Source organism: Anopheles nili, chromosome 2 (assembly GCF_943737925.1).
Source record: "Anopheles nili chromosome 2, idAnoNiliSN_F5_01, whole genome shotgun sequence".
Taxonomy (NCBI): Eukaryota; Metazoa; Arthropoda; class Insecta; order Diptera; family Culicidae; genus Anopheles; species Anopheles nili.
Window position 1 is genome coordinate 24,992,704 of NC_071291.1, and position 50,987 is coordinate 25,043,690.

A 50,987-nucleotide genomic window follows, 5' to 3' on the forward strand; every position below is an offset into this window, starting at 1 on the left:
AGATCATTTGCGTGTGCGTCACACCCAACACAAGTTCGCGCGAAACCCAACGGGATACATTGAACTGGTCCGCAATCACGTGATGGCGAACGACGCTTTGGTCCTTTCGAGAAGGATGGACATAAATCAGCCACGTGAATGTTTGCGGATCCTTCGGGTCGTTTCTTGCAGAGCGCCAAGTTTTTGGCAACTTTTAAGATCGATATCTGGTTTGATAATAACTATATGGAGTTGAAGAAGGGCACGTACGAACTTTTGCAGATAAAGTTTGCTCATGAAGATCCGCCAAAATGGACCAATCACTGCTAGTTTAAGAAATATTGTCCAAAGCTTCAAACCATCGCAAAAGTTAATGTTTGTGGCAGCTGTTTTCAGCCATAACGATCAAAACATTACTCACCCGGCGTCCGCAGTCGTTTTCAATGCCATGCCGCAGTCGGTAATTATTGTCATTTGAGCCACGGTTACTCATCAGACAAAAGAATCGTTGCGCGGCGAAATCGTGGGTCCAGCGCTTGTGGGGTCGTTCACGCGAGCATATGCTGCGCGAGAGCATAGTCGATTGATTGATGGATTGGTTTTTTATTTGTCTCGCATCGGCCGACACTCGTTGAACGTGCTGTACGCGGCGTGGGATGGCACCGATAAGAGATACGCTTTTGGGCTGGTCCATTTGTGCGAGAGGCTCGCCGGTATGGCCGGTCCAGGAGTATGGCTTTATAAAGTCTACCGCGCAACTGCAGAGCAAATTAATACGACAGCGATCGCGAAACGGGCTGTAGTACGAGCAGTGTGTCTGATTTACTAGCGCTATCACTGCCTAACAGGTTGCAACGGGTGCTGAAGGCTTACGATCTACCAATTTTTCTCGTAGAGACGCTGTGCACCAGCTCCAACTAAGCTTAAGGTAGGTCGGCAGAAGCGTGTGTGTTTGAGAATGGCGAGTGTTTCTTGGGCAAATTGATCGTGCATTCAACTGCACATGTGCATCAGCACAGGTGACATTTGTCGAGCTTTGTGCGGTTGGAGCGACGTTTCTTGGAGCGGGGTTTCGGTTAAAGTGGCACCTTTGAACTGCACTTACGTGGATGATGATGGGGTAGCTCATTTGTGGCTTCCCTTTTTTTTGTCGTTGCTTTTGCTGACCTATTCGAAGCGATCTGCGCTTCTCATCATTGTTTTTACTGCAGAACGCTTGCCGGGAAATCACCCACGGGGGAATTTTATCCGAATCCAGTGAAACAGATGAACAGCTAGATCCTTGATCACTCGATAAAGCAGTAAACGCCTGACCGATCGTTCTTTGCAAGGACCAGCTCGCTTGTTGCTGAGAAGGCTAAAGTGCGGGTGCGTTGGATTGCATAAACCCACCACCGTTAATCAAAAACCGGACGTATCGAGTTGTGGGGCTAGCAACAGCGAGTGCCAGCTCGCGCAGGAAGCGTAACCCGCGTGTTTGCTGACACAACACCCCACACGTCACAGGGTCCTTGCGCATAGCACCTGATGTCTAACACCCAGCGCCCTGATTGTCCGCCGGATACGAACGGCTATTCTGGCCATTCTCGTGCTCGCGACGATCGAATTCGATTAGCATCGAGCAGCGCCCTCTAGGTGGCGTTGGGTTGCGGAAAAAGGGCGGAAAAAAGGGCACATGGGCGGTGAGCCAAGTCCACCGGGCGAGCCTCACGCAACAGCGCCTCGTCAGTGGTCGATCGTCGTTCGACAGCAGCGGATCGCGCGCATTCGTCACAAATTCGCTGCCAGCAACGTCAGAGTCGTGGTGGCGACACCCGGGTACAGCACCCTTGTAGGGTGCCAGGTGTTCGAAACCGGTCAGTGCTTATCACCGGCTGGCGTGCAGCAGAACTGGTCGAGTTGCCAGGGTGCTTGTGAGTGGCGTTGTTCTAGATATTTTGGTGCGTTCACCCTTTGGGCTGCACTGCAAAGTGGCAGTTGCTGATTAGCGCGCGGTTGTGTGTGAATATGGCGTTGTGTTTGATTTAAGCAAAAAAAGAAAAACATTGTTCGATCATTCGTCAACTCGGTGGCTTGGCAGTCCCGTAATAATTCTCCAGCGCCGGCGGGCATCACGTGCATGGTGCTGTTGTTGCCCGTTGTGGCGTCGACAACGACAGGAGGTAGCATCGAAAATGATGGTAAATATCCGCCGATTGTTTACCGTGCCGGCGGTTACGAGCGATAGTTTTTCCCCGCAATTTTCACCGGCCAGTCTGAGCGATGAACTCTCCTGTTGTGATATCAACCGCGTGAGTGTCGGTGGCATTTTGCGGAGCTGTTGAATTTTGCGAATTTTTGTGTGCCTTAGTGTGCGAGATATGCTGGTGTTAGTTTCAAAAAAAAAAAAAAGAATCACTCGCGATTCTGATCCATATTTTTTTTGCCACCCCACGGCGGATAGTACACTTGACGTTGTAAATCCTAGCGTCCAAATCAACAATTACGAGCGAGATTACATTGATTACTACCACGCCTGGCCGGTAGTTCGCTATCGGGCGCATCCATCGTCGCTTACGCAAATGCACTCTATTGCGGTTGCGTAGCTTCTTCTCGTTCATTCATGCACATATGTGCCTCGTTACAAACTCAATTCATAACCCTCATAACCCGGCGCGAGTTGCAGGTTGCCGCCGTTCTCGGTTGGAATGCTCTGTTCCCACGCACGGTGCATTAGAATCATCGCCAGTGTGTGTTCGGGGCTAATTTATTGAGACTAATAATTGCAGAAAGACGAGCTGACGAGTGTCGAGCGGGTGCGGATTCTGTACGTAGTCGTGGGTGGCGTACCCCAGAATGGCTCCGAATGGCCTGGGGGCGAATTAGGTGCACTCTAATGGGCTGTGATAACGAGCGAGGTGACAGAGAGCGAATGCCACCCGCTAATGAGCATCTGCAGAATCAACTTCACAATTGTCTATTTCCGTTGTGAGAAATTTGGTGAATTGTATTGTGGTTAACGACCCTGTGAAAAGCATGGTTTAACAGGTTGACAGTGTAGTTTTTATCTACCCAATATCACCTGTTAAATCCCTACCGCAGATTTGGAAACGCGATATTTCACGTATAATGATGATGGGGACCTTTTTGCTTCGCTTGCCAAAAAGGTTAATCTTCAGAGCAAACACAAGCTGACCGTTCTCGGTCGACGGCGTTTTGCTAACAATTAATAGTCGCCTGCTCTCGTGTGAGGAGAAAAAAATGCATAGCTGTACCTATCATCGCGTGCACCACGAGTGTTACAATCGCCCGAGCACTTGCATCCGCCGCAGCACCTGCAAATTGTTTACCTATTAATTGTTGCACTCAACAAACTGTTGCAACATCGCGACCCCACCCAGGTCCCGGCCAGTTGTCGCCTGCGCGCCGGCAATTATCGAACTCGAACCAAAGAAGTCTCCCCGCCGGTGGAAAACGCTTTGTAAACACGAAATTCGTTCATTAGCGTCCACCGGATCGGATCTCGGGACGTAGGGTTTAGGTGGTTCGAGGTTTGCGGAGACTGTTGGCAGGAAATGCACCCCAATCGGTGCTTTGCAATGCCGGAAAGATGCACCTCGTGTGTGGGAGCGTGTCAATGCAAGCGAAATGCGTTGCATTTGCAACTGCATGAGCATAAAGCGAAGCGATGCGTTTCTTGCACGCTCGTGCCCTGTTCAGGGTTGGATGGCTGATGGGGTGTCGGTGATAGGTCGCTCCTCATGCCACCTGAACTTCCCGCAGGCTTCCCACCCGGTAGCCCGGCAGCCCGGTGATGTTGTTCCGGTTCCGGCGCGGCACAACAAATTAGCTTGAGTGGCTTTTTGTCGCTATTTTCGGATGCATTGTGCACGATGTTAGGTGTGGTGCGGTTGGGCGAGGATGCGCGAATGCGGTAGTACACCCGACCACCGAACCACGTGATGTGATTTACCGTCGGCGTCGACAAAAGGAAAAAAAAAAGTGGCCCGAGTGCCTGCACGGAGGCGACCATTTGGCACCCGGTACCGTGTTTGGGTTCTATTAAAAGCGCAATCCAACCGATCTCTACCGGCTCGCCAGACTCAACAGGGCCACTGGTGACCATTTGCGTTGAACCGCTCGGTTGGCGTGGCTGTGGGTGGTGCGAAAAGTGGCTCAAGTGGCCTTAGCGGGTTGCGCCTGGTTGCCTGGCAGGTGTCAATGGCAAGTCGGCGGTTGTCGTCTCGGTGGCTCGCGTGACACCGCGAATGACGGCAAGTGCGAATTGAGTGCGCGTGTTTCGACGTTCGCAGGAAGGCTTTCGCAGGATCAAGTGTGTTAGAGCAAGAGGGACGTGTTCGAAGCGGGCACCATGAAGCGCTTCGTAAGTATGCGGTACCATTGGCGATTGGAAGACGGGAAAAATCGTCATCTCGTCAGCTGAGCGACCGAGGGCTGTTAGTGATGCGCTAGTGCTGCTTGTGCTATTCCATTATCGCCGTGTCCGTTAGTGGTGCGTTAGTGCTAACCAAATTTCATTATCATCTTTTGCTCGTCAAGGGAAAGCTGTAGCATTTCGTTCTCGATGATTTGGGCATTTTTCGGTGTGGAATGAAAGCAGGACAGCTACACGTGGCTCAGGCGCGATCTTCCTCCGTGAATGTCGCGCATCTCATATCGTTGCCAGCAGACGTGCATTCAGTGGGGCGGTCGTGTCTGACGCTTCGTTTCTCGACGGATGCGTCCGAACCGAGCGAGTCGTGTCTCCTGATTGGTTGAGCGCACTAAATCGGAACCGATCGGGAACGCTTATCAGCCATCGGACAGAGCCAGTGTTGGTGTGTAGTGACCGTAGTGACACCATCTGACGCCACTGGCCTCTAAGTGGCTGAGTGGGTGCATGTCGGAATGTTTCTGTGCATGATTGAGATTGCTCATAGATGACGCTGCAACAGGCAACGTGTTTTTTGCAGCAGCTGCGGGCACACGTTGTTACGAAAAAACGATTGTTTATGCAGCTTATTATTGCACCTGCAGGCCTTGGCCGATGACTAATCCATCCAACGCGTTTTTCTCCATTTCAGATGGCAAGAAGTTTTATGGACCTCATCTGGGACTATGCGGTGTTCGTGGTGTTTATCATATTTTCCACCCTGGTCCCGCTGTGGGGTCGATTTTTCGGCAAAAAGGAGAAAACCAAGGCTGACTACGTGTTCGGTCTGGGAACGATCTCGATGGGTGCCATGATGCTGTCCATCGCCCGCGGTACACTTGGTGTGCGATCGTTTCTGGGCTATCCTAGTGAGCTGTTCTATCGCGGCTCGGCCATGTGGGAAACGCTGTATGGCATGGTGACCGCGTATCCGGTCGTGTGCTTCATCTTCATCCCGGTTTACTTCAATCTTGGCGTAACGTCGGTCTACCAGTACCTGGATCTGCGCTTCAACAGCCGGTTAGTGCGGTGTCTTGCGTCTGGTACGTACATCGTGCGATCGCTGCTGAACCTGGGAGTCACGGTGTACACACCGACCGTGGCTTTGAACACCGTCATCGGCATCCCGTACTGGGCGTCACTGATTGGCATTTCTGCGATCAGCATCGGGTTCAATTTGTTGGGTGGTCTGAAGGCTGCGATCACGGCTGACGTCATCCAGGGCGTCACGATGATCGTGATTTCGTTGGGTATTATCGTGCAAGCGATGATCACGGTTGGAGGCTTCGATAAGATTTTCACCATCCCGGCGAATGACGGTAAGTTGGGCGCTGGATCGCTGTCAAAATGCCTGCGAGGGTTTACTAACATCTTGTCCAATGTCACCCTTTGCAGGACGGTTAAGTTTCTTCAACTTCACCGGAGATTTTAGCGTGCGCGTGGACACCACCTCGGCCTGGCTAGGTCAGCTGTTCATGTCGCTGAGCATATTTGGGTGCCAGCAGAACTTCGTTCAGCGATACCTCAGTATGGGCACGTTTAAGGAGGTGCGCCGTACACTGATGAGCAACATTCCGGTGGTGATCGTGCTGTTCTGCCTTGCCTGGATCGTGGGCATGGGCGTTTACGCGGTGTACGCCGTGTGCGACCCAATGAAGGCGGGCTACACCAACAAGATGGACGAGATCCTGCCGTTCTTCGTGGAGGACAAATTCGCGTACTTGCCCGGAATTCTCGGGATCTTCATGGCATCGTTGTTCAATGGCGCTCTCAGCTTAAACGTTTCGAACCTCAATTCATTGGCCACGGTCACCTGGGAGGACTTTCTGTCGCACTTGCCCCGCTTCAAGGGCATCAGCGACAAGCAGCAACTGAACGTGATCAAGTTCATTGGTTCCATCTACGGCGTTATCGTGATGGGTGTTGGATTTTCGGTCGGTCTGCTATCTGGTGTCATCGAAAGCAGTATGCTGATGACTTCGGCCACGTCTGGTCCACTGCTGGGAGTGTTCCTGCTGGCAATGTTGGTCCCGATCGCGAACTGGAAGGGAGCTGCTTGCGGAATGATCGTGTCACACATCATCACGCTCTGGATTACGTTCGGTAGCCTGACGGTGTCGAAAGAGGTTGTACTGCTGCCCACTACTATCGAGGTGAGAAGATTTCCAACGGTAAGAGCGTTCCTGATACGTATTGGTTCTAATGGCGTGCTGTTTGCTTTAGGGTTGCACAAACGGAACATTCTCTTCGGGCATCATGAAGCCCACGAAGTCGTGGTTGCTGGCAAACACACCGCTGGAGGTGGAATCGGAGTATCCATACTTTGACACTACGCCACAAACGCCGGCAGTAGAACGGCTTGGCTTTCCGGAAAACATTTACTCGGTGTCCTATATGTACTACAGCCTGATCGGTACGTTCCTGACCGTTGCCGTGGGTACTCTCGTGAGCGTGCTGACGTCTCACGCGGATGACGCGTACGATCGCAAGCTGCTGCATCCGATCGCGTACCACTGCAGCAAGATATTTCCCGGTAAGGAACGCCGGTATGTCCTTAACCCGGACATTCGGCCAAAGGATGAGGAGTCGGCCGGCATCGACCCGAAGAAGGCACCACTCGAAGATCTAGAGCGCGACAATCTTGGCTTCGACACAGTCTCTGAGCAGTCCGGTGTGACGGTGGTCAGCATCGATCCAATACCGGTGAAGTTGGACGGTAAAGAGGTGTACCGCAAACATGACACTGAAACGGGACACTTCTAACCGGGCGTTCTGGCTCCTCGCGATCGTAATGATACAATTAAAAAGACTGTGATAAACTCAGAGAACCTTACCGATACGTGCCCGATGTAGACCAATTTAACACTTTTATTCCGCCTATGGCGCGGGTTTAGTACAATAGGGAAGCTTTTCTAGCTTTTGATTTTTGCCGCAATAGTATTTGCTGGTCGGTGCCCTTATATGCACATCGATTTATGGAAGATATGCTAGAGCGCATCACAAAATAGGAATGTAATAGAAAGCTAAAGAGATGTAAAAACAGTGGAAGAGGGAATGTAGTAAGAGAGAAAGAGAGAAGGACACAAAGATAAGTAATGAGTTTCCATTATCAAAATGACGTGCGATAAATGGCATGGGCTAAAGCTTCGTAGAAATGTTAATAAATGTAAGATTATTGTAAGGAAAGGGAAATGTTTTTGTCGGAAGACTGCATTCAACATTGAGGGGAAAGGTAGCATCTGAAATTTAATCGCTTTACCTAAATATAGTATGAGCCGAAATGAGTGACAGCAAAATAAATTAAAATTAATTTACAAACCGACTTTAGTATTGGAACTGCGAGCTGCTTTGTATGAACAGAGTGAAAAGCTTCGCAGCAGCTTTTAACACAAAGGCGCAATTTGAGAAAGCAAATGTTACACATGATTTTTAATCGTTAATGCACCATGTGAATGACAGGTAGACAAAACATCTCACTAGAAAGATAGCTGCGGGTCAGCGCTTCTCTCGTTTCTGTGCAATATATTATCAGTTTTTGAGCGCTGATATCATGTTAACAGATAACGTTCAGGACACATGATTGGCACATAACGGTAACCATACTGCATACTGCTATGAGAAATTTCTTGAGATGAAACTCTATGAGATGCTTCTCCGCATTTGAAACAGTGTTCTCTACGATGGTAAAAGTATCAGGTTTTAGATAGAAAACTTTGCTTTTGCTGCTTTTATATACTGTTCCAATAAGTTTTGCCCGAACCTTCTATTGATCCGTTCTCCAGCTCCCAGACCTGTTCAACTTGCTCTACCAAACTACAGTATCGATAAGGTTATAACGATAAAAGTGCTATATAACAGTTCTCCAGTTAGTTGGTCACTTTGGACGTAGCATTTTCTCGATGATAGTGATTGTTCAGATAATTGGCGATTTATGTACTTTTGGAAGAGTCGTCCAAGTAATGCTGCGGTTATTGGATATATATATATATATATATATATATATATATATATATATATATATATATATATATATAAATATATGTATATATATATATATATATATATATATATATATATATATATATATATATAAATATAAATATATATAAATAAAAATAAATATATATATATATATATATATATATATATATATATATATATATATATATATGTAATTATATATATATGTATATATATATATATATATATATATATATATATATATATATATATATATATATATATATATATATATATATATATATATATATTTATAATTATGCTGAATCGTATATACGCGTTGGTTTATGCTGAATCATAAATACGCGCACATACTTAAAAAAGCACTTATTTATGTACATAATATAAATGAACGCTAGAAAAATGCTATTTTTTTGTGGTACGTCATTTCGAAAATTTTCTATGTGCCCAACCGATGGCTCATTCTAAGTGCGTGGGCTATGAGGTGTGGTGCAGTATATCTTACTGTACAACGAGAGTACTTGCTCGTCTGCATAATGAAGTTTACCTACTTCATTACGAGTACGCTGTATTGTATAAAGCCCATGTTTGCCAGCTTTTGCCTTGGTTTGTATAGATCTGAAGTGACATATGGTATAATGAACAGGAGTTTTTTGTTTATTTTCTTATCCTTTACTTCACTGTAGATAGACCTCACAATTTTTGTAGGGTATGTAGGTCAGCAGAATCAGGTAAAGTGGTTTTGAAGCAGCAGCGAGTATATTCAAGAGCGTTCTATCTTGTACCATCTCTTCAAAGAGCATACACCGTGTTTCTAGTACCTTTACAGCGGAGAGCATATAAAGAGCAGGAGAATTTCAATGGTTTATGGTTGAATTGGTTACATTTTGATACAAATTACCATCGGTCATTCATTTCAGCGGTAGTATGCATTACTGTTTAAACATCATTACCCCGAGGGGACATCATTACCCTGAGGCTGCTGTGTCAAGGTAGCGTTGTTTCTACCGAGCCAATCGTGTGCATTGAATGAAATGCAATGGTTCGGAAAGAATCTGATGCATTTCAAAAGATGGAAAATAGTCAAATGAGCTTAAGCAGCACTAGGATAAAGGTTGGCTTGAAGGTGGTGAACGAGCCAATAAATTAATGTCTAAAAAAACGGTAAGCATGTATTTACAACGGCAAATTACATCTTGCTCCCTATAAAAATGCCAGATATCGTTAAAGTGCAAACAAATGCAAGCAGTTGTTTCCGTTGTTTCACGAGAAATTTTCATAGAAATCATGGAGCGTTTAAAATTGCCTTCCCCGGTTTTTTGTTTTAAATCAGGAATTGGAACTGAAGTGATGTGTGCGATGTCAAGTAAACGTTTCCCACGAACCTCGACGACATTATTGTTGATTTTAGTTGAGAAATAGCTTTTCTTAGAGCCGTTCAATGGCAATGTAGCACTCATGGCCGACTGCTAATGAATAGCTATGAAAAGGATGATGACTACTCTTAATGCATGGCTGACGGTTGGAAAGCGTACACTTGCTTAATGTCACACACGTGCGATAAATTAGCGCTACTAGTACAATCTTGGGAGGTTTACACACGATTTTAAAACGAATGGAATGGTGCTTGAAGCGATTTTATTGTAGCGAATTATTGATATAAGGTTATAAAAATCACATGAGTGGTTTGAATGCTGATAAATTTTATGAAGAAATACAATTTCAGTTTAAATACTTGTACATGTTGCAGGGCCTTGGTAACGGATTATTGCACGAATAAGTTCATATTTTCACAACTTTTACATCTAAAAGCTGAATGATGAACACATGCTTTTGAATTACTTTTTCAGAATTTATTTTTTGAAATTTCCATTTCGCAGAACACGAAGCTATTTTCAGTGCAAATGGGAGGGTAGAAAGAAAAGCTTAGCATCATCGTTCCACCAATGAGTAGGCAGCTAGGCCGGATTTATGAAATTCGCTTTGAAAGAGATCAAAAACATCAAAAAACGTCCCCAGGTTAAACGGAGCAGCAAACGCGTGTGCCATAATTAGTTCAGAGCAACAAACATACATCATGGAGGAAAAAATATTTATTTTAATAATATATCAAGCCACTCGGTTTCATTCATGGTCGAATCGGATAGGGAGCAATGTGACGAGGCGCAGAGCGTTGTCCTCCTCACCTGTTATGACAGAAAAGCGATGAAATGGATGGTTTTCAGATGCGATTTCAACCCTCAGAGCGTGTAACGTGGGTATATGGGGTATTTTGATACCGGATTTATACGTCGGTTGCAACTGGTTTGCCTTTGGTGTTTTTAACGAAATGAGTACTAGTGTATATGAAAGAAAGAGCTAAAATTCTCTACCGCATAATTACCACTATGAGTTGTGACCATGTTTCTAACGCAGCTATACTCATTCATCTTCTCGTACCAGATTTTAGTTATAAATTTGTAATCCTCTGTGGTCTTATTTGCCCACAGTTTGCACGCGTTGCAATTAAACGGTCCACACTGTTTACGGATCCTGTATGCCATCGAGAGAGAACAGGAGCCTGAGGAGGTCGAGGGCTATTTTTAGCTCACAAAATACATTGCCATCATGAATCGACCGTTTATTTATACATCTATCATTTTTCGACCATTTGCCTACGGGATGCATCAAAAAGTTCTCTAGATCACGAGGAAGAAGCGCAAACGCGGATACCACGCGTCATTTAAGCGACGGTATTGTCGGCTCAGCATATCCGAACGATGCCTTACTGATGCACGGACTCGTGGGAGGAGCATGCGCTGACATTGAGTTCAGATGATCTCGGCTGCGCAAGTGGTCAAGGGCTCACCAGTTTGCTTGGGTGAAGCTGTTTGGTTAACCCCATTAGGGAACAAAATTTGACTCTCTACTGAGCTGGCGGAACAGCACACGAAGCAGGGAAAGGTAAGCGGCATGCCTACACACGCTGGCAAGTTGACAGAAAGCAGTTAGCTAATGACCTTTTGCCGGTGGTGAGAAACATCCTTCTCATTCGTCACTTCCCTGATCGAAGGATGTACTGCGGATTGGCTGCGGTGGAGTGGGCGTCCCTAGTACCACCTTTGGTGAACAGTGGCTTGACACACCGGCTGGCGTGTTTTCGGCAGGAAACCTCTCAAAAAGGGACACTTTTCGCTTTCCTTAGTCATCGCATTCCGAAGGCATGACACACAACGGCAATGTTTTCGAACAATGGTACCGCCTGGGAACGGTTCGTTATCCAGGGCCGTGTTTGTTTCGCACGACAGAAGGTAATTATTTCTACGTCTTCAAATCTCTACAAGACCTATGAGGTGTTTCGCTGCTATGTCGGGATACACGCTGAGTAAAAATAATTGTATGCACTCAGGCTTTAAAACCAGCGGCTGGCGTTGGTTGTTGCTTTCACCTGATCGCGTGACATGAACGATGTCTTAGTGGCAGCGCATAATTAATATGAGGAATCTTGCGATGCAATTATGCATTGCAACCTGGACCTTTGGCGCGGTTTAGTTCAAGGTGAAGTTAATTAGTGCATACGATGGGCGAACATGAATGTGGAACTGTGTCGACACGCTCCGATCGTTGTGCAAGGCGCGTATGATGGATAGATGGGTAAGGACACTGCTTCGCATTGCTGATCGTGGCGAGAACTCTCGACAATTTGTTGCCTAACATATTACAACACGGTGATGTTAGTTGAAAAGCTCCTCATGGATTAGATGAACACGTTTCAAGACTTTAAGAATGCACATTAAGAAGCATATTTCTGTATTAATAAAATACGTAATTAAAATTTCTTCAAATAGAGCTTAAGTGATGTACTGAGCGTCTCCATCGAAAACGAAAATGTCATAATATCACGTCAAATTTTTACGACATAACTGAAGGGCTGTTTTATGATAAGGCACATTGTGAAGGATGTTTATGAATTTGAATTACATCACGATACATTTGATTGAAATAATGAATCACTTCGGTACATAATCTAGATTCCTTCAATCAGCGTTTAAGTAATGTACTGGGCGTCTCCATCAGAACGATAAATCGGGTCATAATGGTAAGTTTCCTATGGTATTACTGAACGACTGTTTAAAGACCTCAGAATGCGCTTTACGGAGCTTATTTTTTTGTGTCAAAATTACAATAAAATAGCATTGTTTGACATAACTAGTAACTTTGTTGCATAATACAGATTCCTACAAATAACGTTTAAGTAAAGTACTGGGCGCCTCCATCAGAGAGATAAAAAGTGTCATTAAAGCAAAATTTCTATGACACAAACTGATGACCTAGGTGCCTCCATCACAATTATAGATACGTATATGCTGTGAGGTTGTTGTTGAATTTTTACGACTTTATATCTTAAGTAAAACAAACCGAAGAATAACAATATTTGTTTTGGTATAAGTGATAAGTGTCTGTGATACAAAAATATTTGAAAAGAAAGGAATATAGCTCAAACAAGTCATAGATTTAAGTACATAAGTTTTCGTCGAACGATATCTTGAGACAGTAGATGCATTCAATTGCGACACATTGGATGACATCAATAAAATGGAGAGCTATTAAAATGGTCCTTGGTTTGTGCTTCTTTTGAGTAGAATTACCCCGCAAAACAACGCAAGAAAGAACCACATGAAGGTTCCTACAATATGTGATCATAAACACGCGATAAATTTGCCCACGTGGTGCATTCGTGTGGGCGCATTTCACCATGCGAGAGCACTTTAGCACATTCATTAGGGCACAAATTAATTATACTTGATTCATACTGCACCATTATGAGGATGTGCTGGGAGGAGAAAAACGATAAACCGTCACAACCGATGCACTTCGACCACTTCGGTGGCCTCGAGTGGTGGAGCCAAGTCCAGCTGAACGTTTCACACAGCACCATCGCAAAGCAGTAAGTGTGCTGTTTTACGGGGAAGCCAATCAACGTGAAGAGCGAAATAAAACGATAAATAAAAAGAAGTGAGAAAATACTCTCAGCCCTACGGAATGGGCAGCGGATGCTGTGCGGAAAGAAGTTGAAAAAAATGTTTCTTTTGGAGCGACATGCTCGCTGGTAGCTGGTTCGTTTTTGCACACCGACAAACAACAAACAATCGGTCATATTCCGGTGAAGGAAATCGCACCAACAGCCGAACTGGCCGTACATCGTGCAGCGGCCAGCCGTGTCGTGGAAATAGTTTAATTTTAGCGCGCTCATTACTTAATCTAGATTCTCGCGCACATCCTCACAATGCACAAGGGGTTGCGTTTTGGGGTTCGGGGCACGATCGGCTCGATCGGCTCAATCGGCTCAGCCGAAATTGCGCAGAATCGCGAACCGCTAGACGCTAGGCCACAGTTTTCCCGACAGACCCGCCGTCAGTCGGCGAGTAAAACTCACATCGAAAGCGTGCAGTTCAGCGGAGCAGTGGACGCAGTAACCAGCGCCTACCAAAGAGCATCTACCAGCCTACTACGAGCAAAGCCAACCGAGCCAATCGAGTGTCGGACCGTGGACGTTCTGCCGGATCACAGGATACGCGTTTGTGGCTCTCGTAAGTGTGCGTTTGTGTGTATTTCGCTCGCGTTACGTCATACGCGGAGGAGCAGTGTTCGTGCGGCTTGTGGATTGTGGCAACGGGAAGAAAAAGAAAGTAACCAGCGAAAACGGCCCGAGCACGGTGGTAGAATACTAGCCGAAATATTGCTGACCGGCCGTCAGTTGAGCAAGAGAAGTGAAAGTAAGCAGTCGCGTGCGTGTTCAGGGATCGCGCAGCCAACCCTCTTCTTCTTCTTCTTTCCCAGAAGACAAGAGGCAGAAAGGATTTTTTCCAACCCTGCTCCGGAACGGTCAGCAAGTGATTTTATGTTCTGTTTAGTTAGTCTAAGCTAATATCGGTGCTTGTTCGAGCCTCAGGCTCGTGAGTGTGATTTAATCGAGCTTTTCTGCGTTGTGAAAAAAGGACTACCGTTTCTCGTTAGTAAATGTGGATCGGGAGCATGCGGTTACCATGATAACACTTGCAGTGTGAAGGTGTTTTCTTGCCTGGGAAAGCTCTTTTAGATTTTCATTCCGCCAGTGGACGTATGAGTGAGATTTCTTCTCGCTTTGAGTGGGCGTTTCTTTATCTGTCTGGAATTTTCCGCTCAGACAGGCTCTTTTCTTTCGTGTGCTGCCGTTGCACGGCAGTAGTGTGATTGATTGTGAAACAGCTTCACGGCAGAATGAGTGTGGTGAAATCGATGATGAAATACCTGGACCAGGGAGAAACGTGTGCATAAAAGTGGCAGTAAAGCTTCTTGATCGTTAAGGCACGTTCTTCACTCGCCGCTCCGTTATATAATGTACTCTGCCATCGCGGACCCTCTTCAGCAGCAGTGAAGGCGATCGTGAAGGCAGATATATATATTTTTTAAACGCTTTAGAGCCTCCCAACCAGCCGCGGTAGCCCTCGAATTCTTCGCCGTGTAAACATAAATGAAGAAATGCGCGAGACCTCGTTCGAGCGGTGCAATAATAGTCTCCCGAGCGGTGGCGCATGAGTGAATCGCATCGTGAAGAGGCAGGAATTCGGCGGACTCTTTGGCTTGCGCTGGTGACGGGAGAGAGCGGGCAGTGCTGGCGTAAAAATAGAAGAAAAACTGAAAAAAGTCTAAAAATAAAGAGACCGACTGACACCACGGTATGGGCGATCGCGGTTGCGTCGAATCGCGTAAGCCGCGCGAGAGAAAGTTGTAGAAACAGCGGTGGAGCCGCGAATTTAGCACTCTACCGCGCGCTCGTGTGTGAACCGATCGTGGCCCCTTGCGTGCCGATGCCTGCGTGGGGATAAGAGTGAAGGAGGAAGAGTGAGAAAGAGGAGAGAGTTGAGGGTGGATGGGGGTAGGGGTTGGGTCGAGACGTGGTTTGGGTGCCCTGCGGTCGGAAGTTGTGGGGGCGACGGAGAAAACACGTTCTTCCTTTCGTGTTGTGAAATTGTGATGAAAATTGGGTGGAAAAAGTAATGTTACAAAGTTTGGCAAAATTATGACCCCAGTGTCCAACTGCCGGCTGCGTTGGACTGATCCGCCATGATGGTGTGTTAGTGATAATGGGCGTGAAAAAAAAGAATCCCTGCCTGTGCGTGCGTGCTAGTGTGCAAAAAGAAAAATGAAACATTTTAAATATTGCTCCCCACCACGCTGCGTTGCCAGCTAAAGAAGTGAACACGATGTCGGATTGTCCTTTGCGATCGAGTGTGCTACCGAAGCTAATGAGCCGAATCCGTGCTCAAGGCGCCTGCTAATGTCCACCGCAGCGCCGATTGTGAGCAGAATAAGCTTGAGTGGGTGGAATAGAATTCGGTGACAGACAGCCAAGACCACACCCGAAGGACGCCGAAGGAATAGTGTGTCAGGGTTAGGGCAGTGATCGGCGAGCAAGGCTAAGCGGTTCCAAGTGCTGCGAATGCTATGAATAGAACCGCGTGCTATGGAAGAATTAGCAACGTAGACGTGTAGTAATTTTCGAATGCCTTTTTTGAGGAACATTTTTCAGAAAAATGGAACAATTAATCGGACTGATTCGTTTGAACTGAGCTAAACAATCATTTGTATTACAATAGTTTTGAGCAATGCTTTGAATGTTTGCAGTTTAAATTGAAAAGGATGGTGGGAACATACATAGAGCTTTTAAAATATTGAAAACATTTCTATGAAAATGTAATTTACTTTAAAACTATTGATAAATTTAGATAACGAGATATGACTGTTCGTAATAATAGTTAATTTTTATTCAAAAAGATTTATTGACAAATTTAAAGCATTCAAAGAAAGTGTGCGCATTCCCAATAAGTTGCATTTGGAAATGTTTGTTGCGCATTTCGGAATTGAGCAAGCGCTTGCGCAAGAAACAGCAATTAAATTGAAAATATGTTAGCTGTTTGTATAAACCTGGCGTGGATGGTAGGAGAATGTAACCCAGTTTTTTTTAAGGTTTACATTGTTAAGGCAATGACGACATCTTCCTCGTTCGCCTTCGAAGTGCATTGCTTCACGTTGCTTTACAGCCCATTTAGCGGTTAATCAACCGTCATCGAGGGATTTGTTTTGATATCCTCGTTAAAGCAATGGTTTTCTGCTGACGGATTACAATCTTTCGTAGCGACTGTCATACAAAAATAGCGCAAGGTGCATCATGGGCTGGATGAGCAACCAGTATCCGACAATAGCGATCTAATTATAAGATCGCTGACGTGTGATATCATGTTGAAATGCATCACGGTACGGGAAAACGGTACGCTCATCCGGTCAGGCACGCTAATCCTCGGGCAATTCTGTTTGTCGAGCGGCTGTTTCACCGATAACGCTGTGAATTCCCGCATAGTTTGGCGCAACTATGTTTCCCGTTGCATCGGAAACACAATCCATCTGTCCGTCTCCGTCGACAGGGCACCTTATTTTTAGGTCGCTTCGAAAAATTCATCTATACTTAGTCAGCCACCTTACCGCGGATCCGACCGGTCGGCCAAAAGCGAGCAAAATGGAGGCAAAATATTTTTCTACCAAGCGTCCTAATAATAGGTCTGCTTCGGCTTATGAATAAGCCACGGTGGTATGTAGCCAAGACGCGGGGTGTTTTTCTTCAGCGTCCGTACCGCCATTTTCTCCGCAAAACGGCACCAGTGCACACAAGTGTTTGTTTTGCTCAACGAGAAGATCAACGTTCTGGCTAAACGATAGGTGCCAAGGTGTTGTCCATTCGGGTAGTTGGGGTTTTGGCTATTTTTGAATGCATAACTCAACGCGCTCAACGTCTGCTTGGTGTGATTTGTAGTGGATTGTAGAACGAACGAATGAACCGACGACCACGCTCCATGAGTCATGTGATTCGTGGACATCGATCATCTCTGCTGTCACGGCAGCTAAAAAGCGGTCAGTGTGGTGTACTTATTCTGTGTCTCTTTTCCATCTTGCTTTATCTTCCACCCTCCCCAGCTAAGTGTCGCACTAAGAGACTGAAAAGTGAAAGTTAACGCCAGTTTTGCGCGGCCAGCAAAGTCCATTCCGTGTGCGGAAAAGCAATTTTTCGCCTCCATGTTAGAGCCACTGTAGGAGCAAACGCACGACGTAAACGACATAGCTGAAGGGGCAGCATCCTTCCTTTAGCCGAGCGAGAGAGAGAAAGAGAGAGCGTGAAAGAGCGAAGGAGAGTGGTTGGTAGAGCGCGTTGGTGAGCGTCTGAGCACCTGAAGGGAAAACACCGAGACAGCCGGACCCTGGTGGTCCCCACCGGTATCAAGCAATCATGGCCGATCATGATTTCGCGCCAAGTTTCACCCAAAAGCCGCAGCTGCGCCAGGAGGACGACGGCAATCGGTTGATATTCGAGTGTCAACTGGTCGCGAAGCCGAAACCGAGCATCGAATGGTACCGCAGCGAGGAGCTGCTGTCCGAGAATGCGCGGACCAAGTTCAAGATCCAATCGTTCGGCGAGAACAAGTACTTCGTGGTGCTCGAGCTCGACGACGTCATCGATACCGATGCCGGGCTGTACAAGGTGAAGGCTAAGAATCGGATGGGCGAGGTTTCCGCATCGATCAATCTGAACTTCAGCCGTAAGTAGCTTGGAATGTGCGGCCGTGGGATGCGCGGCAGATCCGCATCCCGTTCGATTTCCGACCGGTGACGCAAATAACGTGCAGCAGTGATTCCGTGAATGAGTGCTAAAATGTATCGTGAATCCATTGATGATTGTTGACCGCACTGTGCGGAATGTGGCTATTTATAGCGCTTGGGTAGTACTTCGGTTACGGGACACGCTCCTTCCGAGCAGGATCCACGTGCAAAATTCGAGCTAGAATGTTCATCCAACCGAAAGATCATTTTTTTATAACGTCTTAACTAACTTGCGCTTTACGTTCGGGATCCTTAGGAAAAACTCCGTTTATCGAACTGTGTTAATTGTAAATCTCGTATCATACAGAACGAAGAGATATCTTCGCTGTAGCTCAAAATCTAATTTATCCGTTGAATAGTTCATCAACTTTCATGGAGCTCACGATCCATTTTATCTTCATGTACCATTTACTTTGCTCTGCACACAGTTCTCTGACCGCAAACGTAGCACTTTCATTTGAACTCCCATTAACATGTCAATATTTCCTCTGTTCTCGTTTTCCTCCCATGTTGTACGTGTCTTGTGTTCAAAATTCGACCATAGCTGCTGATGAACCCGTTGAAAAGTAAGTGTGTCCATACGTGCAGTTCTCGTTGTTCCGGATTGTGTTCTATGTGTTTCGTGGCGTTATGTGTCCCGTACCCCCTTGGCTTGCTGATCAGATTATGTTTTGCATTCGCTGACCGCAGCATCAACGAATCCGCAGCCGCTAAATATTAATGAATGCGCTTTTCTTTACTCTGCTTCCACTGGTTCTCACTTTTACGCAACTAATTCTATCCGCCCACTATCGACCATCCCCCACCATTCGGCTACCCACTGGCGTACTGGCGATGGTATAGAAAAAGTCGAACGCAAGGAGCGGTACGTATTGGCTTCGTGTTTGTGTTGAAAAAGTGTTTCGGTTGCGTGGCGCAAACGTGCATGCGAAATCAACGGCTCTAACGGATTCTTCGCGCTTTGCAGGCAAATCGACGGCGTTGCACCCACGTTCATCAAGAAGCCCTCCATCCAGCAGGAAAACGATGGAAAACGACTCATTTTCGAGTGTCAGATTCAGGCCGATCCGAAACCACAGATCAGGTGGTCGCACAACAGTAAGGTCATCGATAACACACCGAGGCATAAAGTAAGTGCGAACTGGGACGCTCGAGCGAGCGGAAAACATTCGAGTGACGCGTGTATTCTACTTTTCAGTTTAAAGTACAAAACGACGGCAAGTTGTACCTCGCCACACTGGAGGTCGATAATGTGTCGTTCGAAGATTCGGGTAAATACAAGGTGACGGCCAAAAACGAGCTCGGAGAATCTAGTGCAACGATTAGCTTGAACTTTGACAGTGAGTATAGCGTTTCCCAGTAGGTTCGGTAATAGCAGTAATTCCACAAAAAAAACGGTGCTCATTTGATCGCAGCCTGTTCACCTAATGCGTTTACCAGCGGGTTTATTTTTCCGTGTGCCACTGCCAGCATCATTTCTATAATCACCCTGCTCACTATTACATCGGCCGGAAGTGCCATAGACATCGCGGTTTATCGTTTATGTTGTAGCGAGTAACGTTTCCACGCTATTACTATGTTCGCTTTCATTTTTCTTATCTCCCCTCAATCATTTGTTCCTAATCTTGAAAAAAAAAAATACATCTCTATCTGTATTGCCTTGTTGCACATTATCACTGTGTACATTCACTCGTATCATTCACCATTACCATCCTCACAAACGACATACTCATTTCCAATTTGAAGCAAGAAATCAAACAAACAAAAAATCGATTATTATTTGCTATCGTAACAACTATATCGGACACTGTTATAAACATACCGCGGCAAAGCGGAAGGTATAATGCTGACGGTGGGGTCTTTATCGATCAATTATGAGTACCTTAAGAAGGAGAAGATCTTACGAGAAGAAACTGCAATATATCAAGACAAACGAGAAGATCTATCGTGAACGCATGCTGAATGGTTCACGACTCATTTAAGCAAGACAATGTACATTAATGAAAGAAGATGAGATATAGATGTAGTTGAGTTTGGATGGGTGTATTCCAAGCACCCGTACCAACGGCAAGAATCGAGAAATGTTTTATCAAGCGACTACCATTCGGTAGAACATGTTTGTGAGTGTCTACAAGCAAAGCAACTACAACGCAACTCATTTTTCCGTCCCTTCCGTTTAGGTGAGGAAGTCCCGGTACCGGCGGATGGCTTCAAGCCTGCTTTTACAGATCGACCTGTCACTCGACAATCGGACGACGGCAAGAATATAATATTTGAGTGTAGATGTATCGGCGATCCAAAGCCAAGCTATTCATGGCAAGTGTCGAATGTTACTACTGTTTGCTACCACTATCTAATTTCTTCCTAATACTTACGATGAGCTCTCGTAGACTTGATGAGATAGACACCAAGAAACCAAGCAAGTTCAGCTCTGCTTGAACTGGGCAGTCGTCTACCGGTCTTTTGAGAGCACGCTCGGTATCGTGCTGGGCGGAGAGATGATGAGTCCCTCTAATATCTTTTTTTTTCGTTTTCAACTTGTGCCACACTGCAGGTACCATGAAAAGAACGAGATCGCAATGAGTGGCAGGTTCAGCAGTGAGGTCGAGGAGGACCAAAACCACTGCTATCTGATACGTTTCACGATAAAGGACGTAAAGCAACTCGATCGGGGCGTATACAGTGTGCTCGCAAAGAACAAGCACGGTGATTCTACGGCTGTTATAAATCTGAACTTTGACTCTAGCTCGAAACTGATGTAAGTTTGCGATGCACACAAAAACGCTGGTCAAATGATTGAACGATTTCGTTGGAGCTGTGAGCTCCCTCTCGTTTTAGAGGAGATAAATTCGGTCTTAATTCCTCTCATATCGTTATTTTGCTCAGACGCACAGAAATAAGTAATACATTTACCGGTTGTTTCATACTATCGATGATAAGCCTAATGTCCAATCATAAGCCATCGTAGACCGTGAATCTTTTCGTGATTCATGACGTAACGGAACGTATCATAGCTCCAAAGAAATCGTCTCATTTGTACCACACTTGAGACGGAACGATTGAAAAACTCTGCAATTGTATTTTTTTCTGCCATGCAGAAATCCCGAGGGCAAACCACCCCGATTCCCACAGAAACCCACCATCTCCCAGAAGGGTGATGTGCTTTCCATGGAATGCATTTTGGAGGCAATGCCGGTGGCTGACATTACCTGGTATCACGGTCAGGACAAGATCGAGGATGGCGAGCGGTTCAAGATCTTGCGAAAGGCCATTTCCATCGATACCTACCTGCTCACTCTACAGATCTCGCTACCGACCGCCAATGACGGAGGCATCTATCGCTGCCACGCTTTCAACCCCTTTGGTGAAAGTAACGCGCACATTACGCTTAACTTCAAAGGTATTTCTACGACCCATTCTTACTTGCATAAAAAAAAAACAACAACATTCGTTCACTGGTTTTTGTTTCTCTACTGATTATACTGCACTACTTTGTTTCTTGTGCCACTTTTCGTGTGTTCGGTGCTGTGTTTTGTGAGTTTCGTTTGTTCGTGAATTGTTATCTATAGTATGTTTCGTGTTTCTTTACTTGCTCGTATTTTCGCATATACTGTTCATACTGTACTGCTGGTTCTATTGCTGGACTGTGCCGACTGTTGCCGTTCAAGCGTCTCTTTTGTATCATCTGTCGGCGTGCGTACTCTCGACAGGTCTCTCTGGTAGTGCTGCTTAGGGTTTCGATCGAGCTTTTCGATCTTGATTTCTTTCTTCAAACTACTTTTCTCCGCGCCATCACGGTTGCCTCGTAATGCATTTTGAATGCATTAGCAATTGTTTTCTTCTAGACCAAGTGTCTTGTCTGAAATGCGAAAGATTGATTTCAGATGTCTCTTGTGCTGTTTTGTATAAAATGAGCTGTAAACGCTATTTAATGAACTTTCAAATTTCAACCAATTTCACCAGAAAAAAAAGATCATGTTATTACGATAGCAAGCAAAGATTGTTCACGATCTTTCAGCGTCATATATAGCTACTAGAGAATGATTGCTTGTGGCTGAAGCATCGCGAATGGCAGCTTGGCTTTGTAACGTAAATAAGAAGTAAAATGTCATCAAATATATCGCTATTTAGGTTGGTTGCTTGTTTGCTTTAGGCATAGACGACTAAATTCGTAGCGCTCGTATGCTAACATTCCGAATTCTTCCGTATTGATTTTACTGCGCAATGGCGACATTCGTAACCGCTTTGATTGCTTCTCCACACTGTTCCGGGCCAAAGTAATTCAGCGGCGTTGTTTTCTTTTTGATTCCTCATGAACAATAACTACCGTCACTATTAAAGCGAATGAAAACGAGCGTGGATTTGCACCGTCGTTTGTGGAGAAACCGAAGATCATCCCGAACCAGCTGGGCACGCTAATTACGATGAAGTGTAGATGTAGATCGAAACCGAAACCGACCGTCAAGTGGATGCGAAAGAAGCAAGAGGTGACATCGTCCAACAAGGTCGCACTGGAAGTGAAAACAGTCGACGAGGACACGTACGAGCTCACGTTGAACATCAAGGATCCGAACGCGGACGATGGCGGCAGCTACTCGTGTATAATCAGCAACGAGTTTGGCGAGAGCAGTGCCACGCTCAACCTGAACATCGAGGCCGAGCAGGAGTCAACCAAGAACGCACCTATTTTCGTGGAAAAGCCCCACATCGTGTCGCTGGAGAACGGCAAGCTGGTGCGCATGGAATGCAAGGTGAAAACCGACATCAAACCAGACATCACGTGGACACGCGAAGGTCGACTGCTGCAAGAAACTTCGAAGCTGAAGATGACGATGACGCAAGAAAAGGACGTCTACCATATCACGCTCGTACTAAAGGATCCACAGACGGAGGACTCTGGCACGTACAAGTGCAACATCAAGAATATTCTCGGAGAGTTAAATGCCAATTTAATTCTAAATATTGAGAGTAAGTAGCTATACGATTGTCAGGCGCAGGTGTTCACACCAGGTGCCACTACGAGTACTGTATTTTTACTGTTTGTTTGATTGACAGTTATTCCGGTGATAAAGGAGAAACCGAAACTAGTTACGAACGTCAAGAAGCGCACCGCTTCCATCGAGTGTTCGGTGGCGTCTCGCTTCAAGCCAGAATGCGTCTGGATGAAGGAGACTACCGTCATCAAGGAAACCCACCGACACATGATTAAGATCGAAGAAACCCGCGAGGGTGAGTTTTCGGTAAAGCTCAACATAGTAGGCTTGAGCGAGGCTGATTTCGGTGCCTACAAGCTGGTGGCCAAGAACGACAAGGGCCAGGCGACGTCGCAGGTGATCGAAATCAAAGACATCGTGTTCGAGAAGCCACCAGCAACGAAACCGATCATCGATGCCAAGTTCCAAGATATGGAACTGGACGAAGGTGGTGATCTGACGTTGGCTGCAGGTTTGGCGCAACCTGACCGCCACTTCAAGGTGTACTGGATGAAGAACAAAACTATTCTGAAGGCCAGTGAAACGGTCATCCAGGAGTTCAATGGGCGAATGGCTAAGTTAGTGGTCAAGAACGTAACCGTAGAGGACGCCGGTTCGTACAAGGTCTCTATTAGCAATGAAACCCAGAGTGACGAGTGCGAATGCAAGGTCAAGGTCAACGCCAAACCGAAGCCGAAGGACGAGGAGAAGACTAAGAAGAAGCCAGCCAAGAAGGTGGAAGAGGAGGAAAAGAAGGAGGAGAAGGTTGAGTTGAAGAAGGTCGAAAAGAAGGAGCAGGAGCAGAAGGTCGAAGAGGAGAAGGTGCAGCTGAAGAAGATGGAAAAGAAGGAACTGGAGCAGAAGGCGGAAGAGGAGAAGGTCAAGCTCAAGAAGTTCGAAAAGAAGGAAACCGAGCTCAAGGTTGAGGAGCAGAAGGTCCAACTGAAGAAGGTCGAGCGAAAGGACGGCGAGATGAAGGCCGAAGAGAAGAAGGTCGAATTGAAGAAGGTCGAGCGAAAGGAAGCCGAACTGAAGGTGGAAGGTGAAAAGGTCGAGCTAAAGAAGGTCGAAAAGAAGGCCATGGAGGCTAAGGTGGAAGAGAAGAAGGCCGAGCTGAAGAAGGTCGAGCCGGAGAAAATCGAGATCAAGGTTGAAGAAGCGAAGAAGGTCGAAACGAAGAAGGAGGAGAAAATTCAAATCAAAGTGGAAGAGGATCGTCGCGGATCGATACCAAAGATCAAGGAGGTAAATTGTTTTTCCCGTTTTTCCGCTCAACTACTGTACGATGGGAAATGATAACAACAAATGTTGGCGTTCGCTCCATGCTCCATGCTTTGTTACAGGAACCAGCACCGGCTCAGAAAGGACTGGAAGCTCCCAGCATTGAAATCATCCGAGACAAGGGCAGCCGCCGTGGTTCATTTATGGACGATCGTCGCCCGAGTTTATTGATCAACGATGACGTAAGTAGTAGCAAAGTGCCACGACTGCACAGATGCCGTTCAGATTTAGACTATGACTATCCGTGCGTTATGCGTTGGATCTTTTTGTGCGTCGTACTGTACTGTTTACTCAAACACATGCGCTTTAAACATCGATTGTGGTCAAACGAAACTCACGCAAAGTTGCTGGGTCGTTGCGATTTTGTTACCGTTTCGTGTCCCTGAAACGATTGACTTTGTGTTCCTAACAGTTCTACTCTTCTTGTTACTCGTCTTCGTTGTCCAACACGGTCCCGCAAAACAACGATGCGATTTTATTTGTTTATACGTCTCACGTAGACCAAACTAAGGCCTGGCGAAGTGATCGACGAACGAAAGGTGAATATAAGGCTGGCAGTGCTCTACTGCCAACGGCGAGCTCCCGCAGTTCGCTACAAGTACCGTTTATACAAATGCTACCTTACCTACGGTGGAATATGTTTTTGAACTAAACTAAGCTAAAAACGTACCTAGTGGACACCGAGATTTCCTCCCGATAGAGCGCCCCTTTATGCGACCGTCAACGTGGTGTTGGGCAGAGGGATCGAACTATTTTTCCGACCTGACGCTTACCGATCGCTTCAGGCAAATGATCAATATTTCTCCCCCGGTTGGTCCTGCGAATCCGTGCGTCCGATTCAGCGGTGCAGATATAAATAGCCAAGTAGCCCCGGTGATGTGCGGAACAGATAAATTGCTCGCGCTGAAAGTTTGGCGATTCTTAAAATCTTTCAAAAACCACTATCGGCAGCCTGGGAGCCTGGTGGGATGGCAAAAATAGCGGGAATTCGATTATTTCCTCCCCCCAGCCGGCTGGTTTTCTTTTTATTTGACTTTCGTTGTGGGGAAAAACCGCCAGCTTTCGCACAGCGCTCGATCGCTTGCGCTCGGGACGATGATTTATGGCTGTTTTCCTTCGAAGCGGCACCTGGGGAAGCTTGTTGTCTGCCTTCCGGGGGACGTTTCACTCCCGGGCCGGATGGATTATGCCAATTGATTATGCCCGAACACACGGGGCGAGCTCGGGCAAGGTATATTTCAATAGCTGGGCGAGTATGTTCGCACACGGGCAAGGGTGATGCTACACAGCTGTTTAGAGTGCACTATCGATTTCGCTTTCCATCGCCAGAATTTGTGTATTAATATGAAAACATCTTTCTCTCTCGTTTTGTCGTGTGTCCGTCGCTGTGTGTTTTGCGTGTGTATGTCTGCATGTGTATGTCGACCAATGTATGTGCGCACGTGCCCCCGTGGGTATGCGCGTTTTTGCGTTTGGAACAACGAATCGCTACGATGGTGGATGTACGTCCGGGGTCGCTGACGACGGGTGCGATTATAAATATCAAATATCACGCAAAATTGGCGCCCTGTAGAAGCGACGACCATCAATCGATGTACGTCGTCCGAGCATTCAAGATATGGATGAGAAGATCAACCAGCCGTCGACGCCGCTGCGAGCGATTGGTGATGCAGGCAAGGCCGCCATCATCGTGGACTTCCAGGAGAGCTACTCGGCAGTGGAAGGTTTGATACAGATTGCATCCCTAATCGGCTTCGCTAACGCAGCTAAACCACACGGGAGAGATCCAGCAAACGAGGCACCGCAGCTCAGCTAGTTGTCAGTTTTGGTGCCGATCTCTCGATTCCCGTGATCGCTTCCGCTTGGCATAGTTCTAGTATCGCGAATGGGCTGAGTTCCAACGGTCATGTTGCTTGGTGATTGCAGATCAAACGGGCTACATCTCGGTGCAGGTCGAGGGTAATCCGGCACCGACTTGGAAATTCTTCAAGGGTATCACCGAGCTGGTTGACGGCGGTCGTTACAAACATCACACCGATGGCGAAAGCAACACCATCACGCTCTGCATCCGCAAGGTGAAGCCCAACGATGAGGGCAAGTACAAGGTGGTGGTCTCCAACGCACACGGTGAGGACAGTGCCGACGTTCAGCTGTACGTGTCCGACTCCAGCGGTATGGACTTCCGCGCCATGCTGAAAAAGCGAAAGTACGCCAAATGGGGCAATCAAGAGAAGGACCCGGACTGGGGCGACTTGAAGGAAGTCGAGAAGCCGAAACCGCAGCTGAAAAAAGTGGAACGAGTATGTGTTTTGTTCGCTAACCGATGGTTCTTGTTTAGGTCCATTTGTGCTAAGTATTGTTTGAGCGTTGCTACTTTTAGCGTACTTAAAAACGTTTCAGTTCAAGGACTTGTATTCATGCTTCGTTAAACCGTTAATCCATTTTTTACCACAGAAACAAGATACGTTCTCAAAACCGCTGGTCGATATTACGTGCAAGGAAGGCAAAGATAAGAAGGTGGTGTTCGAAGCTACTTTCACCAAGCCCAACTCCAAAGCTAAGTGGTTGTTCCGAAAAGACGTAAGTGTGGCTAGTGAGATCAGCGCTCCAGGCACAGAATCCTCGTCTAATGGTGTGGTTGTTTCTTGCAGGAAATCTTTACCGGATCAAAATACAAGTTCAAGAACGAAGTCGACAACTATACCTGTACTATCTTTAACCCTAAGGTTGAAGATGGTGGCAAGTATACCTTGGAAATTGCGGGTATTTCATGCTTCGCTTACCTGACGGTCGAAGAAGCCGATCCAGTGTACAAGTTCACGAAGAATCTCAAAAAGGCAGAGAAAGGTTTCCTTACGCACGATTGCATCTTGGAGTGTGCGGTTGACAACTCCCTCGCCCCGATCGCATGGTACAAGGGTGAGACAAAGCTGGAAAACAGCGACAAGTACGTCATCGGTAAGGATCTCAACGGTACCGTCACGATAATCATCAAGAACTGTACGGCGGAGGACGCTGATACGTACCGGTGTCAAATTGAGAAACAAACCGACAAGACGGAAACGAAGCTCAAGATTCTGGAGTACAACTACAAGTTCACGAAGGTGTTGAAGAGCCAGCAGCTGTTCGTGAAGGATACGGTTACGCTAGCCTGCGAGCTCGATCACGTGTTGGGCAAGGTGGAATGGTTCAAGGGAGACGAGAAGATCGTCGAAAGCGACAAGGTGCAGATCGTGAAGGATGGTCGCAAACACAAGCTGGTGCTGAAGGACGTTGCCAAAACGGACAGCGGCATGTACCGTTGTGTCAGTAACGCTGACAAGACGGAAGCTGAGATCTTCGTGAAACGTAAGCGAAACGTGCCACGAGATGTGGGCAGTTGTTTCATGCGTATTTCCGCCCAACAGGTCCGAACAAGTTCATGAAGAAACTGAGCGACACGGTTGCCAACGAGACAGAGAAGCTGGTGCTGGACATTCATGTGCAGGATGAGGAAGCCGACGTCGCGTTCTTCCTGGGCGAAACGGAACTGAAGAAGGATGGACGTATCGACATCATCAACAATGGTGACGGTACGCACCAGCTGGTGTTCAACAAGCTCGAGCTTACCGATGCCGGTGAAATTCGTTGCGAGTGTGGCCCGCTGACCAGCAAATGTACGCTGAAGATCAACAAGAAGGAAACGAAGCCCAAGTTCGAGGTACCACCAAAGGTCGAAACCCCAGCTAAAGTGGAGAAGGTATTGGAGGTACCATTCACAAGTAAGTACGCCTGTTTCCTCACAACTTTTTTTTTTGATTTTTTGTGAAAAATGAAGCGACCTTTTTTTGTAAATCAAATCATTCTTATTGGCGAGAATGAAAGCTGTACATTACATGATATGTTATGTTCTTTGACACAGCCGGTGAGTCGCGTCAATCAAAGGTGATTGCGAAGGTGTACAAAGATGGCAAACCGGTATCGCCGGACGATGTTGATATAGTTGTAGAGAACGACAAGGTCGTACTGAAGTTCAAGAAAACCGAATTCAAAGATTCGGGAGAGTATAAGATTGAACTGACGAACGCCACGGGTACAGAAGAGCATACCACTAATGTTGTCTTCCAGGACAAACCACAGCCCCCACAGGACCTCGGCTGCACGGGCATATATCAGACGAAGTGTGTCGTCAAATGGAAGGCGCCCGAAAACGACGGTGGAGCAGCGTTGGAGAAGTACGTCGTCGAGCGGCAGGACGTGTTCAAGCGCTCCGGTTGGGACGTGATAGGTGACACGCCCGGCGACCAGTGTAAGTTCAACTGCAACGATCTCGTCTCGGGACGCCATTACAAGTTCCGAGTGAAAGCCATCAACAAGATGGGAGAATCGGAGTACTGCGCCATGGAGAATGATATCATTGCGAAGGATCCTTGGACGGAGCCGGACCCACCGCGCGATCTCGAAATCGCCGATTGGGATAAAGACTTTGTCGATCTGCGGTGGAAGACGCCGAAATCGGATGGCGGTGCTCCGATCACGAGCTACATGGTTGAGTACAAACCGTACACGGCTGCCAACTGGAAGCACTACGAAGATGTTGGCGCTGGTCAGCTGAACATAACTTTGCGTGGGCTGACGGTTGGTGAAACGTTTGAGTTCCGCGTGAAGGCTGTCAACCAGGGTGGAGCTAGTAAGCCGAGCAATAGCACCGAACCGCTCAAGATTCGCGATCGCTATGTCAAGCCCTTCATCGAGGGTGAAGGACTGCAACCGATCACGCTGAAGAAGGGCCAAACCATTCGCTACTATTTGCAGTACGGTGGTGAGCCCGAACCGGAGGTCGTCTGGGAGAAGGACGACATTCTGGTGATATGCGATTCCGAAAAACGAAAAACGATCGACGTTGAGAGCTACTCTACAACGATACAAGTCCGGCACGCCGTGCGGTCCGACTCGGGTGACTACAAACTGCGGCTGAAGAACAGCAGCGGAGAGTTTGTCACCGTTGGCAAGGTGCTGGTGCTGGACGTTCCCACGCAACCGATCGGGCCACTCAAGATCGAGAAGGCTAGAGCGAACCACGTCGTCATCAGCTGGCAGCCTCCAGAGGATACCGGCGGTTGCCCGTTGACGGGATATTTGCTGGAAAAGATGGACGTCGAGAATGGCACGTGGCTGCAGGCCGGCGAGTGTGGAGCCGACCAGTTGACCTTCGATTTCCAGCATCTGCAGAAGGGTCGCAAATTTGAGTTCCGTGTTAAGGCGTACAATAAGGAGGGCGAATCGACGCCACTCGAAACACTGTTGGCCGTGAAGACGGTCAATCCATATGGTAAGCTTTTGATCCATCTGTCTGAGCGTTTATCCGTGTGGTATGTGGTATTTCCATTATTATTGCCGTTTGTCTGGTGTCTGATTGAAAAGCAAGAAATTGATATAGTTGAAGATGCCACTGTCGAGCAGGGGTTTTTATGGGATTCATTTTACGATAACCTTTCTCTAAACTTGTGCGCTTTGCCGAATAGATCCTCCTGAGACTCCGGGTAAACCGTTCGTCGATGATTACGGTGTTGACTTCGTGGAACTGAAATGGGAAAAACCGGAGAAGGACGGCGGGCGTCCCATCACGCACTACGTTATCGAGTGCAAGAACAAGTTCCTCACCGACTGGACGGAGTGCGCCAAAACCGAGAACGACGATTGCGTCGGTAAGGTGCACGGTTTGAAGGAAAAGGTCGTCTACCAGTTCCGTGTGCGAGCCGTCAACAAGGGAGGCGCATCGAAGGCTTCTGAACCGAGCGATAACCACACCGTCAAGCACAAGAACCGTAAGTACAGCTGTGGCTTTCAAATAGTGCCAAAGATCCTCAAAGTACGTGTTGTGTGGTTGATTTGTGTATGTATCACTGGTGCACTGCAATGCTGCTGAAGCATTATTTAGTTGATAAGCTGTCAAAGTCGGGTCGCGTTTTCGGAACGTATCGTGCCGACTCGGTGCTAAAGTTTTGCTCCCTTGGTCAACGCGGTCTGTCAATTGGTCAAACAAGTGTTACTTGTAGCGTGACTAACGTAATTGTATGCATTTTGTTGCGTTCTTTCCCTACTTTCCCTACTCTTCGTGCTAATCGAACAAAACAAAACATAAAAAACAACAACAGTGAAACCACGTATTGATCGTACGAATTTGAAAAATATCACGATTAAGGCCGGAAAGTCGATGATCTGGTCGGTCGACGTCAAGGGTGAACCAGAACCTGAGATCATTTGGAGCTGGCGCGATGATATTCCGTTGACGAACACCGAAAACATCAAAATCGAGAACGCAAACTATCACACGAACTTCTCCATTAAGGAAGCGAAGCGTGCTGATACGGGCAAGTACAAAATCGTAGCCCAGAACGTGAACGGCAAGGACGAGGAAACGGTCGAGCTCGTGGTCCTCGGGGCACCTGGTAGACCGCAGGGCAAGCTGGAGGTGTCGAACGTCACCAAGAAGGGACTCAAGCTGAAATGGAAAAAGCCCGCCGACGATGGTGGCAGCCCGATCCTGGAGTACAAGATCGAAAAGCTGAAGAACCGCAACGGCAAATGGGTCCGCTGTGGCACGGTATCCGGTGGTCCGGAAATCCTCGAAGCCGACATTACCGGTCTGGATGAGGGGGCTACGTACAAGTTCCGCGTGATCGGTGTCAACGCTGAGGGTGACGGAGAGCCACTGGAATCGGAGGAGGTTGTCGCGAAGAACCCGTACGACGAACCGTGGAAGCCGGGTACGCCGGAAATTGTGGACTACGACGACAAGTCGGTTAAGCTGAAGTGGGCTGCACCGAAGTCGGATGGTGGCGCCCCGATTCAGAAGTATGTGATCCAGAAGAAGGACCGCTTCAAGGACTGGGAAGATGTGAGCGAGGTAGATGGTGGTGAGACGACGGCCACCATTGAGGACCTGAAGGAGAACACCGAGTGTCAGTTCCGTATCGTTGCTGTCAACAAGGCCGGTCGGTCACCCGAATCGGACCCAACGAAGTCGCACATAGTGAAACATCGTGCACGTAAGTATAGCAGTTGGCTAAGAATGCAAGCATAGTGGCTTTCTCGCTGAATGCAAAAGCGGTAGCAGCATTTATCAACTATGCAACCGTGTTGGTTGTGTTACTCATTTCGCAGTGAAACCGCGTATCGATCGTACGAACTTGAAACCCATCGTAGTCCGTGCTGGAAAAATGGTTCATTACGATGTCAATGTAAAGGGTGAACCAGAGCCAGAGATTACCTGGATCGTCAAGGAGAAGCCAGTGTTGGCCGATGCCAATTACGAGATCGTCAACAAGGATTACAACACCAAGTTTACGCTTAAGGACAGCTTGCGCAAACACAGCGGAGTTTACAAGATCCAGGCCAAGAATGAGCACGGCCAGGATGAGGCCGACGTGGAGATCACCATTCTATCGAGCCCGAGCAAACCGAAGGGCCCGTTGGAGGTGAAGGACATCACCAAGAATGGTTGCAAGCTGAAGTGGAAGAAGCCGGACGATGACGGTGGTAAACCGATTACTGGCTACGAGCTACAGAAGTACGATCAGAAGGTTGGTCGTTGGGTACCGATCGGAAAAGCTCCGGCTGACGCCGAAGAGTTCGACGTCACCGGTCTGCAGGAGGGACAGCACTACAAGTTCCGCGTGAAGGCGATCAACGACGAGGGCGAGTCGGAACCACTGGAAACCGAGGAGTACATTGTGGCAAAGAATCCGTTCGATGTGCCGAAAGCTCCCACGGATGTGGTTGTGGTCGATTGGGACAACGAATCGGCCACGATCGAGTGGAAGCGCCCTACGTCCGATGGTGGAGCCGCCATCACAGGATACTGCATCGAGAAGAAAGAAAAGGGAGAAACAAAGTGGGAACCGGCGCTTACCACCTACTCGCCAGAGTGTCGTGCGAAGGTGGTGGATCTACCAGAGAAGCGCGTATTCCAGTTCCGTGTTAGTGCCATTAACAAGGCAGGAACTGGTGAGGCTTCTGATCCTACGAACTTCCACACAGTGAAGCACCGCTACCGTAAGTATGCGCTCATGTCGATAATAAACCTGCATCAAGCCTTTCGGTACGCTAACGAACAGTCTCTTGTGGTTTCTTTTCAACGGTTGTGGTTGGTTTCGAGAGGAACCACGATGGAAGGATAGCTTAAATTGCGTGCGTCCATAACACTGCTTTTTTTCCTTTCTGCAGTGCGTCCGCGTATCGATCGTACCAATCTGAACCCGGTCACCATCAAGGCGGGCCTGTCGGTGCAGTACGATATCGATATCGAAGGCGAGCCGGCACCGACCGTGAAGTGGTTCCATGGCGATAAGGAACTTGCAACCGATGCGGACTACAAGATCGACAACGTGGACTACAACACAAAGTTCTTCATCATGCGTGGTCGACGCATGCTCACCGGCAAGTACACGATTGTGGCTACGAACTCGCAGGGTGAAGATCGCGCCGAGGTGGAGATTTGCATACTCAGCAAACCGGGTACTCCGGAAGGACCGCTGGAGGCGTCTGATATCCACAAGCACGGCTGCAAGTTGAAGTGGAAGCCACCGCTGGATGACGGTGGCATGCCGATCGAAGGATACGAAATCGAGAAGCTGGACCCGTTGACTGGCCAATGGATACCGTGTGGTCAGAGTACGACTCCGGAGGCGAACATTTCGGGTCTGCAAGAGGGTAAGCAGTACAAGTTCCGCGTGAAAGCGTTCAACAAGGAAGGTGACAGTGAACCGCTGGAGATGGAGACCGTCATCATCGCTAAGGATCCGTACAGTGTACCGTCGAAGCCGGGCCGTCCGACACCGATCAACTGGAGCAAGGACTTCGTGGAGTTGGAATGGGCCACACCGAAGTCGGATGGTGGCGCTCCCATTTCGGAGTACATCATTCAGAAGCGCGACAAGGCTTCACGTAAATGGCAGGATGCGGCGACGGTGAAGGGCGATCGCACTCGCGGTACCGTTGAGGATGTCGAGGAGGGTCACGAGTACGAGTTCCGCATTGTGGCGGTAAACCGTGCTGGCCAGTCGGAACCGAGTGACATCTCTGATTCGGTTGTGGCGAAAATGCGCTTCCAGGCACCGAAGATCGATCGCAAGAACCTGGACAAGAAGGTACTTCGCAGTGGTCAGCTGTTGAACGTGGAAGCCGACGTTACTGGTGAGCCAGCACCGAAGGTAACCTGGGAGTTCAAGGGCAAGCTTGTTGACGGCAAGGAAGACGACCGCATCAAGCTGGACAACGAGGAGTACAAGACGAACTTGGTGATCAGAAACTTGAAGCGCTCGGATGCCGGTATGTACAAGATCACGGCCAAGAACGACTCCGGAACGGACACCGTCGACTTGGAGCTGGTCGTGTTGGCTAAGCCATCGAAGTGTCTCGGACCGCTGAAGGTGTCCGATGTGACGGCTGATGGCTGCAAGCTGAACTGGTTGCCTCCGGAGGATGACGGAGGTGAACCGATCCAGGCGTACATCGTCGAACGTATGGACGTCGACAGTGGCCGCTGGATTCAGGTTTGTGAGACCCGTTTCCCTGAGGCGGACGTTACGGGTCTTCAGGAAGGCAAGGAGTACATGCTGCGCGTGAAGGCTGTCAACAGCGAGGGTGAATCGGAGCCGCTCGAGACCGACACGGCCATCAAGGCGAAGAACCCGTACGATCCTCCGGGCGCTCCTGGCAAACCGAAACCGATCGATTGGTCTCGCAAATTCGTGATGCTGGAATGGAAGGAACCGGAAAGCGACGGAAACGCACCGATCCAGAAGTACATCATCGAAAAGAAGGACGTGAACAGCACCAAGTGGCAGAAGGCCATGGAAACCGACGGTCCGGTTACGAAGGCCAAGGTGCCGGATCTATTCGAAGGTACCACCTACCAGTTCCGAGTCAAAGCCGTCAACAAGGGAGGTCACGGAGCGTATTCACCGTTGTCGGATCCGGTGACGGTGAAGGATCGCTTCGCGCCGCCAAGAATCGATCGCACGACGCTGAAGAACATCACGCTGAAGGGAGGTCAATCGCTGCGATTGGACTGCAAGATCAGTGGAGAACCAGCGCCAACGAAGTACTGGCTGTTGAACAAGGCACGCGTCGAGAAGGATAGCCCCGATGTGCGTGTCGAGTTCGAGGACTACCGTGCTAAGTTGTCGATTAGCAACATCACGCGCGCGCATGGCGGCACTTACGAAATCAAGGCCGAGAACGCGTCGGGATACGATGAAGCGCAGATCACGGTGACCGTGCTGGACAAACCGACTGCTCCTGAAGGCCCGCTCAAGGTGTCGAATGTGCACAAGGAGGGCTGTTCGTTGAAGTGGAATCCGCCACTAGACGATGGCGGTGTACCGATCGAGTACTACAACGTCGAGAAGTTCGACAAGGAAACGCAACGCTGGCTGCCGGTTGGACGTACGCGTGATACTCACATGGATGTGGCCAACCTAGAACCGGGCCAGGAGTATCTGTTCCGCGTGTCCGCCGTCAACGATGAGGGTGTCTCGGAGCCTTTGGCGACGGATACCTACATGACCGCGAAGAATCCGTTCGACGAGCCTGGCAAACCGGGCACACCAGAGGCGTACGATTGGGACAAGAACTTTGTCGAGCTGCGCTGGACACCACCGATGACTGATGGTGGATCGCCGATCACCAAGTACATCGTCGAAAAGCGCGTCCATGGTACCATCAAATGGATCAAGTGTGCCGAGGTCATCGGTAACAAGTGCGAAGCGAAGGTAACCGAGCTGAATGAGGGCGAGGTGTACGAGTTCAAGGTACGCGCCCTCAACGAGGCAGGACCTGGTGTGTGGAGCGATCACAGCAAGCCGATTACTGCCAAACCACGTAAATGTAAGTACGATAAACGTTGGACATCGACAAGGACATGCGTGTAGAAGGATGGTTTGGTAAGAGTCGTTTCGTTTCATACGTTTTGCAGTGCCACCAAAGATCGACCGTCGCAACTTGAAGAATCTGAGTGTTGCCATTGGCGAACCATTCGGATTTGACGTTAAAATTTCGGGAGAACCTGCTCCAGATGTCGATTGGACGATCAACGATCGTATGGTCACGGTAACGACCACTCGCACGATTGACAATGTGCCGTACAACAGCAAGTTCGCCAACCAGAATCCGGACCGTCGTGATTCGGGCAAGTACGTCATCAAGGCCACGAACAAGTTCGGAAGCGATCAGGTCGAGATCACTGTAACTGTGAGATGTAAGTTGTTATACTTAACAAGTTGTGTATCTCAAAAGTATCCTGAACTGATGCTTTTATATTAAAACACCTTAGCTAAGCCTGCTGCACCCGAGGGACCGTTGGAGGTTAAGGATATGACGAAGGATAGCTGCAAGCTCGAGTGGAAAAAGCCGAAAGACGATGGTGGTGTGCCGATCGATCACTACGTGATCGAGAAGTTCGATCCAGATAATGGTATCTGGATGAACGCAGGCAAAACCGATGGACCCCTTACGGAGTTCCCAGTCGAGGGGCTGGTGCCTGGCCATCGTTACAAGTTCCGCGTTAAGGCTGTGAATCCTGAAGGCGAATCGGACCCGTTGGAAACCGCCGGAACCGTTGTTGCAAAGGATAGCTTCTGTAAGTAGTAGCGCTTTTGGTGGCCCCTTATCGGGATGCCTAAAACATTGTTCTGTGCATTTATAAACACACTTCGTGTCTTTTCTCAGCTGTTCCTGATACACCCAGCGCACCAATGGTTGTCGATTGGTCTGAGAATCACGCCGTGCTTAAGTGGCCGGAACCAGACGATGGTGGCAGTCCGATTACGGGTTACATCATTGAGAAGAAGGATAAGTACAGCCCTATCTGGGAGAAGGCAATCGAAACGAGCTCACCGAACCCAACGGCTACCGTGGGTGGATTGGTGGAAGGCAACGAGTACCAGTTCCGTGTGATTGCCGTCAACAAGGCAGGTCCTTCCGATCCATCGGATTCGAGTCGCACCTTCACGGCGAAGCCGAGATTCGCACCGCCCAAGATCGATCGCCGTACGATCCGTGATCTTTCGATTTCTGCTGGTTCGATGTTGAAGTTCGACGTGGCAGTTTCCGGTGAGCCTGCTCCCAAGTGCGAGTGGCGTGTCAACAAGTCCATCGTGTCTGGTGGCGATCGTCGCTTGGAGATCCTCAACACCGACTACAACTCGAAGTTCATCCTTCGCCCGGCGAACCGTGGAGATTCGGGCGATTACGAAATCACCGCCACGAACTCGTCGGGACGTGATCACGTGCTGGTGCAGGTCACGGTAACTGACAAGCCTGGCCCACCAGAGGGCCCACTTACCGCGTCGGACATCACGAAGGAATCGTGCAAGTTGAAGTGGAAGCGTCCGAAGGATGACGGTGGTTGCGACATCGAGTACTACCAGATCGAGCGCTATGATGATGACGTGAAGGCGTGGGTTCCTCATGCTCGCAGTGTCGAAACCAACGCCGACATCAGTGGTTTGCAGGATGGCAAAAAGTACAAGTTCCGCGTTAGCGCGATCAATGCCGAAGGAGAATCGAAGCCGCTGGAGCAGGTTGGTGATTTCATCGCTAAGAATCCGTTCGATGAACCTTCTGCTCCACGTGATTGTAAGGCTACCGACTGGGGAACTGACTTTGTTAAGCTTGCCTGGCAGCCACCGGTTAGTGACGGAGGTTCGCCAGTTACGGGCTATGTGGTGGAGGTGAAGGATAAGTACGGAGAATGGGAGCGCAAGATGGCTGTTCCTGCTGACGCGACGTCAGCTACCGTGCCCGATCTGCTCGAAGGCCAGAAGTACGAATTCCGCGTACGTGCAGTTAATGATGCTGGTCCTAGTGACCCGAGCAACGCAACTCCACCAGTCATTTGCAAACCGCGTAACCAACCACCGAAGATCGATCGCACCAACCTCATCGAGGTGCGCATTAAGGCGGGTAACAACGTTGTGTTTGACGTTAAGGTGTCTGGTGAGCCAGCACCAACCACTAGATGGTCGATCAACAAGCGTGAGGTGAAGCCTAGCGAGCGGTACAAGCTGCAGAACTACGACTACAACACCAAGCTTACCATCCGGTCGGCAACTCGGGAAGAAAGTGGCACTTATCAGCTCGATGCCGAGAACGAAAACGGCAAGGATACGGCGACCGTGCAGGTCACTGTGCTGGATAAGCCAAGCCCACCAGGAGGTCCGTTGAAGGTGGTTGAAATTACTGCCAACACTGCTGTGCTGGAGTGGCGCCCACCATCGGATGACGGCGGATTGCCTGTTGACAACTACATCATCGAGAAGCTGGACGAGGTCAAGGGTACGTGGTCGTATGCGGGAGATTCGGGCAGTCCAAGATGCAAGGCCGAAATCGATGGTCTCATCGAGGGCCATACGTACAAGTTCCGTGTGCGTGCCGCCAACAAGATGGGCAGGTCGGAACCGCTGAACATGGCCAACTCGGTACTGGCGAAGAACCCGTACCGTGCACCGGACCGACCGGAGGAGGTCACCATCAAGGACTACGACAAGGACTATGTCGAGCTGGAATGGAAGGCACCGGAGAACGATGGAGGATCTCCCATCACCGGATACGTCGTGGAGAAGTTGGGTAAATACTCTAGCGATTGGGAGAAAGCGGCTGAGGTGCCTGAAGGAGACGTCACGAGCGTGAAGGTGCCGGATCTGATCGAAGGAACTGCCTATCAGTTCCGCGTGCGTGCCATCAACCGAGCGGGTGAAGGTGATCCAAGCCGTCCGACGGAATCGCACATCGCTCGCAGCAAGAACCAGCCACCGAAGATCGACCGCAACTACCTGTCGAATGTTAAGATTCGTGCGGGACTTACGTTCGAGTTTGATGTGCCAGTCAGTGGTGAACCGGTGCCGGCTAAGGAATGGTCGCACAAGGACAACATGATCATCAACACCGACCGCATCAAGGTGGTGTACGAGAACTACAAGACCAAGCTGCGTGTGATTGACGTTAAGCGTGCGGACAGCGGAGTGTACACGCTGACGGCGAAGAACAAGAACGGCATCGACATTGCCAACGTGAACGTGACGATTCTGGATGTACCTGCACCGCCAGAGGGACCGATTCGCTTCGAGAACCTATCGAAGACGGGCGTCACACTAATGTGGCGTCCACCGAAAGACGATGGTGGTTCGGAGATCATGCACTATGTCGTGGAGAAGCTGGACACTGATCAGCTGCGTTGGGTGCCGGTGGGAGAGACTATTTCCACCAAGATCCGTCCCGACAACTTGATCGAGGGACATTCGTACCAGTTCCGTGTGCGTGCTGTTAACAAGCAGGGTGAATCTACGCCACTGGTGACATCGCAACCAATCACGGCGAAGGATCCGTACAACAAACCGGACAAACCCGGCAAGCCACTGGTGGTGGATTGGAGCGACGATCACGTGGATCTGGAATGGAGCATCCCCAAGAAGGACGGTGGTGCACCGATTACCAGCTACATCGTCGAAAAGCGCCCGCGTTACGGTGATTGGAAGTTTGCCGGAGAGTTTACTGAGCTGTACAAGCCATCCGCTAAGATCAAGGAGCTGACGAAGGATGAAGAGTACGAGTTCCGCGTGTGTGCTGTCAACAAGGCGGGTGTGAGCGACCCAAGCGAACCATCCGACCCAGTCGTGTGCAAGTCACGCTTCGTGTCACCGCACTTCAACAAGAACGCACTCAAGGATCTAGTTGTCCCGGTGGGCAAGAAGATCGCCTACAACATCTCTGTGGAGGCGTCACCGCAGGTGACGGCCGTCTGGAAGCGTAACGGTGCCGTCATTCCCGAGTCACAGCGTGTCATTCGCGAGGTGTACAACAACGAGGTTTCGCTGGAGATTCCATTCTCGGTGCGAGACGATACGGGCATGTACACGCTGATCGTGAAGAACGAGTGTGGAGAATTCTCGGCATCGGCCAACGTGACGGTGTTGGACAAACCGGCTCCACCGGAAGGACCGCTCAGGATCACGAACATCACCACCGAAGGATGCCGGCTCGAATGGAAGCTTCCCAAGGACGATGGTGGAAGTCCGATCACGCACTACGTCATCGAGAAGATGGACATGTCGCGCGGTACTTGGACAAACGCCGGCATGAGCACTTCGCTGGTGAACGAAATTTCGCGGTTGATCCACAACAAGCGCTACTCGTTCCGTGTGAAGGCCGTGAACGAGATCGGTGAATCGGAGCCACTGGATAGCTCGCACCCGATCGTGGCCAAGAACGACTACGAGGAACCATCGCAGCCACCGAAGCCGGAAGTGCGCGATTGGGACGCCAACTCGGTTACGATTCAGTGGAACCCACCGAAGTCCGATGGAGGCGCTGCCATCACCGAGTACATCGTGCAGAAGAAGGAGAAGGACAGCCCGTACTGGAGCAATGCTGGCCGTGTGCCTGGCATCAAGCGTGATCTGCAGATTCCGGATCTGGCGACGGAGACGGAGTACGAGTTCCGCGTTATCGCCGTTAATGCGGCTGGAGAATCGGAACCATCCGATGCTTCGGATGCTGTGCTGACGCGATCGCGCTTCATTGCACCGAAGATCGTGACACCGATGCGCGACATGGTGGTGAAGGCTGGATTGATCTTCCATTTGGACATCAACTTCACGGGTGAACCTGTGCCGGATGTCGAATGGACGTTGAACGGTAAGCCCGTCAAGACGGACAGCCGCACGACAATGACTGCGTTGGGTCATCACACGATCGTGCACACGGTGAACTGCAACCGAGGCGATTCGGGCACGTACAAGCTTGTGATCAGTAACTCGAGCGGTAAGGATGAGGGAAGCTTCAACCTGACGGTGCTCGATCGACCTGATCCACCACAAGGACCGACGGTGTACGAAGAGATCACCGAGAAGAGCGTGACGATTTCCTGGAAACCACCGCTAGACAACGGTGGCTCAGAGCTCACCGGATACGTGGTGGAGAAGAAGGATCTGACACATGGCGGTGGCTGGGTACCGGCTGTGGCCTACGTCAGCCCGAAGTACACGCACACCGTGGTACCACGTTTGAACAAGGGCAACAAGTACGAGTTCCGCGTAATGGCCGAAAATCTGCAGGGCCGCTCGGATGGACTAATGAGCGCGCATCCGGTGGTCGCGAAGGATCAATTCGTGGTTCCTGGACCACCGACGAAGCCGGACATCATCGACAGTGGATACGATCAGATCACACTCAGCTGGAAGCCACCGATCAGCGATGGTGGATCGCGCATCTCGGGCTACATTATCGAGCGCCGCGATCTGGCCACCGGACGGTGGATTCAGGCGAACAAACACCCAGTGCCCAACATCGAGTACACGGACACGGGAGTTATCAAGGGACACCAGTACGAGTACCGTGTGTCGGCGGTTAACCAAGCCGGCCAAGGTAACCCAAGTGATACGTCCGTTAAATGCTGGGCCCGCCCGATGCAGCAAGCTCCGGCACTCAATATGGATAGCTTTAGTAAGCGCACTATCAAGGTGCGTGCTGGTGAACCAATTGTCATCACTATCCCGCTGGTGGGAGCACCTCTGCCGGCGATCGAATGGTCACGTGGTGGCAACAAGATCCCAGAAACGTCGCGTGTGTCGATCGACACCAACATGGAGCAGACGGTATTCCGTGTGGACAACAGCAACCGCAACGACTCGGGCACGTACAAGATCAAGGCGTCGAACCAGTACGGCGAAGATGTCAAGGAGTTCGAAGTCATCGTCGTCGATCGTCCGCAGCCACCGAAGTACGTGTCGGGTCTGGAGACGACGCAGGACAGCGTTACGCTCAACTGGGACGCACCCTCGGACGATGGAGGCTCGGAGATCACCGGATACAGCATCGAGTACAAGGAGTTCCCATCGGACAACTGGAAGATGGTGTACGGTACTGTGCCACGTTGTTCGCACACTATTAAGCACCTGACCGAGAACCACGAGTATGTGTTCCGCGTGCGGGCTGAGAACATCTATGGCGCATCGGAGCCCACCGAGAGCAAACCGATCTCGCCGAAGAGCCCGGACCCGCCAGAGGCGGTTGACAAGCCAACCATTACGGACTACACGCCTAGCTCGTGCACGATCGCTTGGAAGCCACCACGCGTGCAAACGCGCCCGGTCGTGGGTTATTACGTTGAGAAACGCGAGCGTGGTACTGGAGAATGGATTCAGGTGAACAACTATCCTACGACCAACACCACGTACACGATTCCTGACCTTATGGAGGGCTTCCGGTACGAGTTCCGTGTCAAGACCGTCAACGAGGTCGGTGTAAGCAAGCCGAGCGAACCGACGGATCCGATTACGGCGTCACACCAGCGTAAGCGTCCTAACCAGCCAGATCCGCCATCGATCGATAAGATCACGCGCAACAGCGTCAATCTATCCTGGCGCACGCTGCGGCGAGACGCGAAGGAGAAGATCAAGGGCTACATCGTGCAGTATCGCGTGAAGGATGACGAGAAATGGGTGGACGCGAACTCCGCAAGCGATCTGGTCGTGGATCAGGCGTACCGTGTTGAGAACCTGGACGAAGGCAAGGAGTACCAGTTCCGGTTGATCGCTGTCAATGAGATTGGCCAGTCGGATCCTTCGCGGCCAAGCATTTCGGTAACGCTGGCAGAACAACCGAACAAACCGATGATGGACTTGCGCAACGTGCACGACATCACGGTCCGAGCTGGCGAGGACTTTAACATCCACGTGCCGTACACGGCGTTCCCGAAACCGGTCGCGTCGTGGTTCGTCAACGAAGAGCAGTTGGATGACAGGGATAAGCGCTTCCACACGCAGCTCACCGACGAGGCGGCTAGTATCGTGGTCGTGAAGAGTGTCCGAGCGGACTCGAAGCAGTACCGACTGATGCTGAAGAACCCGTCTGGATACGACATCGCCACGTGCAACGTGAGGGTGTTGGATCGTCCAAGCAAGCCAGAGAACATTGCCGTCGAATCGTACGGTGGTGAGCATCTGGTGCTGTGCTGGAACGCTCCACTGGACGACGGTGGATCTCCGGTCACGAACTACGTGGTGGAGAAGAAGGACAAGAACTCGAACGCCTGGACGAAGGTCAGCAGCTACTGCACGACGACGTATCTCAAGATTCGTAACCTGCAGCTAAACAAGCTGTACGACTTCCGCGTGTACGCCGAGAACAAGTACGGCCACTCGGATCCCGCCCAGGCCGACTCGATCGTGGCGAAGCATCCGTTCGATCCACCATCGCAGCCTGGAACGCCAAGCCGTGTGGAAACTACCGAGGATACGATCACGATCACGTGGACGAAACCGGCCAGCAATGGTGGTTCACCGGTCACGCATTACATCGTGGAGAAGAAGCTAGCATCCGAGGGCCACTGGTCGAAGGTGCAACAGGGCACGCTGAAGGACCTGATGTGCAAGGTGTCGGGACTTTCCGAGAACCACGAGTACGTGTTCCGTGTGGCTGCGGTTAACGCGGCTGGAACTAGTCCTTACAGCAACCCATCCGACCCGATCATGGTCAGTGCGGCGTTCACGGCTCCGAAGATCACCTCGGACATCGGAATGCGCGACATTCTGGTTATCGCTCGTGATCCGTTCAAGATCATTGTGCCATACACCGCCATTCCCAAGCCGGACGCCATCTGGATGGTTAACGGCAATGAGGTGTCCCGTAATGAGCGCATTGAGCTGTCGGTGAACGATACGGAGGCAATCTTCAAGAACGATAACTCCAAGCGCATCGACTCTGGCAGTTACACCATTCATCTGGTGAATTGCGTTGGCAAGGATACTGCCTCGTGCCGTGTGTTGGTGGTTGACAAGCCATCGCCACCGATCGGTCCACTGGAGGTGTCTGAGATCACGCCCGAATCGTGCACACTATCCTGGAAGACGCCACTGGACGATGGTGGCAGTCCGATTACGAACTACATCGTAGAGCGGTACGAACCACTCGGCTACTGGACGAAGGCTAGCAGCTTTGTGCGTAGCACGCACTACGACAACATGGGTATGGAAGCGAACAAACCGTACAACTTCCGCGTGCGTGCCGAGAACCAGTACGGTGTGAGCGATCCGCTGATCCTGGAGGAGCCGATTATCGCGCGTTATCCGTTTACGGTGCCAGATCCACCGAATCCACCGCGCGTGTCGGACTGGGATGCGAACTACGTCACTGTCACCTGGGAGCGGCCGCTTATGGATGGCGGATCGCGCATCCAGGGCTACCGGTTTGAGTATCGTGACGTGCTGGACAGCACCTGGATCACGAACAACTTCCTCATCAAGGACAACAGCTACCAGGTGTACAACTTGCTGCCGGGTCGCGAGTATGAGTTCCGTGTGCGCGCGCAGAATGCTGCAGGTGTGAGCAAACCTTCGGCTTCGTCGAAGAAGTTCAAGATCCACGGCAAGATCACACCACCGTCGGCACCGGGAGCTCCGGCAGTCGTCAAGGTGGGCAAGAGCTTCGTGGATCTCAGCTGGACCACGCCGGCAAGCGATGGTGGTTCGCGAATCCTGGGCTACTACGTGGAGCGGCGTGACATCGGAGGTGCTCGGTGGGTGAAGTGCAATGAGAACAACATCCCTGTCACGGAACTGACCGTCACCAACCTCATCGAGGGTGGTGTGTACGAGTTCCGCGTGTACGCAGTCAACAACTACGGTGTGTCGCCACCATCACCCGAAACGCGCTCGGTGCGTATCGGAGAACAATTGGATACTGAGAAGCCGGAATGGGTCAAGAGGTTGAAGTTCCACCTGGTGCCATTGGGCAAGTCAGTGGAACTGTCATGCGAGGCGCACGGAAAGCCAGAACCAACCTGCAGATGGTTGCGCAATGGCAAGGAGATCACGCATGGTGGACAGTTTGCGCTGGAGAGCAAGAACGGTGTGTTCTCGCTGCACATCTCGAACGTGACCTACCGCGACGAGGGTGACTATACCTGTGAGGCACTCAACTTCGTGGGTGTGATCCACACAACCGGTGCGCTGAAGATCGGTGTACCACCGAAGTTGGTCAACATTCCGTCGGATGTGTACCTGGTGAAGGGCGACAACGCGAAGATCAAGCTGTGCTTCCACGGCGATCAGCCGATGGAGGTGAACATCTCGAAGGACCGCGAGAAGCTGATCGAAACCGACCACATCAAGTACACCGTGTTCGACGACTACGCAGTCATCTACATCCGCGACGTGCTGGACACGGACAAGGGTGTGTATCTGGTGAACTTCAAGAACGACAGTGGCAGCGTCTCGTGCAACGTCAACGTGCACGTTACCGGACTGCCAGGACCACCGACAGGCCCGCTGTTGGTGAGCCACGTCACGAAGAACATGTGCACCGTGTCCTGGAAGCCACCGGCGCACGATGGTGGCCGCAAGGTTACGCACTATATCGTGGAGCGTCGCGACATCAAATCGCAGCACTGGCTAATCGTGTCGAACTACGTGAAGGAATCGCAGCTCATCATCAAGGGTCTGATCGAGGGTTCGGAGTACTTGTTCCGCGTGTCGGCCGTCAACGAGAACGGCATCGGACCTGCACTGGAGGGTGTCGATCCGATCAAGGCGCGTGGTCCGTACGACCTGCCATCGGCACCTGGTGTCCCGATTATCCACGAGGTCGGCGGAGACTTTGTCAACCTCGAGTGGGAGAAACCGGTGTCGGATGGAGGCGCTCGTATCCAAGGTTACTGGGTCGAGAAGCGCGAACAGGATACGGACACGTGGCAGCGCGTCAACACGACGCTCTGCGTGATCTGTACCATCAACTGCGCCAACCTGGTCGAGGGTCGTCACTACGAGTTCCGCGTTGCCGCACAGAACGAGATCGGTGTGTCGGAGTTCTCGAAGGCGTCGCAGCTGGTTAAGGTTGTCGATCCGGATGTGGTGAAGCCGCCCGAGATCGTGAAACCACTGAACACGCTGACGTGCGTGCAGAACCGTGGTGTCGAGTTCGTGTGCAAGATCACCGGTGTACCACGGCCCAGGATCACCTGGCACAAGGGTGCACGTGAGATCTGCTCTGGATCTCGGTACCACATGTACAGTGATGGTGACACGCACCACCTGGCTATCAACGACGTGTTCGGGGAGGATGCGGACGAGTACACTTGCCGTGCTGCTAACCGTGGAGGTGTTCGTTCGACGAAGGCATCGCTGATCATCAAGTCACCGCCGAAGTTGAACGTACCACCGCGCTTCCGTGACACGGCCTTCTTCGATAACGGTGAAAATATCGAAATTAAGATTCCGTTCACTGGCTTCCCGAAACCACGCTGCCACTGGACGTTGAAGGGCGAACAGATCGAGTCTGGCAGTCACTACCATATTGAGACACGCGAGCGCCACACGGTGCTGACGATCCGCGATGGCTCGCAGCTGGACTCGGGCACGTACACGATCACCATCGAGAACGAGCTTGGTCAGGATACGGCTGACATCAAGATCCAGATCAGTGATCGACCGGACAAACCGCGCAACCTGACTGTCGACCAGGTTGGACTGGATCACGTAACACTGAGCTGGCTGCCTCCGGCATGGGATGGTGGTGCAAGCATCACCAACTACATCGTGGAGAAACGCGAAGTGCCACTGTCCACGTGGATCCGGGCTGGCACGACGCGCTTCAATCAGCTGATCATTCCACACCTGTCACCGGGACACCAGTACGAGTTCCGCGTGTTCGCTGAGAATGTGTACGGTCGCTCGGAACCGTCGGATCAGACCGATCTGATCAGCCTGAAGGATCTGGGCATCAAACCAACCAAGCGCGTCAAGTACGAGCTGGATGAGAACGGCAAACCGAAGCGTGGCAAGAAGGAAGCCATCTCCGACTACGATGATTACGTGTTCGACATTTACTCGAAGTATCACCCGAAACCGGTCGAGATCTCGAACAAGAGCGTGTACGATCAGTACGAGATCCTGGAGGAGATCGGTACGGGCGCATTTGGTGTGGTACACCGGTGCCGCGAGCGCAAGACTGGCAACGTCTTCGCTGCGAAGTTCATACCGGTGTCGACGAATGCCGAGCGCGAGCTGATCCGACGCGAGATCGACATCATGAACCAGCTGCACCACCGCAAGCTCATCCACCTGCACGACGCATTCGAGGATGAGGACGAGATGGTGCTGATCTACGAGTTCCTGTCGGGTGGTGAACTGTTCGAGCGCATCACCACCGAGGGCTACCGCATGTGCGAACAGGAGATCATCGAGTACATGAAGCAGATCTGCGAAGCCGTCAAGTACATGCACGAGAAGAACATCATCCACCTGGACATCAAGCCGGAGAACGTGATGTGCCAGACGCGCAACACCAACCAGGTGAAGCTGATCGATTTCGGACTAGCGACCAAGCTGAACCCGAACGAGATGGTCAAGATCTCGACGGGTACGGCTGAGTTCGCGGCACCGGAGATCGTCGAACGTGAACCGGTTGGGTTCTACACCGACATGTGGGCGGTTGGTGTGCTGGCGTACGTCCTCGTCAGTGGACTGTCGCCGTTTGCGGGTGAAACCGACATCGACACGCTGAAGAACATCAAGCAGGGTACGTGGGAGTTCGATGAGGTCGCATTCCGAGGCGTATCGGAAGAGTGCAAGGACTTCATCCGCCGGTTGTTGATCAAGAACACCGAAAAGCGCATGACCGCACACGAGTGTCTAACGCACGTGTGGCTGAGCGACACGTACAACAGCTCGACGTCGCTGATCTCGATCGAGCGTTACAAGCAGATTCGCGATCTGATCCGCAGGAAGTACGAGAACTGGGCGTCGTTCGTGTTGCCGTTGGGTCGCTTGTCAGAGTACTCCGCTCTGCGCAAATTGCTGATCCAAAAGTACAAGATCCACGAGACGTCTGTCGATCGCCGCCAGGCCGCACCGCGCTTCGTCATCCGTCCGCAGTCCGCGTTCTGCTACGAGGGCCAGAGCTGCAAGTTCTACTGCCGTGTGATTGGTGTGGCAACGCCGGTGCTCACGTGGTACCACAACAACCAGGAGCTGAAGCAATCGGTCAAGTTCATGAAGCGGTACGCCGGCGACGACTACTACTTCATCATCAACCGCGTCAAGCTGGATGACCGCGGCGAGTACATCATCCGTGCCGAAAACCACTACGGAGCACGCGAAGAGGTGATCTTCCTGAACGTGCACCCGATGTCGAAGCAGGTGCCGATCTACAAACCGGAAACGTTGACCATCCGCAAGCGCGAACCAAGCCCACGACCATTCTGGCAGGAGGAAGCCGACTCTGCACCATCGTTCACGTTCGCCCTGCGTCCTCGTGTGATGCAGTTGCGCGATACGTGCAAGCTGTTGTGCTGCGTGGCCGGCAAGCCTATGCCATCCGTGAAGTGGTACAAGAACGGTCGAGAACTGAGCAAGTACGAGTACACGATGACACACACGGACGGTGTCGTCACGATGGAAATCATCGACACCAAGGTGGAGGATTCGGGCGAGTACAAGTGCGTGGCCGTCAACCCGCTGGGTAAGGCGGAAACGTCTTGCGTGGTGATCGTGGAGGATCACCGTGTCGAGCAGCAGTTGGCTGTGAAACCTGACGTTAAGAAACCGACCATCAAGAAACCAGAACCATCGACCACATCGGGCTCGCGTTTGGGAGCTCCGACGAACGAGGCTAGATCTAGGAACTCCACTCGCGAACTGATCCGTAAGTATCGATCATACGTGTGAGAGTGTACGGGTGAAAGTTCTCGTCTCGTGAAGCTTACATGCCGGCCCTTTTTGTGTGGTGTCCTTTTAGCGCTTCAATCGGACAGCTTGATGCACCCGCCAGAGTTCACGAAGAAGCTGAAGGATGTAGTCGCCGCGGACGGTGAACCTTTGCAGTTGAACTGTCACGTTAATGGCGACCCGCTGCCGCAGATCGTGTGGACGAGAGATGGCAAGAAGCTCAGCTCGTCCGATGTGATCGACATCAAGTACAAATCTGGAATCGCTAGCCTGCGCATCAACGAGCTGTTCCCAGAGGACTCCGGTTTGTACGTGTGCACGGCCAAGAACTCCATGGGAGAGTCGTCCACTCAGTGTACGCTGAACGTGAAGAGTAAGTACTGGAGGCTGACGAACGCGTGTGGGCAGGAGACTAACGAACTGCACCGCTTACTTGCAGAGGGACCAACGTCGACTGCACGCCCCGAGGGTAAGGGCATTCCGATTAAGGCACCCGTCATCAAGAAGCACGCTGATTCCGGCTACTACAAGGACGGCTCGGAGGTGTTCATCTCGTGCAGCATCAACTGCACCGATCCGTTCAACGTGATCTGGTTGCACGACAACCGTGAGATCAAGAACTCGGCCGACTTCGAATACCTGAACGACGGTGACATCTACACGCTGCATGTCGCCGAAATCTTCCCGGAGGACGCCGGCACCTACACCTGCGAGGCGTTCAACAAGGGCGGCGAGAGCTTCAGCTCGTGCACGATCACGGTCCTGGCGCAGGACGACCAGAAGGAAAAACCGACCTTCGCCAAATTCCCGGCTTCGTTGAGCGTCCTCGACGGAGCCAAGGCTGTGTTCTCCTGCGAAACCTACGAAGCACCGTCGAAGCTGCAGTGGTACAAGGACGGTGAGCCGATCAATGAGTCATCGAATCGGTACCGTTTCGTGAAGAAGGACAACAAGTACACCTTCACCGTGGCCAAGTGTTCGTACGAGGACATTGGCCAGTACCAGGTGCGGGTCGTGACACGAGCTGGAGACGCGCTGGCTTCCTTCTCGCTCAACGTCAGTGCCTAAGGCGGCCGCGTCCGATGGGATGCGAAAAACGGGGCCCAAGATGGCCAGATGCACTATTTTAAACTGTAATTATAACACTAGCCGTAAGTGTAGGCGATAGAATCGATTTGTCTTATTTTTTGTATAAACATATTTTGGGCCGGGCAAACGCGAATGGTTTACTTTACACTTTATGTTCTCTCTCTTTTTTAACGCAAGTTGTTAAGTTTTATTTTTGTAAAGTATTATTATTGACTTAAACGAATGGTATTTTGCAAATCGCTTTGTGTTACGCTTTGTACGTTCTTTTTCTTCGATGACCAATCTACAACCGACATGGGAAGAAGGCTTTTGAGGTCTTCAGTGTCGTTTGGTGATTCTTCACGTTTCGACACGAAGCTAGCGATGGCAAAGTTAACGTGCTGGTATGGGTGCGTAGAACAACCCCAGCTGGGACGGAATGACTTTGTCAAACTACCTTTCAGTAGCTAAGCTCACCCAAGCCCTAACCTGTGGGTCGAACTTTCCCAGCGCCCATCGATGCGACCCATCAATCCTTTCGCCACCGCCGAAGCCAAACAACGTAGCAGCTATTAATTATCAAACTTTTGCCCGCTCGGAGGCCATTAGACTGCAATCGTTACGGCGTTACGGTGGTCCATGGGGCGATGGTAGAACGAAGCAGCTTTGCAGGACACTCTCGCGCCCCGGTTCTCGAACAGGGCTTACAGCTTGCACTTTCTCAGCCCGTCACCGTGGTTTTGGTTGATAAAGCGATCGATTCTTGCCAAAAAACCGATACCATCGCCGGGCCGGGGACGGAAATAACGCACATAAATCCGGCTCCTGCTGCTTCAATCGTGTTGTGGTGAGCGCAATCCAACCACGCTGTGGCCCTTCTGCATCTACGTTGCCGATGGAGTCATTGTCGAACCCGACCCGATTGATGGTTGTTGTTTTGGGGCTTGCGAAAAGGAGTAGCAGTAGCGGCAAACGGCATACAAAAAAGGAGCACTCATTTAAAGTCCACCCGGTGAAGTTACCTTTGGGCTTGGTAGGCGAAGGAATCGAACCATCGTCGGTAACGCCGGGACCGAGGAGGGTTACAATCCGCTTAAGGATTGTTGTGCTACTCGGTGATATTTTTTTTCCCCTTTTCGGTTTGAGCTCAAACCGCCTCAGTCCGCCAGACGCTGGGACTACCAATTTAAAGCCACCGCTTGGAGCTGTGGCTCTTCGGTGCACGGTGAAGTTATCTTTCGTGACAAACGCATTAGCAAAAAGTTACTCCACGGTTTCTTCCCGTCGGCGGACATCCCCGGTGGCGGGAGGCAATGACTCTGCAAGGACTGCAAGAGTGCAACCCGTGGGCGATGGGAACGCTGGAAAAGGGCAGCCAAAATATATACATGTACATGTTGATGTTAAGCCCGAGCCCGGTTGTGCTTCCCTCGGGGACATACGAGTTGAGGGATTAATAATACGCTATAGATCAACTGTCTGCAACTGGGCGGGCACTTCTCGAGCGTCCTGGGCAGTGAGGATGGGACGAAGTGTTCCACCACTAATCCACCGCGAGAGGACGATATTAATTATGTCCTGTCAGTGATGGGTTCGAAGCAGACTTGGTTTGACTCCGGAAAAAAAACCGGACTTGCGCTTCAACACGATCCGTCGCCGGTTATGACGGGTGGGTCAGGCTATGACGGGACACAACCACCACCACCATCATGCAAATGCCTATCAGGACCGGTTGGCTATGCTGTGTGGAGCATCCTGAGCTCGAGCTATCTTGAACGTGAGTCAAACCGCGCGTGATAACACGGCAAACGGCGGAAATCACGATCGCTTAATGTTTCGCCTGCGTTCTCTTAGGCAAAGGGGCGTTATGACTTTGGGGTTGCCCTGTTGTTGGCATTTGCGTGTGGAGTTGCATTT

General features: G+C 50.2%; 2 protein-coding genes across 2 annotated transcripts; both read left to right on the forward strand.

The window, feature by feature from the left end:
• Positions 1 to 1,990: 1,990 nt before the first annotated feature.
• On the forward strand, positions 1,991 to 7,153 carry LOC128720240 (sodium-coupled monocarboxylate transporter 1-like). Its single transcript, XM_053813902.1, has 4 exons — positions 1,991 to 2,159; positions 5,043 to 5,709; positions 5,786 to 6,543; positions 6,614 to 7,153. The coding sequence occupies exons 1-4, from the start codon at positions 2,154 to 2,156 to the stop codon at positions 7,151 to 7,153; spliced, it is 1,971 nt and encodes a 656-aa protein (XP_053669877.1). The 5' UTR covers positions 1,991 to 2,153.
• Positions 7,154 to 17,672: 10,519 nt separating this feature from the next.
• LOC128731401 (twitchin) lies at positions 17,673 to 49,322 on the forward strand. Its single transcript, XM_053824519.1, is given in 26 exon segments — positions 17,673 to 17,982; positions 18,588 to 18,609; positions 19,011 to 19,173; positions 19,242 to 19,383; positions 20,224 to 20,359; positions 20,598 to 20,801; positions 21,142 to 21,443; positions 22,385 to 23,011; positions 23,099 to 24,261; positions 24,360 to 24,479; positions 24,798 to 24,836; positions 25,871 to 26,021; positions 26,224 to 26,597; positions 26,752 to 26,877; positions 26,949 to 27,645; positions 27,705 to 28,058; positions 28,199 to 29,608; positions 29,802 to 30,104; positions 30,435 to 31,328; positions 31,444 to 32,334; positions 32,506 to 35,169; positions 35,258 to 35,539; positions 35,615 to 35,920; positions 36,010 to 48,400; positions 48,442 to 48,451; positions 48,492 to 49,322. Coding segments are annotated over 26 exon segments (24,660 nt in total). The 3' UTR covers positions 49,071 to 49,322.
• The last annotated feature ends 1,665 nt before the right edge of the window (positions 49,323 to 50,987 follow it).

Coding starts and splice junctions, on each gene's coding strand:
- LOC128720240 (XM_053813902.1), top strand. Junction 5,710..5,785: donor CACCATCCCGGCGAATGACG/GTAAGTTGGGCG, acceptor CACCCTTTGCAG/GACGGTTAAGTTTCTTCAAC. Junction 6,544..6,613: donor TGCTGCCCACTACTATCGAG/GTGAGAAGATTT, acceptor TGTTTGCTTTAG/GGTTGCACAAACGGAACATT.